At 41.3% G+C, this 72,089-nt stretch overlaps 1 protein-coding gene, 1 long non-coding RNA gene and 1 other non-coding gene across 5 annotated transcripts; 1 reads left to right on the top strand and 2 right to left on the bottom strand.

Annotated features, from left to right (window-relative positions):
- Window positions 1-8,535: 8,535 nt before the first annotated feature.
- LOC131228911 (putative UDP-rhamnose:rhamnosyltransferase 1) lies at window positions 8,536-9,918 on the bottom strand. Its single transcript, XM_058224749.1, has one exon. It carries the CDS (start codon window positions 9,916-9,918, stop codon window positions 8,536-8,538), a length of 1,383 nt encoding a protein of 460 aa, XP_058080732.1.
- A 10,842-nt stretch (window positions 9,919-20,760) lies between these two features.
- On the bottom strand, window positions 20,761-20,867 carry LOC131229969 (small nucleolar RNA R71). The gene has a single exon (XR_009163702.1). It is a non-coding gene; the product is annotated as a small nucleolar RNA R71 (small nucleolar RNA).
- A 19,056-nt stretch (window positions 20,868-39,923) lies between these two features.
- On the top strand, window positions 39,924-42,010 carry LOC131229454 (uncharacterized). Of its 3 annotated transcripts, none has more exons than XR_009163334.1 (6): window positions 39,924-40,474; window positions 40,819-40,931; window positions 41,023-41,094; window positions 41,164-41,327; window positions 41,445-41,586; window positions 41,768-42,010. It is a non-coding gene; the product is annotated as an uncharacterized LOC131229454 (long non-coding RNA). The 3 variants fall into 3 exon arrangements; XR_009163332.1 differs by having other exon boundaries at window positions 39,928-40,474; window positions 40,819-40,918; XR_009163333.1 differs by having other exon boundaries at window positions 39,929-40,474; window positions 40,819-40,890.
- Window positions 42,011-72,089: the final 30,079 nt, after the last annotated feature.

The raw sequence follows: 72,089 nt of genomic DNA, 5'->3' as shown, positions 1-72,089 counted from the left end.
CAAAATCATTAAATTTATCCTAAAATTGGTACTTGACCACCTAGGAATAATGGTCCGCATCTTGTGACGTTTAGCCCCACTCATGGCGCTCCTTGGGTTAGAAAATTGAGGAAAATGGTTCTTATACCAATTTAGAAGAAATTAAGTAAGATTCATGCAATTCATTTTAGAAAAACCTAAGTTGGGAAGTAGGATTTGTTTCTTACCTTCCAATCGCGAATGAGGCGGATACGGCGGAGAAAAACGATCGATGCTAGGGCTTTGATTGGAAGAAACCGATGAAGGGAAGCATTAAAGCCTCACCTACTCCTACTCTCTCTTCTTCTCTTCTTCTTTCTCTTCCTCTTTATCTCTTTCTCTCCTTTGAAAATGCAATTTCATATGGGGAGAGGGGGTGCCTAAATGAAGCTCTTATATAGTGCCAGATTTGGTGTAAATGGCCCCCAATGGTTGGGTTTTTACTATACTAACCCTATGGGAGGGTTTTTCTAACCTTTAGGGTCCATTATGGGGTGTACAAGTCAATATACACCATATGATAGTTAGCTCGAATGATGATTTACGTATGGATATGATCGGTCCGCCATTTGGATGTGTCAATCATTAGATATGATTAGAAGTCTGTTTAACGATCACCGATGGTCGATCGGGGTCACGGCTATATGGATATGAGCAGAGAAATATCATTAATCAGTACTCCAATTTTGGTTGTGGATTGGGGCCGACCCCGTTCTGCCTCAAAGCTCTTTGGGCCATACTTGAGTTATAAATTTATCCTATGATTTTGGTTTCCACCCAAACTTGTTGAGGAAACTATAGATTCTTAATATAAGGCGATTCCAAGAATTTAACATTAGACCCTCCGAAATTATCTCACATATATACATCCTCTGCATTAACCTTCATGCCAATTGCTTTCAATGGGTCCCAGCACAAAGAAGAAGTGGAGCCCAAACAACTTTCAGCCGAACGGGGTCGACCCCATCTAGACCCAGTTGACCCTATGAAATGCATGGAATTGACCGTGAAGTGAATTGACCGTGAAGTACATTAAAATGACCGTGAAGGGAATTGACCGTGAAATGCATTGAATTAACCATGAAGTAAAGGGAATTGACCATGAAATGCATGGAATTGATCGTGAAGTGAAGCGAATTGACCGTAAAATGCATTGAAATGATCGTGAAGTAAAGGGAATTGACCTTGAAATGCATTGAATTGACTGTGAAGTAAGGAATTGACCGTGAAATGCATGGAATTGACCGTGAAGTGAAGGGGAATCGCCAGAATTGATTGTGAAATGCATGAAAATGATCGTGAAGTGAAGGGAATTGACTGTGAAATGCATTAAATTGACCGTGAAGTAAAGGGAATTGACCGTGAAATGCATGGAATTGACCGTGAAGTAAGGGGAATTGACCGTGAAATGCATGGAATTGACCGTGAAGTGCATGGAATTGACCGTGAAGTGAAGGGAATTGACCGTGAAATGCATGGAATCACTGTGAAGTGAAGCAAATTGACTTTGAAATGCATGAAAATGATTGTGAAGTGAAGCGAATTGATCATGAAATGCATTGAAATGACCATGAAGTAAAGGGAATTGACCGTGAAATGCATTGAATTAACCGTGTAACAGCCCGAATTTTCACGGCCAAAGTATGTACTCTTGCCCGAGAAAACCGAGTGTTAATAATGTACAACTGGATGTTATGAAATCGCACCCTATTATTATTTTTCATTTGTTTACATCCAGATACATTCATGAAGGTAACATTTACAAGAATAAAATCAACTGTATTGATTATATATCATCAGAGTAAAAGGAATAATTAGGGCCTTCCCAATGGAAGCTTATTACATTCATCGAGTTCACAGTGGAAGTATAAATCTAATTAAATAATCTAGCTTCGAATTCTTTCCGCGTAGTCTTCTACAGGAAGCGGCCCTCTAAGTCTTTAATCCTGTATGTCACCTGTATAACCTCTACAGTTGGGAGAGGGTCAATGCCCTACTCATAGTGAAGGTTATCCTTTAAGATTAACAATAATTCAAGAGATTCATAACAGGTAAAGTGAGGGTTTGATACATCCCATGCTCCACTAACACGAGGGTATCAGCATGTGCAAACAACCTACATGAGATACATACCTAGTAAAGTGTGTGGGGCTCATCATACATAGTGATCATTACAATATAAAATATGATTTATAGATAACCGACTCAACCAGTATTCTCACTATACGGATATTCGCCGGCATGGCCAACGCTACCGTGGATTTACAAGAACTCCTCAGAGCACACAACACATGAGCTGGGTGAATTATATCACACAATTTGTTCATGGAGTGACTATTTACGACATCCAATCTCGGAATGATGTGATATTGCATTTGTAAATTACATACGTCTATTTGTGCACCATTACCCGAAGGCTCAAGGACTTCCGTGCCCCAAGAGGGTCTCTACCCAAAACGCATTACGTCCATGATAAAATATTTGAATCACTAGTTGTGATACATCTTACACGTCACTTGCACTTATAGAGAATATAAATTGAATCATAACGAATATAACCGAATCTGAATCATAAAGGATATCAAATGAATTATGAAGGTTCTGGAATAGCAAGACACATAGCCAAGCCATAAAGATAGACGACACAAGGCCAACATAATAAAGAGAAGAGTGACAATGTCAATTCAATAAAAGTGGCAATGACCAACATAATAAGAGAAGAGTGACAATAGTCAACTTAATGATAAGGAGAGTGGCAATGGCCAACTCAATATAGAGACGAGTGGCAGGGCCAACTCAAATAAAGAAAGAGAGACAAGGGCAAGGCTTGTATCCATGGCCTCACATAAATTTAGAGAAATCACTTGTATTTAATATCATGTCATAATCCCAAAATGGCCAATAGATGCAATGATATTAACCAAATCAATTAATAGGATAATTCCCGACATATAAACATGAAAGGCAGGATAAGTCACATTCTTAAAGGCATGAAAAAGTAGGATAATTCATATAAGGCACAAAAGAGCCAATAATTGATGGTGAAACATATAATAGCACGAAAGATTCAAAGTGATATCTAAAAGGAATACATGTAAAGGGAAGATCAAATTCCTGAAGGCACGTATAAAAGCAGGATGAATTTAACAGCTTAAATTAATATAAGGTTAAAGGATAAAACCCTCACCTTAGCTTATTGATCCTTTAGAAATATATCCTATGGCCAGGTCCTAATCTAATTTACCTACTTTTAAATTGAGCTTTTAATCAGGTTTGATATATCAAAAGATATTAGATTTAAATTATTCAAGTGGTGCATAGCACCCAGTGATTTACTATGCCTAGGCCCATCCCACCACCGAGTTGACTCGGTCGGGGGGTGATGGCCCTACTACATGGGAAACCTTAAGAAGGAAAAGGATGAAAGGAAAAAAAAATAAGAAAAAGGGAAAGGTCTGACCCGTTGGTAGAGCCTGAACCGGCCTTCCTCTTTCTCCACTGACTTCAATCTGTTAATTTCTCTCTCTCTCCTCTCTCTCTCTCTCTCTATTCTGTTGGGATTTCCACACGGCCTAGAGATGGGTTTTTATATTTGATTCAGTGTTTCTGGATTTATCTTACGCAACTCTGCTTGCGCGAGGACGTGCGTACGTGCCTAGAGGTGTGCAGCAGATTCTAGACTAGCGTGGAGTGCGGATGACCATTGATAGTTTTGGTTTCATATTTTTGTTGTAGTCCCTAGATGGCCATTGAGCAACGGTCCTGATCGACCAGACTAAATCACCGTGACCAGCACTAACTTCCGGACTTCTTTGCTTGTATCTTACTCTGTTTTAGTGGGGGTTTGAATTATGGCCCTGATTCATCAGATCCGCTCCCCTGGACGTTCTGGATTTGCTGTCCGACGATCTCTGGCCCTTAGAATCGATGGTGTGGATGGGTTTTATCGGAAAGTCTTTAAGAAGTTTCTTTCCGCACGGCGTAATTGTGTTGGAGTGAAAGACGGCAACGCGCCTCTTCTTCCTCATCGGACGCAGGGTCTTTTGCAGCGTATTGTGAGGTCCACTGTGATGTTCGATAAGAAATCCACTCCGTTCATCAGCTTTATGAGGTGACGTTATGCCATGGGCTAAAATCTGGGGTAGATCCGACGATAGGACGACCCACATCAGAGGCAGAAGATGGGATGAATCCTTTGTGGTAACTTTTTCACTGCCTCTGTTACCGCGTGCGGTGATTGCTATATGGGATGGTTGTTTCGAAATAGGTGGGGTCCATTTGTGAATGACTTCCGTAAGATCCACTCTGTTCACCACTTTTATATCGCTATGTTAGGACACGGGGTCAGATATGAGGCAATTTGGTTAGTCGAGTAGGTCGTACAATGTGTCCAAGTAGCAACCAACACTCACCCGTTAAACCTCATACACTAGAGACATAGCTTATTGTGACAATTTGGAATTTAACGTGAATTGAGTTCTTTTGTGTGAAATCCACTTTACTATTTGTAGTTGTATGATCTACTTTTTTCATTGCGTTTAACACGCTGTTAGGATAAGGGTCCAAAGATGGAACAGATCTGTTAATCGGGTAGGCCGCACGGTACAATTTAGCTTCAACAGTGGTATGTAATGGCATTGAATATTTACAATCTTGCCATCCATTTCTCAAACAACTTCCGACGCCTGTTACGTCGACGTGCCTCATCCGAATGTCTTGAAATTTATCGGACATTTCTCTTTTTTCATGCTCTTTCTATCAGTCAAGTTTGAGCCTTAATCGCTTAAAGATGATCAAGATACCTTTTCAATGGCTAACACACTTTATAATTCCAAAATAGCATTTGTACACATCTAATTGTCATGTTACCCAATGGTTTGGACCTATAACCCGAGATCTTCATAATGACTGAATTATGATAAACTTAGATGTGGACTGTTCATTAGGTGGGGTCCACTTAATATGGACTGTCCATCATGAGGGGCCACACTTTGATGTGGGCCATCCATCATGTGTGGTCCACTTCATCCATTATGTGGGTCACCTTGATGTGGACCATTCATTATGTAGGGCCCATATCACACTCTATAATTTATATATACTGGTGTGCACCTTCATACTCGAGTTACGGAACATGACTTGTATACAAGTGTACTAAAATCATATCGCCATTCTATTTTTCAATCTTTTACCAAAAAAAAAATTTATGCACCTATGTAATGATCGTGTGGCCAATCCACACCGTCCATTGTATAAATCTGATAAAAATAAGTTAAATACATAAAAATAAAAATTATAATTGACTTATTTTTGTTCTCTCTATTATATATATGTGTGTGTGTGGTGGGGAAATGGTTCTATTCAGTCGACACCGAGCTGTGTGGGCCCCACCATGATGCATTTCAACATCTACCCCATCAGTCAGATGCACCATTCCATGGTGGGCCTCGGGCTTAAAAATCAAGTCAATTCATTACTTGTGTGGGCCACACCACATACAAAAGTTGAGAAGGGTTACCCTCTCATTGAAACATTCATAATCATTTGTTAGGCCCACTAAGATGTGGTTCACAAATCCAACCCATCCATTATGTGCATCCCAAATGGATGAGGGGTCATACCAAGTTTTGAACGCATCCAAATTTCAGGTGGACTCCACCAAGTGCTTTTATATATTTTAAGATGTCTTCACATGATTTTAGATGGTGTTGACCACCTAAGTTCCATACGCGGCTGATTTTTGGGATATCCATAATTTAAAAGGGACCCATCAAATGTACGGTGTTGATGCTTGACACACATCATATGGTGGGCCCACACAGCTCGACCTTGTGGGAAGTTCCCATATGCTTGACACACGAGATTTTCTTGGGAAATGCTTTTAAGTAGTTATATGCATGTGCTAGAAAAGCACTTGTGACACATGTGGATGCTTGAAAATGTACAATGTCACATATGACATTTGGTATTTAAGTGTTAAAGTTCGTTTATGTATATTATACACATCCTCGGATAGCTCAATCTCCAAGAGAAAGCGGTGAGCTTTTAAAGAAAGTGGGATTTGAAAGTGAAAGGTGAAGTGTTTGAATACCGGGAGCAAATTTCCCTCCGCTGCATTCTCCACGTGCAATAGATCCGCAAAGTCCTTCCCTCAACAGTAGACCGAAATCAATGGTAATGCAGAGTCAAATTACCCTCCAGATGATTGCTCCCACGCTAGCCTCCACGACCCTCATCGAGAAGACGACCAACAGCAGTGGCTAAACCTCCACCTAGTCGCCACAACTCCAACTCTTTATGTTGAGACCAATAGCCCGGGCCACCCTCAACACAAGGATACAGCCATTACAGCCACCATCCTACCTAGACCCAGGCCCAGCCCCAGGATGATCCAAGAATTTACCAGGTGCACCAGGCGCAAGTCAAGAATGTTGAGGACTTGGACCACCTATTATGTAATGAAAATATTGCAACAAAAGTCTGGACTCACTTTGCTCAACTATTTCATGTTCCACTTATACATGATCAATCTATTGAGCGTCGAGTCAACTAGTGGAGACATCTCGCCAACCGCTCCGCGAGATGGCATCACCTTCGAGGGTTGGCTCCCTCTTTCATAGTTTGGGAGATCTGGCTAGGCTGAAATGCGGCTAAATACGATAACTAGAAACTTTAGGAGACGCGGGTGATCCACAAAGTATCAACATGGCTAAAAGAAGTAGGAAACCTCTTAACAGAGCCAGACAAAAATTCCTTTCTCCATGTTGTCACCTTGCAGTCCTTGGGGATAAACGCTGACACAGAGGACATAGGTGGCAAGACTCAGATTGCGAAATGGATGAAACCAAATAGGGGATGGCTGAAATTAAATGTCTATGGGTCAGCTAGGGGCAACCCGGGGGAAGGTGGAGGGGGAGTGTGCAGAGACCACGTGGGGTGATTTATTTTTGCCTTTCACAATAACTATGGCCCGGTCACTAACACCGTCGCAGAAGCTCAAGCAATAGTAGACATGCTGAAATACTACCAAGCGATGGGTTTATCAGACATCATAATTGAAACTGACTCCGGAATCATTGTAGAAGCGGCCACTGACCCCCAAGTCACAGGATGCTGGAGTATATGGTATCATATGGGTATCATTCGAAGAATGATTCAGCCGCCCAGCCTGCTCTTTTCTCACACCCTCCGAGAAGTTAATTCGGTTGCAGATGGTCTGGCGAAGATTGCAAGAGACAGGTACCCAAACAAGCTCTATTGTAACAAGTCTGACCTTCTAAAAAGCATTAGAGGCTCTCTAGTGTTGGATAATGCTGGTGTGGGACTGATTAGGAGCAAGACAACAAACAAGGGAGTGGGCTGAGAATCTCTGACCTTTTTTTTTTTTGGCAGATGGGCCCCTGTTTTCTGCACACATACAGGTTGAGACTGTGCTACCTGTGGGTGGCAACCGCAAGTGCTAGCAGCCACCTCCCACCTGATGAGACGAGTTTGGGCTGCTCATCATACATGAGGTATATTGGGCAGCTAAGGTGTGTGTTGGATATGACTTCACGTGTTCATTGTCTGCTTCCATGATTGCAGAAAAACATAATGAAAGTGGCCTTATGGAATGGCGGGATACAAACTGCTACTGCCCTTATAATGACCCTGTTTTCAGGCCTATCCCAGTGGGACTGCAGTACTGTCTATCTGTGATGCCATTGTTGTGGATGACTGGTGATAACAATATTCTAACAGGACTGATGCTTGAATGGCTGTGTGCTGCAAGGCTGATGGTTGGTGGTAGTTTGGTTGAAGTTGAAGTTTGGGTTGGGAGGAAGCTTTGCAGCTAGCGGCATGAAGGCATGTGGCTGTTAGCTATGCAGCAGGGCCAACCAATTGTCTGAGTTTTTCCAATTGATGCTTATGTGGGGCAGTTGTGGGTCCTGACTTCAATAAAATTCAGATGTTCCACCATCTCGAAGCCTGAAGCAGTTCCCTCGCCTCCTGTGTCCTCTTTTCTTTTCTTTTTTCTCCTATTTTCCATTTGCCAATTAGGCGAAATGAGAATTGAGGCCTAATGTTATTGTGGAACCCACCCCAAGTCCAGTATGTACATCCTTGTTTCAAATTAACAAAATTAACAAAAATACATGGGGTTAATCCCCTTTTTTTTTTTTTTTTTTTAAATGTTCTCTTAAATTTTATAAATTTTAAAAAAATAATAATAATAATTAAAAAAGAGCGATCCGCCAACACTGTCGGCCACCAGAATGATCACCTGAGATTTGGATCTGCTTCTTTTTGGGATGATGTCCACCCACCGTGACGAAAAAAAAAAAAAAGGCCAACATCAGCCCCCATTATTCACCAATGATGGGGCCACAAGATCAAAGGCTGGATTAAAGCAACCATAATCATACAGAACTAAGTTCACATTCAATGGGAAAGTTCCCTGAAAATACAAATCATATCATATAAAGTTTGGAATGCTAACAGCCACATCTTTATATTTTATTTCAGATCAGTTGCCCTTTATGTCTTGGAGCTTTTGAGGAAGTTGATAAATTCATTCATGTAGTTTTCATGGAGTGTCTGATCACTGAAAATGGCCTTCATTTCTATCGATTTAAGCCTAAACCTTTCTCCTTCCTCTTCGACCATGGCCAGCCTCAGCGACCGAGCGACTGCATCCCTGTGGAAGGACCCATCATCGTTTACCTCAACTTTTATAGCCAGACCCTTGTCCACCAACATCCTCGCATCCAATGATTGGACGTTCGCAAGCGGCAATACGATGAGAGCATGCCCATAATGTACGGTCTCGATGATGGACGCCCACCCAGAGTGAAACAAAGATCCACCGATGGAAGGGTAGGACAGTATCTCCAACTGAGGGGCCCAACCTATATAGACGACCCCACGACTGCCGATCTGGCTCTCGAATCCCGGCGGAAGGGTATCCATGTCGTTGGTTGCCCATATGGGAGTCCTGAGGGCCCATAGTAATGGCAAATTGGAGAGTTGAAGCCCAAGTGCAATCTCAAACACTTGATTTCTGCTCAGTTTACACTCACTTGCAAAGCAAACAAACACCACTGATCTATTGGGCTGTTCATCGAGCCATTTGAGCGTGTTTGCCCACTTGGGGTCGGTCGTTTCTCTCTTCTCTGGCGGCGTTGGTGGAAGTAATCCGACTGGAATGACCGGTCTCTTGCGTAATTTCTCGAGTAAGCCCAAGTACTCCCCTTGGAACTCATTGCAACTCCGAATTGCCATTGCCGAACACCCTTGGAGTGCTAGCACAAAACGATCTAAACCCGAGAAGCCCGATGCATCTGGGCTGAAAAACCCACAGTAGAGACCGGCAGTCTCATGGGTTGGAAAGGCAACGGACGACTCGAAATCAAACCACTCAGGCGGGGACGCCAGACTCTCTGGTGATGGCCACTTTTTCTTTAGGCCGTCTGCGACCGGCCCAAAGAATGCAATTACGGTAGCTGAATAAATAGAGAAGAAGACACGAGGGATGTTGAATTCACTTGCAACATTGCCCACCCAACTGGGGAAGAGATCATGGACTATCCAGTCCGGCGATTCTTCGGTAATGAACTTCTTGAAGGCGGGGAAGGAGAGATCGTAGGCCTTCTTCAAGTACTCGTCACTCCCGTGGAGAATATCGACAGTGGCCTCAGCGCCTTCAGGTAGGCCGTCCACCTTCGGCAAGGGAAGCTCCACCAGATTGATCAGAGCCGTTAGATGTTGTGGGATCTTGGGTAGCCTTTGGATGTTTTTTTGAGAGGTGAGGAAGGAGATTCGGATGCCAGCTTTGGCTAAGGCTATGGAGAGTTGAAGGAATGGGATCATGTGACCAAAAGCCAGCCATGGAAGCATCACCACATGCATTCCATCAGCCATGGCTTACCAAATTCAATTGAAGGGTGGGCCCCACCTTATCTACACTCCACACCACGCACTTGGAAGGGAAGAGAGGAAGCACTTGGTTTTATAGCCCAAAGATAAGGTTACATGGAGGTACATTTCAGAGCGCGGATCAAGTGAGGCTGGGTTAATGGGTGAGACCCTGACCGTGGGGCCCACCTATATATGTGTGTCGTATATCCACTCCGTCCATCAGTTTTTCCAGATCATCTTAGATCAGGGTGCCTAAAAGGTAGATCCAATTCTTAGGTGGACCGCACCATAGGAAACCAGTTGTAATTGAACGCCCACCATTAAAAACTTTCACGCCATGCCGTAATGTTTATTTGCCATCCAACCTGTTGTTAAGGTCACACAAACCTAAATGAAATAGTAGCTATTTATCCCAAACTCTGTGGCTCCTAGAAAATTTTAAACGGTGGGTGAATCCCTAGTATGCGGTTCGCATGAGAATTTGCTTTTTTTTTTTATTAATCCCCATTTCACGAGAAATTTTCAATTGTACGACCCATTTATGGCACATTTGCCTAGATCTGCCTTATTTTTCGTCTCAAGCCTTAATACGAGTTCGCCAACTAGATGGACGGTGTGGATATAACACATACCTCATTATAGGACTCACAATTACAGCAGAAATAAATAAATAAATAAATCATAATAAATTTTTAAAAAAAAAGTCAGGGGGCCTCCTATGGCTACGGATTATAACCGTAGCCCCTACTTTTTCAATACAACCCTTGATATGTATCGAAGGTCTTTCAATACATACTTCAGTATGTATCGAAGGTGTTTCGATATATTTGCAAAAGGTCCATAACTGTCCAGCGAGTTTGCCTCAAAAATCCTGCAATTTTCGATACATAGTATGACCGTAGCAAGAACGTATGCCTATCTTTATAGTACTATGGACTTTTTGCTTTTTTCTTTTTTAATTTATTTTATTATTATTATTTTTTACATGGAGAACTTTATTCTACCTACATTTTTCTCTAATACATATTTATATAAATATGTATATATAAGCATATAAAAAAATATCTCTTTTTTTTTTTTTCATTCCTTTCTTTATTCATTTAATAAGAATATCTTCTAAACCAAAATTAGTTATTTGACATACAATATATGATTTTGGGCTAGGAGAAGTTACTTTAGCTAACCAACCTAGTCATTTTCATAGATTCCATTAGGTCGATGGTCGAAAATCAATTTCATTCACTTCGCGGTCAATTTCATTCACTTCGTGGTCAATTTTAATCAGTTCGCGGTAAATTTCATTAACTTCGTGGTCAATTTCATTCACTTCGCAGTCAATTTCAATCACTTCACAGTCAATTCCCTTCATTTCACGGTCAATCCTGACGATTCTCCTTCACTTCACGGTCAATTCCATGCATTTCACAGTCAATTCCCTTCACTTCATCGTCAATTCCATGCATTTCACGGTCAATTCAGGCAATTCCCCTTCACTTCGTAGTCAATTCAATTCATTTCACAGTAAATTCCCTTCACTTCATGGTCAATTCAATTCATTTTACGATCAATTCCCTTCACTTCACGGTCAATTCCATGCATTTCACGGTCAATTTCGGTGATTCCCCTTCACTTCACGGTTAATTCTGGTGATTCCCCTTCACTTCATGGTCAATTCAATTCATTTCAGGGTTAATTCCCTTCACTTCACAGTCAATTTCATGAATTTCATGGTCAATTCCGGCGATTCCCCTTCACTTCATGGTCAATTCAACTCATTTCACGGTCAATTCCCTTCACTTCACGGTCAATTTCGTGCATTTCACTGTCAATTCCATGCATTTCACTCCATTCACTACCTTACAATCAAATACACGTCCGAACTCATCTCTGTCATCCCTATGGAGATTTAATGAAGAAAATGCCTGAAAAGAAGGAATAAGGATGGCAAAGATGAGTTCGGATGTGTATTTGAGTGTAAGGGAGTGATTGGAGTGAAATTGATAAAGCACTGGCATGTTTGACTTGTGAAAAGCTGTTTGGGAGTGGATGCATTGTAGAGAAAGAAGGAAATGGAGTGAATAAAGATAAGTGGACACGCCGTGCTATAAATACACACGTTTCTTCGACCATGAAGTAAAGGGAATTGACCGGGTCGACCGGGTCCAGATGGGGTCGACCCCATTCCTCCTCAAAGCTCTTTGGGTCATACCTTAGTTATAGATTTATCCTATGATTTTGGTTTCCACCCAAACTTGTTGAGGAAACTATAGATTCTTAATATATAGTGATTCCAACAATTTAACATTAGACCCTCTGAAATTATCTCGCATACATCCTCTGCATTGACCTTCACGCCAATAGCTTTCAATGGGTCCTGGTATAAAGAAGAAGTGGAGCCCAAATAGCTTTCGGCCGAACGGGGTCAACCCCATCTAGACTCGGTCGACCCCGTGAAATGCATGGAATTGACAGTGAAGTGAAGCGAATTGACCATGAAATGCATTGAAATGACTGTGAAGTGAAGGGAATTGACCGTGAAATGCATTGATTTGACCATGAAGTAAAGGGAATTGACCGTGAAATGCATGGAATTGACCGTGAAGTGAAGGGGAATCACTGGAATTGACCGTGAAATGCATTAAATTGACTGTGAAGTAAAGGGAATTGACCGTGAAATGCATGGAATTGACCTGAAGTGAAGGGAATTGACCGTGAAATGCATGGAATGACCATGAAGTGAAGCGAATTGACCGTGAAATGCATGAAAATGACCGTGAAGTGAAGCGAATTGACTGTGAAATGCATTGAAATGACCGTGAAGTAAAGGGAATGACTATGAAATGCATTGAATTGACCATGAAGTAAAGGGAATTGACTGTGAAATGCATGGAATTGAACGTGAAGTGAAGCGAATTAATCGTGAAATGCATTGAAATGACCGTGAAGTAAAGGGAATTGATCGTGAAATGCATTGAATTGACCGTGAAGTAAAGGGAATTGACCGTGAAATGCATGAAATTGACCGTGAAGTGAAGAAAATTGATCATGAAGTAAAGGGAATTGACCATGAAATGCATTGAATTGACCGTGAAGTAAAGGGAATTGATCGTGAAATGCATGGAATTGACCGTGAAGTGAAGCGAATTGACTGTGAAATGCATCGAATTGACCGTGAAGTAAAGGGAATTGACCGTGAAATGCATGGAATTGAGCGTGAAGTGAAGCGAATTGACTCTGAAATGCATTGAAATAACCGTGAAGTAAAGGGAATTGACCGTGAAATGCATTGAATTGACTATTAAGTAAAGGGAATTGACCGTGAAATGCATGAAATTGACCATGAAGTGAACCGAATTAACAGTAAAATGCATTGAAATAACCGTGAAGTAAAGGGAATTGATCGTGAAATGCATTAAATTAAGTGTGAAGTAAAGGGAATTGACTGTGAAGTGAAGGGGAATCGCCGGAATTGACCGTGAAGTGAAGCGAATTGATCGTGAAATGCATTGAATTAACCGTGAAGTAAAGGGAATTAACCGTGAAATGAAGGGAATTGATCATGAAATGCATTGAATTGATCGTGAAGTGAAGGGAATTGACCATGAAATGCATGGAATTGACCGTGAAGTGAAGGGGAATCGCCGGAATTGACCATGAAATGAAGGGAATTGACCGTAAAGTGAAGGGAATTGACCGTGAAATGCATGGAATTGACCGTGAAGTGAAAGGGAATAGTCGGGATTGACCGTGAAATGCATGGAATTGATCGCAAAGTAAAAGAAATGAATGGAATTGACCGCGAACTGATTGAAATTGACCACAAAGTAAATGAAACAGGTTTTCGACCATCGACATGATTGAATCTTGAAAAATGACTAGGTTGGTTGGCTAAAGTAGCTTCTCCTACCCCAAAATCATATAGGGTACGTCAAGTATCTAATTTTGGTTTAGAAGATATTCTTGTTAAATGAATAAAGAAAGAAATGAAAAAGAGAGAGAGAGAGAGAGAGAGAGAGAGAGAGAGAGAGAGAGAGAGAGAGAGAGAGAAATTATATGCTTATATGTACATATATATCACTACCAAAAATATGACCAAAGGCTACGGACCATCCTAGCTTTTAGCTATGGATTTAAACTGTAGCTATATTGCTACGGCTTAAAACCGTAGCTAAAAAGGCCTAAACCGTAGCTAAAAGCTACCACCTTCACACATTCATCCAACATGGGATAGCCCCATAAGGGACTATACAAGGCCCATTAAAATTTTTGTGCTCCATCAAATACGTCTATCCGTTTTGAAAGAGAATGTTAGGGCAGGAGCCCAAAAAAAGAAGTAGATTAAACGCTCAAGTGGACCACACGTTAGGAAATAATGGAGATTAATACCTACCATTAATTGATGGTGTGGTTCAATTGGACCTTTGATTTGCCTAGATGTTAGGGTCATTCCCTATAAAAAAAATTAAAAAAATTAATGGACGGATTGGATATATCAATGCATCAAGATGGACCCCACAAAGCCCTTGAAAAATCCGTCCATCAAGATCCCGCCAGACGTGTGAACGTGGAGGGGCTACAACGGACGACACAATAGCTACGGCCAAGGGACTTGTAGCTATGGTTTCAGACTGTAGCAGGGCCGTAGCAGATACAAAATGCGGAAATCGCGCTCCTTTTTCTTTTCCCCCTCTCACGAAATGTTTCATTCTTTCCCTCCCCTCCTTGGGGAAAAACCTCATTCCCTCTCACGTCTGTCCCTTTTTCTCTCACTCTCGATCTCCCGTGCCTCTTCTCTCTCTCTCTCTCAATCTCTCGCACCATTGTTCCCGTCCCTCTCTCTCTCTCTCTCTCTCTCTCTTGATCTCCCGCACCATTGTGCCAAACATAAAAATCATCATTAGTGCATTCGTTAGATTGCATCATCAAAGAGGATTTTGGTATGCTACAACCTGTTTAATTTCTTCTATTTATTTGTTTTGCCCTCTTTTTTTTATTTGTTTTTATTTTTTAATACCCGCTTGGCTGCACCAATATTGTATGTGTTTGGGAGTCTTGAAATCGAGAATGTGTTTGGGAGTCTTGAAATCGCAGTCCGGTGGAATTGATTTCATCCAGAAATTGCTATCGCATTCACATCAACAAGTGGAATTGCGATTTTGGTTCCCTTTGACGGAAAAGGAATAGTCTTCTTTATTGCCGAATTTGCTTTCCTTGCATTTACAAACATGATGCCTTTTTAATGCAGGGTATCCCCTTCCGTCCAATTTCCCATAGATGGATTTTATGAAAAACTCCCAAAAGACAACCATTTCTATATCATTTTGTCTTGTCTTGAGAGATCTAACCCTCAACAGAGTAATGAGCTCCTTCTCATAACCTATCATGTTTCTTTTGAAATAGGAGTCCAAACAATTTGGTTACTGACTGTCTCATAGCTGTTAATCTTTCTAAACTGATAAGTTGTAAAGGCTACTGAACAATCTACCTATCCTCCCAAAACTTGTTCAAATGCAACCTTAATATAGACTTCAAGTTGGCTTATATGTGCTTTTTTAATTTCTACTAAATAATTTTCTGGTAATGAGAAGATGAAACTGTTGGGAGGTTATCTATGGTAAATCACACACCTAATGTAATTTAATATAATGGAAAGCATAGGAGTCCATGATGTTATGAACATTTTATTCACAATGAGCATGGCTACATCCATGTTGGTGAGTTGGAAATGATTTTTTTCTTAGAGATGGGTTTGGTGGTAATTTTGTAAATTTTGCAGCATTTGATTTGTTGCTTTCACATTTTTATTCATTTTCTAGATGGGATTAATTTTGCTTTTCTATGCATTTGGTCTAAAAATGTTGGATTTTTTGTTTTTTGTTTAATTAGGTCACTGTATTAATTCAATGCAAATGTGTTGCCTTATATATATATATATATATAGACAAGTCTCATCTTTTTTTTTTGTTTAATTAAATAAACAAATAACATAAAGTGCTGCTTCTTAACTTTTCTCATCATTTTCTTCTTTATTCAACTTTGTTTATTACTCTCTTATTTGAATTTGATGTGGATATTTTTTTTAGTAACTTTTGCTATTCTTTATTGTTGTTTGATTAGAGTAGTTTGTAATTGTACTTATTAGATCTTGGGGCCGCTAAAGTTTTGGATCAAGCTGATATTTGTGTTTTCCCTTCATCCTGGTTTGTGTGACCTTATGAACAGATTGGATGGCTAAAAAAAATCATGGTGGTAGTCGGTAGTTAATTTCCGAAGCAACTGAAGTTTGGAGCTCATCTCTTTGTACCAATGATAGGGAAGTTAATTTCAGTTTCCATTATTTCCACTCTATTGAACTTTAATTGTTAAATTTTCAAAAATTGTGGTTTTGAATTTAATTAGGGTGTCGGAAGGAAAAGACAATCAGCAATAAAACTGCATCTAAAGAAGTCTACCTCCCATGAAGAAAGAGAACAACATGGTTCATTTCTTGTTCTTTAGACCATGATTCATTTTTGCATCATTTTGCAAATGCTACGATTTCAAATCCCATTTTTGCATCAAAAATTAGGAAAAAAAATCTTCTTAATTAGTTGAAAATTTGCCCATGTATGGAAGCATTCACAGTTAGATAGCAATTCCTTAAAGTATATAGCGTAGACCTTTCATTGTTTCAAGTTGACTGGAAAAACACTGCTTTATATAAAGCTTGCAGCCATGCCAAGTGCCATGAGGATTAGCAACAGCAGGTGCTAAAATGTTCTTTATCTAGAAATTCTGCTTTATCTCAAGCTTGCAGTCATGCCAAGTGCCATGAAGATCAGCAACACTAGGTGCCAAAATGTTCTTTATCTAGAAATTCTGTTTTATATCAAGCTTCCAGTCATGCCAAGTGCCATGAGGATCAGTAACACCAGGTGCCAAAATGTTCTTTATCTAGAAATTCTGTTTTATATCAGCTTGCAGTCATGCCAAGTGCCATGCGGATAAGCAACACCAAGTGCCAAAATGTTACTAATTATACATATGCTTGTTGGGCTCCTTTTGGTTGATCAATTAGAAAATTAGAAAAGAACTCTACTATAAAAAAAAGAGCTTTACTGATATTTGGTGAAGAAGAAAAAGCGATTCCAAGTTGGGCATATGTTGAGGGTCGAATATTGCATATCAGACCCCAGTTATTGCCAGGATTTACAAACATAGTACTGTTCATCGGCCTGATTTAATCATGTTTGTGATGCAGGGCGTATTCATGAGCCTGGACTGGGAAAGGGTACTAAAAGCATGGATTTAACGGTCTGAAGTCACCAAGGCAAGTGACAGACTCCAGGGGACCAAGATCAACGGAATTACACGCCAGGGATCCGCGAAAATCGAGAAACTAAAGCTCAAGTGGCCTGAAAGTCAGCCAGAATGCAAGATCACGAGGTTCCCACCATCCGTTCAGCTCAAAACTTCATACATGGCCAAGGGCCCACAAATTAACCGTACATGGCGAATTTCAACCTTCAGATCCCTCTAGAAGTAGCCCAACGGATAGATCAGCCCCTAAAATCTTGATTTACGGCCTGCCTGATATCTGGATATACTTAAATTTCATTATCAACACCTTAAAGTGGATGAGGAAAAGGATGGACGGAACGGATTTCTCACAAAAATCTCAGTGGACCCCACTCAAGAGAGTGCATGTGCACAATGTGCACGCACTCTCCGTGCACCGCCATTGTCCCAATCGGTTAGCGTTACGCTGACCGATATCTTCTCAAATTTTCAAAAGAAACTCCAGCATCTTCACTCCGCAGCTGCGGTTTTGGCCAGTGGGCCCCACTAGACGCCCAGAGTGATGATCAGAGCTGTACATTCGTTCCAAGGGTTAGCCAAAACCGACGCCTAGGTTTCCTTTTTCCTTCATGCAAGCATACGGGTGAAGATCTTAACCGTACGCAAGATGAACGGTAGCACAGAAGATCTTATGGGCCACACCGACTCCAGTTCAAAAATAGTCTTTTTCGAATGGTTTTTCGAGAGCATTCCAATGAATGGATTGGATTGTCCTAAACACCTTGATCATAGGCCCACCAATCATCAAAACAGAGGTCCGAAAGCTCTGTTTCGCAACGGAGCTTGCGAAAAATCATGTTGGGCCACCTTCTGAATTGATCAGGACGATCCAAGTCGTCCATTCGTTCCAGAAGGTCGAACCGACCGTACAAAAAGAGTTTCTCCAAACCCATGCACACACACTCAGAAGAGTCTTGGCCAAACGAAGTTCGGACGGTAGAACGATATTCTTGATGGGCCACACCAGATGCGACCCGAACAACATCAATTCCGACCGGTTTGCGAGACCAATCCAATGGTCAGAATGGATTTATGGCCTGACGATCGATCCTAAGCCACACAAAGCGTCAACGCAAGCAACTTGCGACAACATAGTCCGAGACCCGGTTGATCCGGGCCATTCAGGGACCATTGACAGGATCGGTCCGATGATTCTGACTATCCAAATCCAACCCAGGGGACCACTGATCAAGTTCAAGGAGCCTGGATGGCTTGGATCTAGCATATGAGGCATTCATGGGGCAAACGCAACGCGCTTACAGTTGCTGCGTAAAAGAAACAGGGGCGTAAAGCAAGCTTACGCACCGACTCCAGCGCTCCGCAGGTGCGTAGGTTCTCCAACCGACTCCCTGGCTATAAGAAGGAGGGAGAGCGTGTGGGGAGGGGATCTTTTTTTCATGGGGACGTGGACAGAGGCAGCCGTGGGAGACTCGGTTTGGGGCACTCGGCTGGATGTGGAGTAGTCACAGACAAAGTAATGAAGAGTTTGTTTTCTTTTATTTTTATTTATTTTAAAGAATCAGCCTAATTATGTCTATCTTAGGCTAAACCTCTTAGTTGGGGCTAAGAGGTGAAGCTTGTAATCTGATGGGAGAGATGTTGCTTGTGCCTTTTTATTTAAATTTTAATATGGGAATATTTTTAGTTTTTAATGGCCTGTTGTGACTGAAATTACAATGGGTTTGCAATGGCTTTGAGTATTTCTTTTTCCTTATTTTGATTATGACGTTAGGAAGCCCTGTTGTTCGCCATCGTCTCCTAGGCATGGTTGGATGACGGTACCCTTCCTGACCTTCATAGCATGTTGATTGGTTGGTAATTAGTTTAATTCTTTTGTTAACTTTGTCTCCTGGGCATGGTTTAGTGATGAAATCCATTCTAATTCATATACCTTTCATCTCTTTAAAATTATATCAGAAGAAGTTCAGTTTAATTTTCATGATTTTTGAAGCAGGCATAAGATCTCCCTGATCTCTACAAGTGGATCCTCTGAATCCCTAGTTTTCTTCCTCTGAATTCCATAAGTTTTACATTAATCTCTCACCATTATTCATCAATTTATATTTGATTTATATTGCATCTTAGGCTAGTTCTATTTCTACCTAGTTTCAGGAAACGTACAAGTTTCAGTCTCTGTGGATTCGACCACGGTCTTACCGAGTTTATTACTACATCACAACCCTACACTTGGGGAGTGAACAAGTTTTTGGCGCCGTTGCCGGGGACTGACGGTTGCGATTTTCTGAAATTAATTAGGTTTAGAATTAATTTAAGATTAGAATTTGACTAACTTTAGTTGTAGACTTTTATTTGATTTCTAGAACTAACTTGTTTTTCTGTTTTATAGGATCCTGACATAAGTTTCTAAATTGGTAATTCCTTCCTAATCTCTCTACTTTTTCTACCTTTTAGAATTAGGGTTTAAATTTTGAAATTTTTTTCTAGTATTTTTCTATTTTTAGGAAGTAGTTTATTTTTAGAAACTTTCCTCTTTTGTTTTTTACTTTCTAACTTTAACTCTTTTAGAATCTAACTTTGTTTCCTAATTTACTTTTAGATATTTTCTACTTGTAGAATTTTTGTTTAGAAACTAACCTTCCTATTTTGTAGGCCTTTAAGATAGAAATTTCTAATTCGGTAAGCTCCTTCCCTACTTTCTATTTTTCAGTTCTCTTTTAGTAATTTACTTTCTAGTTTAGGACTTTCCTAATTTATTTTAGAAATTTTCACTTTCTTTTAGGAATTCCTTCTTTTAGAAATCAGTTCACTGCTATCTTTCTTTTAAAGGATTGTTCTTCTCCTTTTTAGAATCTCACTTATTTTGTTTTATTTTGGAGGTCTTCAACTTAGGGCCTCCAATTTGGTAACTCCTTTCCAACCCTCTCTTTCTTTTTAGATTTTCTTTCTTAGGATTAGGTTTCAAATTTAAATTGAGGGCTGCGAGTGTTTCATGCCCAAGTGGGCCCGTGACGACACTTGACGTCTCTTGACTAAAGGAAGATTGGTTGAAGGGTTGACTATCCATCGCAGGACTAGACACCGCTCGAAATCCCCTGAGTTAATTGAAGTTATGGCTGAAGACCAACCTCCTCTACTTCCACCCAAGGTGGAGGATACCCAAGATGAGAACGAGGTGCATCAGGCACCCCCGCCTCGTACTTTACGAGATTATCTACAACTGGCGGGAGTGAGTATGCCCTCATGCATGATTTTTCCTGAAAACACAGGACAAATGGACATCAAGCCAGGAGTTATCCAACTCCTTCCCAAATTCCATGGACTTGAATCAGAGAGTCCATATTTACATTTGAAAGAGTTCGATGAGATTATAGCTACATTATGTTTTCCTAATGTATCTGAGGATACAATTAGGCTGAAACTCTTTCCTTTTTCCTTAAAAGAGAAAGCTAAGACGTGGTTACATTCACTGCGTCCTAGATCCATTGGCACATGGAACGACATGCAGAGGGAATTCATAAAAAAATTCTTCCCACATCATAAACGATTACCCTCAGAAAAGCAATCATGAACTTTGCCTAAAAGGAAGATGAAACATTCTTCCAATGTTGGGAAAGGTTCAAAGATTTGTTCAGTTCATGCCCACAACACGGATTTGAAATGTGGCGCATTACAAATTTTTTCTATGATGGACTGACATCTTCCATGCGCCAAATGGTTGAGACAATGTGTAATGGAGAGTTCATTAATAAAGATGTTGACGAGGTATGGGATTACCTCGATAGTCTTGCTGAAAAAACACAATCATGGGACTATTACCCAAAGTCGAACACCACGTCTAGGCCGACTCAATTAAAGGAGAAAGGTGGATTATATCTCTTGAAAGAAGAGGATGATCTCAAGTGTAAAGTGACTACGCTCATAAGGAAAGTTGAGGCCATAGAAGGAAAGAAGGATAAGGTTAATGAAATTGTTTGTGGCATCTGTGATTGCAACATTCATACAACTGAAAATTGTCCTACAATACCCGCCTTTCGATGAGTGTTGAATGAACAAGCTAATGCCGTAAACAACTATCAAAGACCTTTTACTGGACCTAACTCCAATACATACAATCCTGGTTGGAAAAATCATCCAAACTTTAGTTGGAGGAATGGACAAATGACTACTCCTCAAGGTTTCTTCAATCAAAATCCAAATCAAGTGAAACCTCAAGAGGAACCGGTTCAAAATTCCATACAAGAGCTGGCTCAGGTAATGTGGGGAATTATAGATTTTATGCAAAAGATAGATTCTCGTATGACAGTTATAGAAAAGGGGATGCTTCCTGCACAACCTCTCCCCAATCCTAAACCGCAGTGCGAGATTAATGATCCCAGCTCTTCAAATCAGATGGGGCACGCTAAATCCATCACCACTCTTAGGAGTGGAAAGATCATTGATAAAACTCTTCCGGTTAGGCCCGAAAAGCCTCAAGAACTAGAAGAGGACAACAATGATGGATCTAATGATGCCCCACAAAAATTAGAACCGGAACTTCTAGAGAAGCCAGTTGCTCCGTTCCCCCAACGGTTGGTTTCACCAAAACCTCTCTCTAACTCTCAGGATATCTTAGAGGTGTTGAAACAAGTGAAAGTCAACATTCCTCTACTTAATGTCGTGAAACAGATTCCTTCATATGCCAAATTTCTGAAAGACTTATGCACGACCAAAAGACGGCAAAGTATTCAAAAGAAAATTTTCTTGACTAAGAAAGTGTCTGCTATCCTACAGCAAGACGTGCCACAGAAATTCAAAGATTCCGGTAGCCCAACCATATCATGTGTAATCGGGAACCATCGAATTAATTACGCACTTCTTGACTTAGGAGCGAGCGTCAATCTGATTCCCTACTCGGTATATAAATAGTTAGGTTTGGGTGAATTAAAACCCACCCTAACCACACTACAACTTGCTGATCGCTCTGTTCGTGTACCAAGAGGGATAATTGAGGATGTGTTGGTCCAAGTTGATAGATTTTACTACCCTGTAGATTTTATCATCTTGGACACCAAACCCATCAATAACATAAGCACTCAGATCCCCGTCATTCTTGGCCGCCCATTCCTTGCCACTTCATATGCAATTATCAATTGCAGGAATGGTGTCATGACATGTCTTTTGGGAATATGATATTGGAGTCAAACATCTTTTTCAATAACGGCAGAAACTTAGAGGAGGATGACGATTTCCACGACATTAATATGATTGACTCTTTGGTGGAAGATATGACACCTCTAACCTTATCCTCCGACCATCTAGAGACGTGCCTGGCCCACTCCCATGATTTTGATGATGACATGATTAGGGAGACGTGCGCCTTGCTTGATACTGCACCGGTACTTGAAGTTAACCGGTGGAGGCCATAATTTGAAGAATTGCCACAAACTGATGTAGTGCCTCTACTGTCTAACCTCAAGCCGCCGAAGCTTGACCTAAAACCTTTACCCTCTTATTTGAAATATGCCTATTTAAGTCAAGATGAGACATACCCGGTGGTGATCTCTGCCCACCTAGAGAAAGAACAGGAGAGTATACTCATATCTACTCTCATTGAGCATAAAGGAGCCCTGGGATGGACGATAGCGGACCTCAAGGGAATCTATCCCTCGATTTGTACTCACCGCATATATCTTGAGGATAATGCAAAAACCGCTCGGCAACCACAACGTAGACTAAATCCAAACATGAAGGAAGTGGTTAAGGCTGAGGTTCTTAAATTATTGGACGTGGGTATCATATACCCTATATCTGATAGTCAATGGGTGAGCCTAACTCAAGTGGTCCCTAAGAAGTCCGGAATCACCATCCTAGCCAATGCTAATAATGAACTCGTGCCAACTAGAGTCACTACTGGTTGGAGAATGTGCATTGACTACAGGAAGTTGAATACCGTCACGAGGAAAGACCACTTTCCTTTACCATTCATTGATCAGATCCTGGAAAGGTTAGCTAGTCATTCCTATTACAGTTTCCTTGACGGGTATTCGGGCTACAACCAGATAGAGATAGCCCCTGAAGACCAGGAAAAGACTACATTTACATGTCCCTACGGCACCTTTGCCTACCGAAGGATGTCATTCGGACTATGTAATGCCCCTGCCACCTTTCAGCGATGTATACTTAGTATCTTTTCTGATATGGTGGGGCAATATCTAGAGGTCTTCATGGACAATTTCTCTGTTTACGGTCCATCTTTCAGCAAGTTCTTGGAAAGTCTTAAATGTGTGCTGAAAAGATGTGAAGAAAAGAACTTGGTACTTAATTGGTTGAAGTGTTATTTCATGGTTCAGAAGGGAATTGTCCTTGGGCATATCATCTCGTCCAAGGGAATCGAGGTAGATAAGGCAAAAATTGATCTTATCTCTAACCTACCTCCACCCAAGAACATCAGAGACGTGCGATCTTTCTTAGGACACGCAGGATTTTATAGGCGATTCATAAAGGACTTTAGTCTCCTCTCTTGTCCTTTATGTAATCTTCTTCAAAAGGATGCTCCGTACGAGTGGACTAAGCAATGCCAGGAAGCTTTCACTAAGCTTAAGGGCACGTTAACCACTGCACCTATCATGCAGCCACCCGATTGGAGCCTTCCTTTTGAGCTTATGTGCGACGCTTCTGATTATGCTCTTGGGGCGGTTCTAGGCCAGAGAAAAGATAAGAGGCCCTACGTCATTCATTACGCAAGTAGAACTTTAAATTTTGCCCAAGTGAACTACTCGACTACGGAAAAGGAACTCCTAGCTGTAGTGTTCGCTTTGGATAAATTTAGGTCCTACTTGATCGGATCCAAGATCATTATCTACACAGATCATGCGGCACTTAAGTATCTTCTTTCTAAGAATGATTCTAAGCCCCGCCTGATACGATGGATCCTTCTACTCCAAGAATTTAATTTGGAAATTAAAGATAAAAAGGGAGTAGAAAACGTAGTGGCCGATCATCTGTCTCGCCTTAATACCTCTGATTCCCTTGAGACGACCCATATCAACAACATGTTCCCTGATGAACAACTGTTCAGAGTCTCCCATTCACCTTGGTTCGCTGATATTGCTAATTATCTTGCTACAGGTGCCATACCGACACAGTAGATTGCGCAAGATAAGAAGAAATTCTTCACCGAGGTGCGCAAATTTTTCTGGGATGATCTTTATTTATTTAAATATTGTCCAGACCAAATCCTAAGGAGATGTGTACCAGACGATGAGCATCAGAGCATCATCTCCTTCTGTCACTCACAGGCCTGTGGTGGTCACTTTTCTGCTAAAAAGACCACGGTTAAGATTCTGCAGTGTGGCTTTTACTGGTCCACTATATTTAGGGACACTCATGAGTTTTGCAAAGCTTGTGAGCGTTGTCAGAAATTAGGAGCATTGTCCCGTCGAAATATGATGCCTTTGAATCCCATCCTTATCATTGAAGCATTTGATTGCTGGGGCATCGATTTCATGGGACCATTCCCCTAATCATTTGGAAATCTGTATATTTTGCTCGTCGTGGATTATGTCACTATGGGTCAAAGCGATTTCGTGTCGAACTAATGACCATCGCACGGTCATTAAATTCCTTAAAGAAAACATCATTTCTCGATTCGGAACGCCTCGAGCCATCATTAGTGATGGGGGCTCACACTTTTGTAATAAACCATTTGAGAGCATAATGAAGAAATACTGTATCTCTCATAAGGTGAGCACCCCGTACCACCCACAGACAAGTGGGCAAGATGAGATTTCTAATAGGGCAATTAAACACATTTTGGAGAAAACGGTTAACTCTGATCGTAAGGATTGGTCAATCCGATTGACCGATGCCTTATGGGCATACCGTACTGCCTTTAAAACCCCTATTGGAATGTCTCCCTTTAGACTTGTCTATGGGAAAGCTTGTCACTTGCCTGTGGAGCTGGAACATAAAGTATACTGGGCGATCAAAAATCTTAATTTCAATCTGGACAACGCGGGCTCGCTACGCAAACTTCAATTGAATGAACTTGAGGAAATCCGGAATGATGCGTACGATAATTTGAGAATTTACAAGGACAAGATGAAAGCATTTCATGACCAACACATTTTGTGAAAATCATTCACGCCTGGTCAGAAGGTCCTTTTATACAATTCTCGATTACATCTCTTTCCGGGTAAGCTTCAATCTTGTTGGACCGGCCCTTACATTGTTGTTACTGTTTTTCCTCATGGGGCCGTTGAGATAAGAGATCCCGACAATGGCATGGAGTTTAAAGTCAATGGACATCGATTGAAACCATTTGTCGAGAAATTTGATTCAGAGGACATGTCCATGTCCCTGACTGCTCCTGTTTACCAAGATTGATCTCCTAGTCTGATGGAGGTACAGGTAAGTTTATCGCTTTCATAGGACTAGGGTAGTTGCTTTATTTGTCTGGCTGAAGACGGTAAACTTAGCGTTCCTAGGAGGCAACCCAGCTCTTCATTTCATTTCGTTTATATCATTAGTTAGTTCAATGTTTGTGGGTAACATTACTGCAAACCCTCACGAGACTACAACTCGTCCACTAGGGGCAACCTAGGGGTTTAAAGGCTTGTTGCATATGCTAAATGCAATCGAGACACCTACGAAAGTGGTATAGGTAGGATTTTATTTTTGTTATTTTATTTTACTTCTGTTGGTTTTTCTTTTGTGTTGACCCGCTCTTACGTAGATATCTTTGGAAAGCCTCTTGATTCTTTCATCCAGGTAATATCTTTCCGTCACTCCTCTTATATTTTCGTTGTCCCATGTACATTGCATGCTTATTTCTTTTACATTGAGGACAATGTAGATTTTAGGTTGGGGGTGGGAGATTAGGTTTCCTAATCAGCGTTTTCTTGGTCTTGAGCAAAATTTGTGAAAATTTTTAAATATTTTTTTTTTTTGGACTTTCTTGTGAATTCGAAGGGATTTTGACGGTCATCTAGGGCACTTGAAATTTCAAGATACATGATGTTGGAAATTTAAGACGCTTAGATTCAGTATCTATTGGATTGCATAATTAAGTTTGAATTGTTAATCCAGAATTAGAAGTTGTACACTTTGATTGAGTTATGATCTCACATGTCACATCTCGTTTTCACATTAAGGTCTCAGTTTGATATTGAAGGATTTACTTGGTACTCACTAAGCATGAAGGAACCGGCCTGAGAAAATTAAAAGGATTGGGTGAATAATCTTCACCATGGGTTTGCTCCCTATAGGTGAAGATTTGATTTCCCAAAGTAGCCGACGGAAAGGGGTGGGCAATGGTCTTCATCATAGGTTTGCTCCCTATAGGCGAAGATTTGATTCCTCCCCTTGGCGGTATTTTAATGAAAAAATATATATCAAAGGTCGATTAATGAAAAGATGATCCGTGAGGAAAGTTTTAGTTATTATGAATTATCTTAGTGTTTACCGATAATATCATGAAATTAAGAAGTGAACCTTAATGATAAGCTGAGATTACACGATACACCCATGGAACTCAATATTTAGAATCGTTCTAATTAATGGATTAATATTTGAGCTTGATTATGAAGTTTACCGTGAGCTTGATTTCAGGAGAAAGTAATGCCAACATTCATGAATCTTAGAATTCGAGTATCTGAATTGTTTTTCATAAATCTCTCAAGTTTGTAGAAATTGTCCTGTAATTCTCAATTTATTTTTCACATACCTTGCTCGGGACTAGCAAGATGCTGGTTGGGGGTTGTGTTGAGGGTCGAATATTGCATATTAGACCCCAGTTATTGCCAGGATTTACAAACATAGTACTGTTCATCGGCCTGATTTAATCATGTTTGTGATGCAGGGCGTATTCATGAGCCTGGACTGGGAAAGGGTACTAAAAGCATGGATTTAAAGGTCTGAAGTCACCAAGGCAAGCGACGGACTCCAGGGGACCAAGATCAACGGAATTACACACCAGGGATCCGCGAAAATCGAGAAACTAAAGCTCAAGCAGCCTGAAAGTCAGTTAGAATGCAAGATCACGAGGTTCCCACCATCCGTTCAGCTCAAAACTTCATACATGGCCAAGGGCCCACAAATTAACCGTACATGGCGAATTTCAACCATCAGATCCCTCCAAAAGTGGCCCAACGAACAGATCAGCCCCTAAAATCTTGATTTGGGGCCCGCTTGATATCTGGATATACTTAAATTTCATTATCAACGCCTTAAAGTGGATGAGGAAAAGGATGGACGGAACGGATTTCTCACAAAAATCTCAGTGGACCCCACTCAAGAGAGTGCATGTGCACAATGTGCACGCACTCGCCGTGCACCGCCATTGTCCCAATCGGTCAGCGTTACGCTGACCGATATCTTCTCAAATTTTCAAAAGAAACTCCAGCGTCTTCACTCCACAGCTGCGGTTTTGGCCAGTGGGCCCCACTAGACGCCCGGAGTGATGATCAGAGCCGTCCATTCGTTCCAAGGGTTAGCCAAAATCGACGCCTAGGTTTCCTTTTTCCTTCATGCAAGCATACGGGTGAAGATCTTAACCACACGCAAGATGAACGGTAGCACAGAAGATCGTATGGGCCACACCGACTCTAGTTCAAAAATAGTCTTTTTCGAATGGTTTTTCTAGAGCATTCCAATAAATGGATTGGATTGTCCTGAACACCTTGATCATAGGCCCACCGATCATCAAAACAAAGGTTCGAAAGCTCTGTTTTGCAACGGAGCTTGCGAAAAATCATGTTAGGCCACCTTCTGAATTGATCAGGACGATCCAAGCCGTCCATTCGTTCCAGAAGGTCGAACCGACCGTACAAAAGGAGTTTCTCCAAACCCATGCACACACACTCAAAAGAGTCTTGGCCAAACGCTGTTCGGACGGTAGAACGATATTCTTGATGGGCCACACTAGATGCGACCCGAACAACATCAATTCCGACTGGTTTGCGAGACCAATCCAATGGTCAGAATGGATTTATGGCCTGACGATCGATCCTAGGCCACACAAAGCGTCAGCGCAAGCAACTTGCGACAACATAGTCCGAGACCCGGTTGATCCGGGCCATTCAGGGACCATTGACAGGATCGGTCCGATGATTCTGACTATCCAAATCCAACCCAGGGGACCACCGATCAAGTTCAAGGAGCCTGGATGGCTTGGATCTAGCATATGAGGCATTCATGGGGCAAACACAACGCGCTTACAGTTGCTGCGTAAAAGAAACAGGGGCGTAAAGCAAGCTTACGCACCAACTCCAGCGCTCCGCAGGTGCGTAGGTTCTCCAACCGACTCCCTGGCTATAAGAAGGAGGGAGAGCGTGTGGGGAGGGGATCTTTTTTTCGTGGGGACGTGGACAGAGGCAGCCGTGGGAGACTCGGTTTGGGGCACTCGGCTGGATGTGGAGCAGTCACAGACAGAGTAGTGAAGAGTTTGTTTTCTTTTATTTTTATTTATTTTAAAGAATTAGCCTAATTATGTCTATCTTAGGCTAAACCTCTTAGCTGGGGCTAAGAGGTGAAGCTTGTAGTCCGATGGGAGAGATGTTGCTTGTGCCTTTTTATTTAAATTGAAGAGGTTTTCCATGTAATTTTAATATGGGAATATTTTCAGTTTTTAATGGCCTGTTGTGACTGAAATTACAATGGGTTTGCAATGACTTTGAGTATTTCTTTTTCCTTATTTTGATTATGACGTTAGGAAGCCCTGTTGTTTGCCATCGTCTCCTGGGCATGGTTGGATGACGGTACCCTTCCTGACCTTCATAGCATGTTGATTGGTTGGTAATTAGTTTAATTCTTTTGTTAACTTTGTCTCCTGAGCATGGTTTAGTGATGGAATCCATTCTAATTCATATACCTTTCATATCTTTAGAATTATATCACAAGAAGTTCAGTTTAATTTTCATGATTTTTGAAGCAGGCATAAGATCTCTCTGATCTCTACAAGTGAATCCTCTGAATCCCTAGTTTTCTTCCTCTGAATTTCTTAAATTTTACATTAATCTCTCACCACTATTCATCAATTTATATTTGATTTATATTGCATCTTAGGCTAGTTCTATTTCTACCTAGTTTCAGGAAACGTACAAGTTTCAGTCTCTGTGAATTCGACCTCGGTCTTACCGAGTTTATTACTACATCACAACCCTACACTTGGGAAGTGAACAGCATATTGTCCCAAATCATCAAAGTGTTACTATATTACACATTGCACCATACGCAGAATATCCTAAATCATAGTCAGGTACACTCACTTCCCAAGTTCTTTGGTCACTTCTCAAACTTTGTGCTATCATCATTATAAGACCCGTATCCTAGACCGTACCGTTCTGTAGGTTCCTGCGATCTTCCCGGTCAAATTCCGGTAACCTTCGACCCTTAACCGGTATTTGCGTGCAACCCTAAGTCACTTGCCGTCAACCTGAATCGACTTAACTCAAGACTTGTACCCTAGCGACCGCGCCGTCGCCACGGTTCCAATACTGTGACTCGCACGCTAATCCGATACTCTAGCTAGGAGATGTGGGCCAGCGTTTGGTGCGAGGAAAACGTCGCGTGTGCGAATTCCGAGAGAATTTCTATAACTTGTTACATCAATCAATCAATCACTTAATCCCATCATGTCAAGTATATGTCAAGTACACATCACCTTTCACCCATTCCCAAGCAACCCCAAAGTCAAAAAGAGTTCTTACACACCCATGCCTTTCTTACACTAAGCAACCACAAAAGTCAAAAAAAAAAACTCTTACACCCATCACTCACCACACCTATCACACCCATCACACCCATCTCTCTCTCTCTCTTACACCTCTCTCTCTCATCTCTCTCATTCTCTAAGCAAGCATCCCACGTCCAAGCAAGCTTCCATGGGAGAATTTGTGTGGCCCACTTTTCTACCTCCCATCTCCATCATCCAAAGATCATCTCAACCGTTGAAGTTGAACCTTTAGAGCTCTATTGTGCATTAGCGGAAGAATGAAGAAGAGATCTAAGGTGGGTAATTTATGATTTGATTTTGATTATTTAAGGGTCCACATATGTGGGACCCATCTTGATGTGCGATTTGTATTAAAGAGGGACCCATAGTGGCGGGGTCCCTCCGCTACTCCGATTTTTTTTTCTTTGTCTCTTTCTCTCTCTTTTTGAAATGACTATGTGGCCCACCTGATTTATGTGTTTCATCCAACCGTCCGGCTGTTGGACCGTGCTATAGGGTCACACCGTGATGTATTTATTTTATCGACACCATCCAGGCCATCTAGACGGTGCTGGACTAGTTGGGACGGTGGGGATTCATCCCACAAATGGGCCCCCTTTCTCTTGGAAATGGAAGTGGATTAGCCGGCGTACCTCACCAGCAGCCCTTGCTGCTGTTGTATTTGACGTTAGCAAGCTCTGGTGGGACCCACATGAGGCATGTGTTTCATCCAACCGTCCATTGGACAAGCAGCAACAGCAGCTGCTGTGTAAATGCCTTTAATGTTTTATGGGTCTGACTGTTAGGTATGTATTATATCCTAACCGTTCAAACGGTGGGACCCACTGCTGTGATTACATCAGCAGGTTCTGTGGATCCCACGTGATGTACATGTTACGATCAACCGTCCATCCAAAGGCTGCTTCAAATCTCAGGTAGAGCATGATAATGCCAGCACCTGGATGTGCGTTTTCTTTTAAATAATATAATGATATATAATATATAATATATACACATGTGTTGAGGGTCGAATATTGCATAGCAGACCCCGATTACTGCCCTATTTTACGTACATGATAATGCCTAATATTATAATTTAATCGTGTTTTTGTTGCAGGATGTAATAAGGAGCTTTGATTGAAAAAGAGTATTAAAAGCATGGATTTAACTCTCCGAAGTCACCAGAGCAAGGAATGGAATCCAGGGGACCGAGATCGATGGATATACACGCCAGAGATCCGAGAAAATTGAGAAACTGAAGCTCAAGTGGCCTGAAAGTTAGTCAGAATGCAAGATCACAGGGTTTCCACCATCCACTCGGCTCGAAACTTCATACATGGCCTAAGGACCATAAATTAACCATACACGTCAAATTTCAACCATTAGATCCTCGTGGAAGTGGCCCAACAGAGAGATTAGAGGGCGCTAGCCATTAAAGAGCATCTTGGCAATCCATAAACGATTAAGGCTCAAACTTAAGTGTTAGAAAGAGCATGAAAAATAACAAATCCTAGTGAAATTTGGTGTCATTTGCATGGTGCAATTAGGAGATACTGACGGTAGAAGATATAACAAAAGAGAATGACAATTTGTAAATGATGTGCCATGGCATCAAGCATATGTGAAGCCAATTGTGTTATGCATCAAGCATACGTGAAGCCAATTGTATTTTTAACGGTGAATGTTATCCATACATCGGTTAAGCGTGTGGTCCACCCTGAAGTCGGATCTACTTTAAACTAGAGGCCATGGGCCAACACTATATACAGGAGCTGATGGAGGGAGTGGATTTCTAGGACAGGCATCGCAGTGGACCCCACCCATTTTTTGTGCAAAACATCCAAATACTGACGTTTCGCATGTCTAGTGACGGACGTGTTCCACTGGGTTTTGACAGTGGGCCCCACCCATCATTCCATTAGATGATCTGACCCGTCCATTTGCTCTGGAGGATGGCCAAGACCCTGGATATGATTCTTTTCTGGTCCCATACAAGCGATTGTGTGAATTTCTTATCCAAACGGAAGACGGACGGTGTAATGAAACGTTCCATGGGCCACACCGAATCTAACCCAAAACCAGTCAATTCTAAATAGTTTTTCGAGTAGAATCTAATGGACGGCGTGGATCTTTCACCTGACACCAAGAAGTGGGGCCCACCAACGTCCAGCGTAAGCTCTGTTACGCACGCAGCTTCTTCTGCTGTGCGTAAAGGCTACGCACACAAGATGTCCGTTACCTATAAGAAGAAAGAGAGAGAGGGCCGTAGGGGGGAAAGGAAGACGGCTGAGGCTTGGACGTGGCTGGACGTGAGGCTGGAGTAGGAAGTGATATCTGGTTTTTTCTTTCCTTCTTGTTCTTTTCTTTTTCTTTTTCTGTTTATTTGCTTTGTCTAAAGGGTCCAGCCCATTCATGTGTGGCTAAACCCCTTAGCTAGGGCTAAGGGGTGAAGCTTGTAGCGTGATGGGAAGAATTTTATGCCTTTAATTCTTGTTTAAACTGAATGGATTTGGTATTGGGTTGATTGTAAGGGAATGTTTTCAGTTTTTAATGGTCTGTTGTAACTAAAATTACAACAGGTCTGTGATGGCTTTGAGCATGTTTCTTTATTTTTTTTTCATGTTTATGACGTCAGGAAACCCTGTTGTTCACCATAGTCTCATGGGTATAGTCGGATGACGGTACCCTTCCTAACCCTCATAACATGTTGATTGGTTGGTAATTAGTTTAATTCTGTTGTTTACTTTGTCTCCTGGGCATGGTTTGGTGATGGAATCCATTCTAATTCCTATACCTTTCATCTCTTGAAACTTATATCAGGTAAGTTCAGTTAAGTTCCATGATTCTTGAAGCAGGCGTAAGATCTCCCTAATCTCTACAAGTGGATCCTCTGAATCCCTAGTTTCCTGTCTCTGATTTCTCTTAAGTTTTAGATTAATCTCTCACCATTATTCATCACTTTATATTGAATTTAGATTTCATCTTAAGCTAGTTCTATTTCTACCTAGTTTCAGATAACGTACAAGTATCAGTCCCTTGGGATTCGACCTCGGTCTCACCAAGTTTATTACTACATCACAACCCTATACTTGGGGAGTGAACAACATGCATATGCATATATGTATAGCTGGTGGGCCCACGTGGGCCCCACTAGATGTAATGTTTCTTCCCTTCCATCCACCTTCTAGTGGATTGGACGGTGGGTAATCCACCTTGATGTTTGTATCCTACATCTGCATCGACCATGGATTGGGACGGTGCTGTGAGACGTCAGCAAGATATATGTGTTTATACAAGCCGTCCAACTGAATACAACGTGGCCCACCCCACACGTGTGGCTCGTGTGAGGGTGGGACACACCTACGTGTATGTGTCTTATCCAGCGATCCATCAGTGGACGTTGGATGGTATTGCCCTGCAAATCAAGACACACACATATATATATATATATATATATATATATATATATATACACACACACACATACATATCTGCTGGCCCCACGTGGAAACCCATCTACTGTGGGGCCAACCGTGATGTACTTGTTTCATCCACACCGTCCAGACAGTGTTGGATGGTGCTGGATGTATTTAGACGGTGCTATGAGCCTGACCGTGATGTACCAGTCCCATCCACACCGTCCAGAGGGTCTGGACGATGCTGGACAATGTTCGGGAGGTGCTGATTTACCTAGACAATGTTTGGACGGTGTTGTCCAAACGTTTGGACAGTGCTAATTTACACAGACAATGTTTAGATGGTGCTGATTTATCTGGACAATGTTTGGACAGTGTTGATCATCATTAGTGGGCCATGTGCCCCATGGAATGATAGTGTACAGTGATGCACATGTTGCACCTGCAACTATTGAAATGATTTTAGATGTAATCCAAGCTCCCACTTGAGGCCCACCTTAATGTATCTTGTGGCCCATCTATGAGGCCCACCTTGATGTATCTTGTGGCCCATCTGTAAGGCCCACCTTGATGTATTTGTGGCCCATCCATGAGACCCACCTTGATGTATTTGCAGCCCATTCATGAGGCCCAATGTGATGTATATTTAAGGCCCACTTGTGATGTATGGAGGCCCATGTGTAGGGCCCGCCTATTGTGTATTTGAAGCCCATGGGTCATGGCCCATTGTGATGTATTCGAGACCCATGGGCGAGGCCCGTTGTGATGTATTCGAAGCCCATGGGGCAAGGCTTAATGTGATGAATTCATGGCTCATGTGCCGAGGTCCATTATGATATATTTTCGGCTCATGGATACGACCCATTGAGATGTATTTCTGGCCCATAGTGATGTGTATATAGCCCTTGTATGAGGCCCATTGCGATGTATATTAGGCCTTTGTGCAAAGCCATGGGCCCACTTTACGTTTGGCTCTATGTGGGCCACTGCTTGGGAGCAATGTTGGTTAAATGGCCACATTGATGGGCAATGACGGTTTAAAGTCCTCATTGTGGATACGTGACCTTCCCCTTAGGCTTTTGATTAGGCCGATTGTATAGATCAATTCCAATTGTTGAGGCTAAGTATCGAGGCCGATTCTGATTGTGGTGGCCGATTGGCGTGACCAATTTACCGATTCTGATTATCGATCAATCCGATTATCGTGACCAATTTTTCGACTCTGATTATCGATCGACCCTGATTGTCGTAGCCGATTGCCGATTCCGATATATGTGACCGATTTGCCGATTCTGATTATCGATCGATCCGATTGTCATGACCGATTTGCCGACTTTGATTATCGATCGACCCCGATTGTCGTGGCTGATTGTCGATTCCGATTTACGCAACCGATAGTGGATTCTGATTATCGATCGATCTGATTGTCGTGACCGATTTGCCGACTCTGATTATCGATCGACCCTGATCGTCGTGGTCGATTGCCGATTCTGATTTACGTGACCAATTTACTGATTCTGATTATCTATCGATTCCGATTGTCGTGACCGATTACTGACTCTGATTGCTGTGATCGATTTGCCGATTCTGATTATCGATCGATCCGATTGTCGTGACTGCTGACTCTGATTATCGATCGACCCTGATTGTCGTGGCCGATTGCCGATTCCGATTTACGTGACCGATTTGCCGATTCTGATTATTGATCGATCCGATTGTCGTGATCGATTTGCCGATTCTGATTATCGATCGACCCCGATTGTCATGACCGATTGTCGATTCCGATTGACGCGACCGATTTGCCGATTCTGATTATCGATCAATCTCGATTATCGTGGCCGATTGTCGATTTCGATTGACGTGACCAATTTGCCGAGTTCGATTATCGATTGATTTCAATTTGTCGAGGTCGATTGTATAGGCCGATTCCGATTGTATAGGTCAATTCTGATTTGTTGAGGCAGATTGTATACGCCGATTTTCGATTGTCAAGGCCTATGTAATGAGGCCCATTGTGATGCATTTGGGAGCTAGGCGATGGAACCCATTGTGATATATGTTAGGCCCATGTGAAAGGCCCATCGTGATGTGTATTAAACCCTTGAGTAAAGCCCATCGTATTGTATATTAGGCCTTTGTGTGAGGCCGTGGGCCCATTATATATTTTGCTCTATGTGGTCATTCCTTGGGGGCAATGTTGGTTAAATGTCCACATTGTCGAGGCCGATTGTTGATGCCGGTTATTAATACTGATTATGAGTATGTGACGGCATAGCATCATAATACATGCCCATACGCATCATTTGCATGTTTGTTATGAAATGTGATTGACCATTGCATATGCCATAGGGCAGGTTATTCATAGGGCTCCCTGATAGGCGGAGTTGCCCCACATGAGAGCATGGCATGCATAAAATTGATGCATGATTGGACTGTGTGACTCATGCATCTCGCATTTATGTGACATGACCACCATATGCCCTAGCGACATCAGGGCCGTAGCCTCCACAGGTATTTTGTGGATGGCCAGATGGGACACCGAAAATCTGTTCTACATGGGGTGCTATAGATATCCTTGGGTGAAAATTCCAGAACCCTCTTGGTTCCAAAGGTTGCTCCAACGTCTAGACCGAGTGGATGCATAAGCGCATGAGGGCCATATACCGTTAGGCCGCGTCTCCCACTGTGTCGTGGTCGGTTGGAAGAAGGTACGACCTTACCTGCTCGAGAGGAGAGGGCAATGCTATGCTGAGTCTGACTAGCTTGAGGAATGGGTTCGCTATCAACGACCCGGGCCCAATATTGGCGAGCGGATAGTGAGGTCTCTTCCACTCACCTTGTTGCGCGCGATGAGGCGGCAATTTGGTTTGGAGTGTAATAGACCCCGGTGATTTCCTAGAGAGAGGAACCGTACTGATATATGGACTTATTGAGTAGGAGTTACATGCCCATTCATTCATTCATTCACTATCCACTCGGGCTAGTGGTGCGTAACTAATTGTTGTGTACCTTCGTTATGGTAAGGATTTTGGTTGGGCGCACGACTAACCTGAGATTAGGAGTCTACTACATTGAGTCTGGCTATCCAAATTTAGATATGGGATTGGTTTGGATAGAAGTCCCTTGTGATGGACCCCATAGCCTGCGATACTATGTACTATCATCCCAACTTCACTCCAGCTTAGTCATTTCATTCGCATCGCATATTACGTTGCATCATCAGCATCTAATATTTGGCTTACTGTCTCCGCATTACATAACTGATCTACATTGCTTCATCAGTACATGATATTATTTTTATTATATTATTGCATCGCATTATTTGGATAAGGCTGATGGTATTTATGGGCCTATCAGCATGTTTTCGCATTTCTTTGATATTGTATGATTTATGGGCTTATCGGTATATCCGCTTACTCTGATTACTATAATATTGCTTACTTGGCACTTACCTTGTACACACACTTTCACCACCCTCTAAGCTTTCTATAAGCTTACGCACGATAGATGCGTGCAGGTGACGTTGGGTTGCAGCAGCAGCGTTGAGCTTGGAGCGTGTAGTGGACTTCTGGAGCTCTGATTTTTTATATATGTATTTCCCTTTTAGCATTGTATTCAAATGATTATACTAGTCGATATGTGATGATGATATCGTCTTTATAATTTGGGTAAACTTGTGGTTATGCTTCTTACGAGTTCGTTGGAAAATCCTCCTTGTAGGATCCCAGGATTGGAATCTGGCATATGGGCACTGAGAGCCGAGAATGGGGTACTACGGCAGCTGTCAGTACCGGATTCGGTGATCGAGATTCTTGTGAGTCCGATCTCCGAATTTGGGGCGTGACAATCATCATCATCATCTAAGCCTTATCCCAATTAATTGGGGTCAACTATATGAATCATGTTCTGCCATGCCACCTTACGGGCCATACCTTTAGTTAGACTAATTATACCCCAAACACTTTGTGATATAAGTTTTAAATTAATATCAGCATAAATATATATTTATTTGAATAATAAAAATCCCTACGAGCAAAGGAAAAGGTAAATTATGGTTGTCTTAATGAATTGTGACAGAACCTTTACATTACTCATTTCACTAAGAAAAAAGAAGATAAATTTCTTTCAATTATTTGGAAATTGATGGTATGGGTCGACCACTTCTAAGGAATTGTTGGTAGCTGCAAAAGTTCTAAAGTTGGTGATTGTCTTTCAATTTTCTCAATCTTTTTGTGGAGGAGCTTATTTAGTATGACGATGTATTTATAGGTGACATCCCTTCCAAGGAGCAAATATGAAGAAGATGTTTATATCAATAATCACACAACTGTTTGGGGTTCATGGTGGAAGGATCATATATGGGGCTACAAATGCTACAAGCAAATTATTCGGAACAGCTATTATACAGGCTCTGCTGGAATTGAGGCCATTGAAGCTGCTGCTAATCTCATGAAGGCTAATTTGTTAATTCTGGAGGATGTTGCATTAATTCGGACATTTGATTATTTTCTTTATGTGGATGCGGTATCTAGTGGCAGTCTCATGGATGATACAATGATACTATCTTGTGGACATTTCTTTTTTGTTGGAGGCTGAATTCCCTATTCATTCCAAATAGGGAACTTCCATCTTTGGAGCTTAGTTTATAGATGTGGGGCTCATAGTACGTCTGTCCAAGCCATTGATCTGACAGCCCCATCATGGATGGGCCATTCCCCCAAAATCTCCCAATTGGAAGATCTTAGCCATTAAAGCTTTGGTCTTTCCTCAATTGAATGTGATTTTTTCATGTGTTTCTAACTAGGTATTCACAATTTTGCATGCAAACTGTGGGAAGGTTGAAGAAAGTTGCATAAGACTTAGAAAGGTTTGGGCATTGTGTTCAAGTAGAGATTTCTTGCATTGATAGTTCTTTGAAAATAAAATGTATCGATCTGTTTAAAAGTATAGTGCTTGATTTATTCTTCAATTTGGTATTAGGAATTACTTCTATACCTAATGGTTTTTGTCAGTTTTTATTCAAGGATCATTTTTCTATTAGGAATGATCTACTAGGTAAGAAATATCTTTGTTAGTTCCTGCTGGCTCAACTGCATTATCTGCATTGCCGTAGTAATATATAGCACATTGTGTAATGAAATCTATTGATGTTTCCATACTCTGCTATGAATTAAAATATTAATTATCACTTAAATTCTGTTTTCTCTTTATATACTGGACTTTCTTTTTTCAAAACTTTGTTAACAAGAACAGCAACAACAGGGAGTTGGCTGAATTTGTAATTTAATGGGTTTGTGTTGAAGTACTGGTTTCCAAAGCTTGTTGTATGTTTTGTTGCATGCATGGATTGTTGTATACTTAATGTAAGGCAACTTGTCTAAATTTAGTGAGAGTTCATAATGTAGTTGATAATCTGTGAAGGAGGTAAGGTAAGAGGACCATGTAAATGAGGCAATCCCTTCTCCTTAGGTGATTTGCCTACTTTTGGTTATGTTTGAATACACTAAGGAATTGGATTGTGATTATTAGTTTGATAGAGTGGAAATGGTGGAATTGTAATTACCTTCTAAATACTTAGGAGGATTTACCCTCTAATCGTAGTTTGTTTCCTATAGACTCTAACTTGGCAATAATGAAATTACAATTGGGAGTGGAGTCCCTCACAATAAACAGTTGAGGAAATTGCAATTTGGCCACTTCCAATGTATTGTCCTAGTTATTGCAATTCAATTCAATAGTGAATCCAAACACAGCCTTAGATTTCCACTAGTGGTGGAATTTATCTAGATTTTACTGTGAACAGAAGCATTCTCATGAATGGCACCATGGTTTAAATGATCAACCAGTACGACTCTGTATTTTTTGAGTCATATCAGTTATTGTTTGAATTGTGGACCAAAAGCATCCTTTCCACTCATCTAGTAGGCCACATATGTATGCCACACATGTGGACTGTTTGCAATTCTCGTACCATCCATTGTATTGTACATGAGTAGCACAATCGATTTGTTTTAGTGGCCTGATTTATGCTCCATGTCATCCACATGGTGGGGGCCCACCTGATGCACGGTTTGGATGCCCCACAAACCAACTGAAAATATCAAGCAGCACAAGAAGCCAAAGAATTTTCTATTACAATTCCAAATATATAAATGAAAGAATCCAAATAATATCACCAAAAGGGTATTGTTTGGATTTCTTACCACTGTTATGACATCGGTACTAATGAATTGAATTGAAATAACTAATCCAGGAGAGATGAAAGTCTTGAAGTTACAACTACTTTCTCAAGTATATTCATAATGAGGAAGTCTCCTTCAAATTGAGTTTCTTTCCTTTTCAAGTCCAACTCGAAACTAACATGGTGTAGCAGGGGAAGTTGCTTTGACTTCAAGTGGTGGATTGAAGAAGCTATATAATTTATTAATTGATAACTATGAAGAGGTTGCACTGGTAAATCATCTATACCAACTCTCTTACTTGATATTCTCGCAATTTCCATTTTCTTTCATGCTCATTTCTTGCCACATTAATGTCACATATTTACTCAAACTCTCTAAGTGCATCATGAAAATACAATTCTGGTCAATCGTAGGATCTCAACAAAATGGACTTGTCTACACAATGCAGTTGGACCATTCCACGAATGTAAGTGGGCCAAGCACAAGCTAAGGTTTGACCCATGGATGATCCTAACCACTCCTTTTCCTATTTATTGTTGAATCTTTCATTGGATGATCCAAGCCACAACTTTCCCCATTAACTGCAGATAATCTTTCATTGGCTGATCTGAGCTACACCTTTTCCTATTTACTTTTGATCAAATTTCCTCGGGCGATCCAATCTGTCAATTGGTTTAACTTTCCCTATTTATATTAAACCATGTTCTATGTTCTCTAACCATAGCAAAATTACATACTGCAAAGAAGCAGTACAGGAAATGTTCACTTTTGATATGGTCAAAGATATGGAAACAGGAGAAATTTGGAGAATGAAAATTTTGGTTTTCTAAAAGATGGGAGTAAAAAAATTTATGTTGATTGGATTGTCCATCGCCAAATATATGTAGGTAGAAGAAAATTTGGAAGCCAAGCAGGGGAAAAGAACATTCCGCCACTACTTTTCAAGATTTTGGACACCAATTTTTCTGGAGGTGTGTCTTCTATTTAATTCAAGAATCCAAATTCGCTAGTTATCCTGATTGATAACTCTTTTCAAACATTCATTGTGTTTGTTGAAATTCTTCCCACTAGCTATGTTCAGTTGTAGATTGTTTGTGTTGGACTTTTGCAATGCAACCATGGAGATTTGATCATATCCCTGCTACTTGTTGGTTCAATTTAACTCTGATGATGTGCAACCATGATTAAAAAAAAAAAAAAAAGGAAATAGCTCATATTTATCTACATGAATATCATTTTGATTTTAAAGTTGAACTCTTGAAAATTGCAAATTGTTTTTCTCCAAATAGTCTTAACTAATTGTGTAATCATGCAGGAGGCTCAGTGACGTGTCTATTGGGAGCTCGTCGTTGAATTTTATTGAGAATATGACATCTTTAACCAACTTGTAAGACCATATGATCTCATCATATGTAGTAATACTGATCTGTTAGATCTTTTGTTTTTCCTTTTTTCATCCATGCCTCGGAAACTTAAAACAAGATACTCATATATATTTGAATTGTGCTTTTCTCTATAGAGTCCTAAGAAACAATATGCTTTCTGGTACTATTCCATCCACCATTGGAAAACACCTATTATTGATGCAAATGTGAGTTTTTCAAGTTATGTTTGGTTCAAATTACAATTTCTCATGTTTACTAAGTTCATCCATTTGTAGTCTATGTGACGGGAGTGGACCCCACTGCCTTTAATGTTTCTGGAAAAGGGTTTTTAGTAATATCATGATTCCTATTGGGTTTCTGGAATACGGGTTTTAATGTTGATATGGTGGAGTACAAGAATATCAGCTTCACTGTTTAGGATGTCGGGGATCAAGACAAGGTAGGGCTTCACCACCATTGTCTGTTTTATTTGATAATCCATGCCTACTTTGACTATTGAAGCATTTTCATACTATATTTCACTAATGATATGGTGCTGTGAATTCTCTGAAAACAGATCAGACCGTTATGGAGGCACTATTTCCAAAACACACAAGGACTCATTTTTGTTGTTGACAGCAATGACAGAGACCGTGTAGTTAAGGCAAGGGATGAACTCCCAGGATGCTGAATGAGTTAAATTTTCTTCAAAAAAGAAGGTATTCAATTTATTTGCAGATTTTGCTTGTTCATAAATGAGAAGATCAATGTATGCTCCTGAGTATTGTCTTTTTTTTTTATGTCATCTCGTAGTCGTCTTTCTCTATAATTTAGTTCTTCAGTTTCGGGGCATAGCTTTTTTATATGACTACATTATTTGTATGATAAATTAATTTTCAGCCATGTGCAGTAAGCTTTTGGATCAAAGCGAAGTTGAGAATAGGGTGTTAGTTGATAGCAAATTGATAACCAGTAGAGGCACATCCATTGAGTTCTTGCTTACAATTGTTGAGAAGCTATTTGGCTGCGAGAAGGCATTGGATCTTGCTGTCAATAAGAACTTTAAATAGACATATAACTATTATGTTGGCATTGTACTTTTGTGAATGGATTAAAATGAATGATTGTATTTGATTGAATGAATGAATGCATGATTGTGTTTGATTGAATAAATGAATGATTTAGCCATGAAGTATTTATCTATATTAGCTTATTTGAGTTGATCTATCAGGGCATGTACTACAATGGTAAGAGATGTCATTATTATATTTTCTTTAATTATTTTAAAAAAATAGGCAGTAGCTATGGTTATTAACCGTAGCTCTTTATCTAGAAACCGTAGTTGTTGCTAATTTTAGCCCATCGCTACGGTTCTCGCTCTACTTTCAACTACAGATATAATCCGTAGCTGTATATACTTTAGAGCTACGCAAAGTATTGCTACGGATTTTATTCGTACCTATTGTTTCTATGACTACGGATTAAATCCGTCGCCATAGCTTTAAGACCTATGGCTACAGCATCAATCGCTATGGTCGTGCTACGAACTATAACCATAGCCTTAAGCATTTAGCTACGGCTTTTATCCGTAGCCTTTGTCCAGTTTTCTAGTAGTGATATTTAGATAAATATGTATTAGAGAAAATTGTAGGTAGAATAAAGTTCTCCATGTAAAATTTATATATAAAAAAAAATTCCCACAAACTGCCATAGACTACAATTAGGGCTACGGTTATAATCCATAGCCATAAGGAAAATACATTCGATATGTATCGAAAATTGCAAGATTCTTTATGCAAACTCGCTGGACAGTTCTAGACCTTTTTCGATCAAATCGAAAGACCTTCGATACATATCGAAGTATATATCAAAAGACCTTTGATACATATCGAAGGACATATTGAAAAAGCAGGGGCTATGGTTATGGCTACAGTTATAATCCGTAGTTATAGGAAACCCCCAACTTTCAATAATCACATTTCTGAAAAAGTAGGAGCATTTTCGACCTTTGGCAAGTCATCCGTACGCATGGGGATTATTCTCGCGAGGTAAAAAGAAGTGGGCTTAAAAATGTATATGGGCCATAAATGGGCCGTAAAGTTGTAAATTTCTCCTTTTTCACGCACACACCTTTGCATCCTCACACATAACAAATGGGTACTCCAACCCATGACCCTAATTAGTGTTGAAACTCTTGCGACTCTACCACTAAGTCATGAGTAGGAACCCTCACATGAGAACTGGATCGCCCTCATTTTTGATACCATGTCTTCAAATGGGCAGGCAAAATGAATAGCTAGCGTGGATTTATAACAAATGCATTGAGGTGGGCCCTACGGGGCCTTACCTACTAAGATGTTATCCGTGCCTCACCTAAACTGCGCCTGACCTATTTAGACTGTCCAAGTTTAGAATGGATGGTCAATGATTATCACACATGGTGGTAAACAATGTTTGTATGAAGAGAGAGAGAGAGAGAGAGAGAGAGAGAGAGAGAGAGAGAGAGAGAGAGAGAGAGTGGATGGTTAGGATTTAGTTGGATTTCAGTGTGAATTTTGGTTATAAAAAATTTATGACTAGACCGTTAATTTGGATAGTGTAGATTGATTTTGTATAAATTAAGGGTCAATTTGACATCTCTACTCTAATCTAATAAGGGCTTTTCAAATAAGAGCTACTCTAATAACCTCTTTTTATTCTAGCTTTTGTTTTAAATAAGCTTATTTGGTAAAATTAAGTTTTAGAAAAAAGCTTTTATATAAAATATAATAACAACTCCATTATATCAATGTCCACTATCCACCACGATGAATCCACATTTGTTGTGTCCATCATGCTAGCCCCACCTTTGAAGTGGGTTGTCCATCATGTGGGGCCCACTTTTGATGTCCAACATCCACCGTATGGGGCGCACCTTCTATGCGGATCATCTATCATGGTGGGCTACTTTGGTTATGGGTTGTCCATCATGCGAGACCTTAGATGTGGACTGTTCATTAGGTGGGGTCCACTTAATATGGATTGTCCATCATGAGGAGCCACACATTGATGTGGGCCATCCATCATGTATGGTCCACTTCATCCATTATGTGGGTCACCTTGATGTGGAACATTCATTATGTAGGGCCCCTATCACACTATAATTATATATATACAGGGTGTGCACCTTCATACTTGAGCTACGGAGTCACTCGTGTACAAGTGTACTAAAATCATACCGTAAATTTGTTTTTCAATCTTTTCCTAAAAAATTTTATGCACCTATGTAATGACCGTGTGGCCAATCCACACCGTCCATTGTATAAATCGGATAAAAATAATTTAAATACATAAAATCAAAAATTATAATTGACTTATTTTTGTTCTCGCTATTATATATATGTGTGTGTGTGTGTGTGTGCAGGCACACGTGCGTGTGTGTGTGTGGGAAATGGTTCTATTCAGTGACGCGGAGCTATGTGGGCCTCACCATGATGTGTTTCAACATCTACCCCATCAATCAGATGCACCATTCCATGGTGGGCCTCGGGCTTAAAAATCAAGTCAATTCATTACTTGTGTGGGCCATAACACATACAAAAGTTGAGAAGGGTTACCCTCTCATTGAAACCTTCATAATCATTTGTTGGGCCCATGGAGATGTGGTTCACAAATCCAGCCCATCCATTATGTGCATCCCTAATGGATGAGGGGTCATACCAAGTTTTGAATGCATCCAAATTTCAGGTGGACTCCACCAAGTGCTTTTTATATATTTTATGATGTTTTCACATGATTTTAGATGGTGTGGACCACCTAAGTTCCATATGCGGCTAATTTTTAGGATATCCCATAATTTAAAATGGACCCATCAGATGAATGGTGTTGATGCTTGACACACATCATATGGTGGGCCCACACAGCTCGACCTTGTGGGAAGTTCCCATATGCTTGACACACGAGATTTTCTTGGGAAATGCTTTTTAAGTAGTTATATGCATGTGCTGGAAAAGCACTTGTGATACATGTGGATGCTTGAAAATGTACAATGTCACATATGACATTTGGTATTCAAGTGTTAAAGTTCGTTTATGTATATTATACACATCCTCGGATAGCTCAATCTCTAAGAGAAAGCGGTGAGCTTTTAAAGAAAGTGGGATTTGAAAGTGAAAGGTGAAGTGTTTGAATACCGGGAGCAAATTTCCCTCCGCTGCATTCTCCACATGGCACAATAGATCCGCAACGTCCTTCCCTCAACAGTAGACCGAAATCAATGGTAATGCAGAGTCAAATTACCCTCCAGATGATCGCTCCCACGCTAGCCTCCACGACCCTCATCGAGAAGACGACCAACAGCAGTGGCTAAAGCTCCACCTAGTCGCCACAACTCCAACTCTTCTTGTTGAGACCAATAGCCCGGGCCACCCTCAACACAAGGATACAGCCATTACAGCCACCATCCTACCTAGGCCCAGGCCCAGCCCCAGGATTATCCAAGAATTTACCAGGTGCACCAGGCGCATGAGTCAAGAATGTTGAGGACTTGGACCACCTATTATGCAATGAAAATATTGCAACAAAGGTCTGGACTCACTTTGCTTAACTATTTCATGTTCCACTTATACATGATCAATCTATTGAGCATCGAGTCAACCAGTGGAGACATCTCACCAACCGCTCCTCGAGATGGCATCACCTTCGAGGGTTGGCTCCCTCTTTCATAGTTTGGGAGATCTGGCTAGGCCAAAATGCGGCAAAATACGATAACTAGAAACTTTAGGAGACTCGGGTGATCCATAAAGTATCAACATGACTAAAAGAAGTAGGAAACCTCTTAACAGACCTAGACAAAAATTCCTTTCTCCATGTTGTCACCTTGCAGTCCTTGGGGATAAACGCTGACACAGAGGACATAGGTGGCAAGACTCAGATTGCGAAATGGATGAAACCAAATAGGGGATGGCTGAAATTAAATGTCTATGGGTCAGCTAGGGGCAACCCGGGGGAAGGTGGAGGGAGGAGTGTGCAGAGACCACCTGGGGTGATTTATTTTTGCCTTCCACAATAACTATGGCCCGGTCACTAACACCGTCGCAGAAGCTCAAGCAATAGTAGACATGCTGAAATACTACCAAGCGATGGGTTTATCAGATATCATAATTGAAACTGACTCCGGAATCATTGTAGAAGCGGCCACTGACCCCCGAGTCACAGGATGCTGGAGTATATGGTATCATATGGGTATCATTCGAAGAATGATTCGGCCACCCAGCCTGCTCTTTTCTCACACCCTCCGAGAAGGTAATTCGGTTGCAGATGGTCTGGCGAAGATTGCAAGAGACAGGTACCCAAACAAGCTCTATTGTAACAAGGCTGACCTTCCAAAAAGCATTAGAGGCTCTCTAGTGTTGGATAATGCCGGTGTGGGACTGATTAGGAGCAAGACAACAAAGAAGGAAGTGGGCCGAGAATCTCTGACCTTTTTTTTTTTTTTTAATTGCAGATGGGCCCCTGTTTTCTGCACACATACAGGTTGAGACTGTGCTACCTGTGGGTGGCAACCGCAAGTGCTAGCAGCCACCTCCCACCTGATGAGACGAGTTTGGGCTGCTCATCATACATGAGGTATATTGGGCAGCTAAGGTGTGTGTTGGATATGACTTCACGTGTTCATTGTCTGCTTCCATGATTGCAGAAAAACATAATGAAAGTGGCCTTATGGAATGGCGGGATACAAACTGCTACTGCTCTTATAATGACCCTGTTTTCAGGCCTATCCCAGTGGGACTGCAGTACTGTCTATCTGTGATGCCATTGTTGTGGATGACTGGTGATGACAATATTCTAACAGGACTGATGCTTGAATGGGTGTGTGCTGCAAGGCTGATGGTTGGTGGTAGTTTGGTTGAGGTTGAAGTTTGGGTTGGGAGGAAGCTTTGCAGCTAGCGGCATGAAGGCATGTGGCTGTTAGCTATGCAGCAGGGCCAACCAATTGTCTGAGTTTTTCCAATTGATGCTTATGTGGGGCAGTTGTGGGTCCTGACTTCAATAAAATTCAGATGTTCCACCATCTCGAAGCCTGAAGCAGTTCCCTCGCCTCCAGTGTCTTCTTTTCTTTTCTTTTTTATCCTATTTTCCATTTGCCAATTAGGCGAAATGAGAAGTGAGGCCTAATGTTATTGTGGAACCCACCCCAAGTCCAATATGTACATCCTTGTTTCAAATTAACAAAATTAACAAAAATACACGGGGTTAATCCCCTTTTTTTTTTTTAAAAAAAAATGTTCTCTTAAATTTTGTAAATTTAAAAAAGAAAAATTTAAAAAGAGAGATCCGCCAACACTGTCGGCCACCAGAATGATCTCCTGAGCTTTGGATCTGCTTCTTTTTGGGATGATGTCCACCCACCGTGACAAAAAAAAAAAAAGCCCAACATCAGCCCCCATTATTCACCAATGATGGGGCCACAAGATCAAAGGCCGGATTAAAGCAACCATAATCATACAGAACTAAGTTGACATTCAACGGGAAAGTTCCCTGAAAATACAAATCATATCATATAAAGTTTGGAATGCTAATAGCCACATCTTTATATTTTATTTCAGATCAGTTGCCCTTTATGTCTTGGAGCTTTTGAGGAAGTTGATAAATGCATTCATGTAGTTTTCATGGAGTGTCTGATCACTGAAAATGGCCTTCATTTCTATCGATTTAAGCCTAAACCTTTCTCCTTCCTCTTCGACCATGGCCAGCCTCAGCGACCGAGCGACTGCATCCCTGTAGAAGGACCCATCGTAGTTTACCTCAACTTTTATAGCCAGACCTTTGTCCACCAACATCCTCGCATCCAATGATTGGACGTTCGCAAGCGGCAATACGATGAGAGCATGCCCATAATGTACGGTCTCGATGATGGACGCCCACCCAGAGTGAAACAAGGATCCACCGATGGAAGGGTGGGACAGTATCTCCAACTGAGGGGCCCAACCTATATAGACGACCCCACGACTGCCGATCTGGCTCTCGAATCCCGGCGGAAGGGTATCCATGTCGTTGGTTGCCCATATGGGAGTCCTGAGGGCCCATAGAAATGGCAAATTGGAGAGTTGAAGCCCAAGTGCAATCTCAAACACTTGATTTCTGCTCAGTTTACACTCACTCCCGAAGCAAACGAAAACCACCGATCTGTTGGGCTGTTCATCGAGCCATTTGAGTTTTTTTGCCCACTTGGGGTCGGTCGTTTCTCTCTTCTTTGGTGGCGTCGGTGGAAGTAATCCGACTGGAATGACCGGTCTCTTGTGCAATTTCTTGAGTATGCCCAAGTACTCCCCTTGGAACTCATTGCAACTCCGAATTGCCATTGCCGAACACCCTTGGAGTGCTAGCACTAAACGATCTAAAATCGAGAAGCCTGATGCATCTGGGCTGAAAAGCCCACGGTAGAAGCCATCGGTCTCATGGGGCGGAAAGGCAACGGACGACTCGAATTCAAACCACTCAGGTGGGGATGCCAGGCTTTCTGGTGATGGCCAGATTTTCTTTAGGCTGTCTGCGACCGGCCCACAGAATGCAATTGCGTTAGCTGAATAAATAGAGAAGAAGACACGAGGGATGTTGAATTCACTTGCAACATTGCCCACCCAACTGGGGAAGAGATCATGGACTATCCAGTCCGGCGATTCTTCGGTAATGAACTTCTTGAAGGCGGGGTAGGAGAGATCGTAGGCCTTCTTCAAGTACTCGTCACTCCCGTGGAGAATATCGACAGTGGCCTCAGCGCCTTCAGGTAGGCCGTCCACCTTCGGCAAGGGAAGCTCCACCAGATTGATCAGAGCCGTTAGATGTTGTGGGATCTTGGGTAGCCTTTGGATGTTTTTTTGAGTGGTGAGGAAGGAGATTCGTATGCCAGCTTTGGCTAAGGCTATGGAGAGTTGAAGGAATGGGATCATGTGACCAAAAGCCAGCCATGGAAGCATCACCACATGCATTCCATCAGCCATGGCTTACCAAATTCAATTGAAGGGTGGGCCCCACCTTATCTACACTCCACACCACGCACTTGGAAGGGAAGAGAGGAAGCACTTGGTTTTATAGCCCAAAGATAAGGTTACATGGAGGTACATTTCAGAGCGCGGATCAAGTGAGGCTGGGTTAATGGGTGAGACCCTGACCGTGGGGCCCACCTATATATGTGTGTCGTATATCCACTCCGTCCATCAGTTTTTCCAGATCATCTTAGATCAGGGTGCCTAAAAGGTAGATCTAATTCTTAGGTGGACCACACCGTAGGAAATCAGTTGTAATTGAACGCCCACCATTAAAAACTTTCACGCCATGCCGTAATGTTTATTTGCCATCCAACCTGTTGTTAAGGTCACACAAACCTAAATGAAATAGCAGCTCTTTATCCCAAACTCTGTGGCTCCTAGAAAATTTTAAACTGTGGGTAAATCCCTACTATGCGGTTCGCACGAGAATTTGCTTTTTTTTTTTTAATCCCCATTTTCACGAGAAATTTTCAATTGTACAACCCATTTATGGCACATTTGTCTAAATCTGCCTTATTTCGTCTCACGCCTTAATACGAGTTCGCCTACTAGATGGACGGCGTGGATATAAAACATACCTCATTATAGGACTCACAAAAAGCGGCGAGGATTACAACAGAAATAAATAAATAAATAAATCATAATAAATTTTTTAAAAAAAGTCAGGGGGCCTTCTATGGCTACGGATTATAACCGTAGCCCCTGCTTTTTCAATACACCCTTTGATATGTATCGAAGGTCTTTCAATACATACTTCAGTATGTATCGAAGGTGTTTCAATATATTTGAAAAAGGTCCATAACTGTCCAGCGAGTTTGCCTTAAAAATCTTGCAATTTTCGATACATATTAAAGAGTAGGTAATTTTCCCTATGGTTATGGATTATAACCGCAGCTATAATTGTAGTTTGTTGCAATCCGTGATTTTTTCATTTTTATGTTTTATTTTTTATTTTTTCGCATGGAGAACTTTATTCTACCTACATTTTTCTCTAATACATATTTATATAAATATGTATATATAAGCATATAAAAAAATATCTCTTTTTTTTTTTTCATTTCTTTCTTTATTCATTTAATAAGAATATTTTTTAAACCAAAATTAGTTATTTGACATACAATATATGATTTTGGGCTAGGAGAAGCTACTTTAGCCAACCAACCTAGTCATTTTCATAGATTCCATTAGGTCGATGGTCGAAAATCAATTTCATTCACTTCGCGGTCATTTTCATTCACTTCGTGGTCAATTTTAATCAGTTCACGGTAAATTTCATTAACTTCGTGGTCAATTTCATTCACTTCGCAGTCAATTTCAATCACTTCACAGTCAATTCCCTTCATTTCACGGTCAATCCCGGCGATTCTCCTTCACTTCACGGTCAATTCCATGCATTTCACGATCAATTCCCTTCACTTCATCGTCAATTCCATGCATTTCACGGTCAATTCAGGCGATTCCCCTTCACTTCATAGTCAATTCAATTCATTTCACAGTCAATTCCCTTCACTTCACGGTCAATTCAATTCATTTTACGATCAATTCCCTTCACTTCTCGGTCAATTCCATGCATTTCACAGTCAATTTCGGTGATTCCCCTTCACTTCACGGTTAATTCTGGTGATTCCCCTTCACTTCACGGTCAATTCAATTCATTTCAGGGTCAATTCCCTTCACTTCACAGTCAATTTCATGCCTTTCATGGTCAATTCCGGTGATTCCCCTTCACTTCATGGTCAATTCAATTCATTTCACGGTCAATTCCCTTCACTTCACGATCAATTTCGTGCATTTCACGGTCAATTCCATGCATTTCACTCCATTCACTACCTTACAATCAAACACACGTCCGAACTCATCTCTGTCATCCCTATGGAGATTTAATGAAGAAAATGGGTGAAAAGAAGGAATAAGGATGGCAAAGATGAGTTCGGATGTGTATTTGAGTGTAAGGGAGTGATTGGAGTGAAATTGATAAAGCACTGGCATGTTTGACCTGTGAAAAGCTGTTTGGGAGTGGATGCATTGTAGAGAAAGAAGGAAATGGAGTGAATGAAGTAAAGTGGACACGCCGTGCTATAAATACATACGTTTCTTCGACCATGAAGTAAAGGGAATTGACCTGGTCGACCGGGTCCAGATGGGGTCGACCCCATTCCCCCTCAAAGCTCTTTGGGTCATACCTTAGTTATAGATTTATCCTATGATTTTGGTTTCCACCCAAATTTGTTGAGGAAACTATAGATTCTTAATATACAGTGATTCTAACAATTTAACATTAGACCCTTTGAAATTATCTCACATACATCCTCTGCATTGACCTTCACGCCAATAGCTTTCAATGGGTCCCGGTATAAAGAAGAAGTGGAGCCCAAATAGCTTTCGGCCGAACGGGGTCAACCCCATCTAGACCCGGTCAACCCCATGAAATGCATGGAATTGATCGTGAAGTGAAGCGAATTGACCATGAAATGCATTGAAATGACCGTGAAGTGAAGGGAATTGATCGTGCAATGCATTGATTTGACCATGAAGTAAAGGGAATTGACCGTGAAATGCATGGAATTGACCATGAAGTGAAGGGGAATCGCCGGAATTGACCGTGAAATGCATTAAATTGACTGTGAAGTAAAGGGAATTGACTGTGAAATACATGGAATTGACCTGAAGTGAAGGGAATTGACCGTGAAATGCATGGAATGACCATGAAGTGAAGCGAATTGACCGTGAAATGCATGAAAATGACCGTGAAGTGAAGCAAATTGACTGTGAAATGCATTGAAATGACCGTGAAGTAAAGGGAATGACTATGAAATGCATTGAATTGACCATGAAGTAAAGGGAATTGACTGTGAAATGCATGGAATTGAACGTGAAGTGAAGCGAATTAATCGTGAAATGCATTGAAATGACTGTGAAGTAAAGGGAATTGATCGTGAAATGCATTGAATTGACCGTGAAGTAAAGGGAATTGACCGTGAAATGCATGGAATTGACCGTGAAGTGAAGCAAATTGATCATGAAGTAAAGGGAATTGACCGTGAAATGCATGGAATTGACCGTGAAGTGAAGCAAATTGATCATGAAGTAAAGGGAATTGACCGTGAAGTAAAGGGAATTGATCGTGAAATGCATGGAATTGACCGTGAAGTGAAGCGAATTGACTATGAAATGCATTGAAATGACCATAAAGTAAAGGGAATTGACCATGAAATGCATGGAATTGACCGTGAAGTGAAGCGAATTGACTCTGAAATGCATTGAAATAACCGTGAAGTAAAGGGAATTGACCGTGAAATGCATTGAATTGACTATTAAGTAAAGGGAATTGACCGTGAAATGCATGAAATTGACCGTGAAGTGAACCGAATTGACAGTAAAATGCATTGAAATAACCGTGAAGTAAAGGGAATTGACCATGAAATGCATTGAATTGACCGTGAAGTAAAGGGAATTGACCGTGAAGTGAAGGGGAATCGCCGGAATTGACCGTGAAGTGAAGCGAATTGATCGTGAAATGCATTGAATTAACCATGAAGTAAAGGGAATTGACCGTGAAATGAAGGGAATTGATCATGAAATGCATTGAATTGATCGTGAAGTGAAGGGAATTGACCATGAAATGCATGGAATTGACCGTGAAGTAAAGGGGAATCACCGGAATTGACCATGAAATGAAGGGAATTGACCGTAAAGTGAAGGGAATTGACCGTGAAATGCATGGAATTAACCGTGAAGTGAAAGGGAATAGTCAGGATTGACCGTGAAATGCATGGAATTGATCGCAAAGTAAATGAAATGAATGAAATTGACCGCGAACTAATTGAAATTGACCACAAAGTAAATGAAACGGGTTTTCGACCATCGACATGATTGAATCTTGAAAAATGACTAGGTTGGTTGGCTAAAGTAGCTTCTCCTACCCCAAAATCATATAGGGTACGTCAAGTATCTAATTTTGGTTTAGAAGATATTCTTGTTAAATGAATAAAGAAAGAAATGAGAAAGAGAGAGAGAGAGAGAGAGAGAGAGAGAGAGAGAGAAATTATATGCTTATATGTACATATATATCACTACCAAAAAAATGACTAAAGGCTACGGACCATCCTAGCTTTTAGCTATGGATTTAAACTGTAGCTATATTGCTACGGCTTAAAACCGTAGCTAAAAAGGCCTAAACCGTAGCTAAAAGCTACCACCTTCACACATTCATCCAACATGGGATAGCCCCATAAGGGACTCTACAAGGCCCATTAAAATTTTTGCGCTCCATCAAATACGTCTATCCGTTTTGAAAGAGAATGTTAGGGCAGGAGCCCAAAAAAGGAAGTAGATTAAATGCTCAAGTGGACCACACGTTAGGAAATAATGGAGATTAATACTTACCATTGATTGATGGTGTGGTTCAATTGGACCTTTGATTTGCCTAGATGTTAAGGTCATTCCCTATAAAAAAATTAAAAAAATTAATGGACGGATTGGATATATCAATGCATCAAGATGGACCCCACAAAGCCCTTGAAAAATCCGTCCATCAAGATCCCGCCAGACGTGTGAACGTGGAGGGGCTACAACGGATGACACAATAGCTACGGCCAAGGGACTTGTAGCTATGGTTTTAGACCGTAGCAGGGCCGTAGCAGATACAAAATGCGGAAATCGCGCTCCTTTTTCGTTTCCCCCTCTCACGAAATGTTTCATTCTTTCCCTCCCCTCCTTGGGGAAAAACCTCATTCCCTCTCACGTCTGTCCCTTTTTCTCTCACTCTCGATCTCTCGTGCCTCTTCTCTCTCTCTCTCTCTCGATCTCTCACACCATTGTTACCGTCCCTCTCTCTCTCTCTCTCTCTCTCTCTCTCTCTCTCTCTCTCTCTCTATCTCCCTCACCCCTTTTCTCTCTCTCGATCTCCCGCACCATTGTGCCAAACATAAAAATCATCATTAGCGCATTCGTTAGATTGCATCATTAAAGAGGATTTTGGTATGCTGCAACCTGTTTAATTTCTTCTATTTATTTGTTTTGCCCTCTTTTTTTTATTTGTTTTTATTTTTTAATACCAGCTTGGCTGCACCAATATTGTATGTGTTTGGGAGTCTTGAAATCGAGAATGTGTTTGGGAGTCTTGAAATTGCAGTCCGGTGGAATTGATTTCATCCAGAAATTGCTATCGCATTCACATCAACAAGTGGAATTGCGATTTTGGTTCCCTTTGACGGAAAAGGAATAGTCTTCTTTATTGCCGAATTTGCTTTCCTTGCATTTCCAAACATGATGCCTTTTTAATGCAGGGTATCCTCTTCCATCCAATTTCCCATAGATGGATTTTATGAAAAACTCCCAAAAGACAACCATTTCTATATCATTTTGTCTTGTCTTGAGAGATCTAACCCTCAACAGAGTAATAAGCTCCTTCTCATAACCTATCATGTTTCTTTTGAAATAGGAGTCCAAACAATTTGGTTACTAACTGTCTCATAGCTATTAATCTTTTTGAACTGATAAGTTGTAAAGGCTACTGAACAATCTACCTATCCTTCCAAAACCTGTTCAAATGCAACCTTAATATAGACTTCAAGTTGGCTTATATGTGCTTTTTTAATTTCTACTAAATAATTTTCTGGTAATGAGAAGATGAAACTATTGGGAGGTTATCTGTGGCAAATCACACACCTAATGTAATTTAATATAATGGAAAGCATAGGAGTCCATGATGTTATGAACATTTTATTCACAATGAGCATGGCTACATCCATGTTGGTGAGTTTGAAATGAATTTTTTCTTAGAGATCGGTTTGGTGATAATTTTGTAAATTTTGCAGCATTTGATTTGTTGCTTTCACATTTTTATTCATTTTCTAGATGGGATTAATTTTGGTTTTATATGCATTTGGTCTAAAAATGTTGGATTTTTCGTTTTTTGTTTAATTAGGTCACCGTATCAATTCAATGCAAATGTGTTGCCTTTTATATATATATATATATATATATATATATATATATATAGACAAGTCTCATCTTTTTTTTGTTTAATTGAATAAACAAATAACATAAAGTGTTGCTTCTTAACTTTTCTCATCATTTTCTTCTTTATCCAACTTTGTTTATTACTGTCTTATTTGAATTTGATGTGGATATTTTTTTTAGTAACTTTTGCTATTCTTTATTGCTGTTTGATTAGAGTAGTTTGTAATTGTACTTATTAGATCTTGGGGCCGCTAAAGTTTTGGATCAAGCTGATATTTGTGTTTGCCCTTCATCCTGGTTTGTGTGACCTTATGAACAGATTGGATGGCTAAAAAAAATCATGGTGGTAGTCGGTAGTTAATTTCCGAAGCAACTGAAGTTTGGAGCTCATCTCTTTGTACCAATGATAGGGAAGTTAATTTCAGTTTCCATTATTTCCACTCTATTGAACTTTAGTTGTCAAATTTTCAAAAATTGTGGTTTTGAATTTAATTAGGGTGTCGGAAGGAAAAGACAATCAGCAATAAAACTGCATCTAAAGAAGTCTACCTCCCATGAAGAAAGAGAACAACATGGTTCATTTCTTGTTCTTTAGACCATGATTCATTTTTGCATCATTTTGCAAATGCTACGATTTCAAATCCCATTTTTGCATCAAAAATTCGGAAAAAAAAATCTTCTTAATTAGTTGAAAATTTGCCCATGTGTGGAAGCATTCACAGTTAGATAGCAATTCCTTAAAGTATATAGAGTAGACCTTTCATTGTTTCAAGTTGACTGGAAAAACACTGCTTTATATAAAGCTTGCAGCCATGCCAAGTGCCATGAGGATTAGCAACAGCAGGTGCCAAAATGTTCTTTATCTAGAAATTCTGCTTTATCTCAAGCTTGCAGTCATGCCAAGTGCCATGAAGATCAGCAACACTAGGTGCCAAAATGTTCTTTATCTAGAAATTCTGTTTTATATCAAGCTTCCAGTCATGCCAAGTGCCATGAGGATCAGTAACACCAGGTGCCAAAATGTTCTTTATCTAGAAATTCCGTTTTATATCAGCTTGCAGTCATGCCAAGTGCCATGCGGATAAGCAACACCAGGTGCCAAAATGTTACTGATTATACATATGCTTGTTGAGCTCCTTTTGGTTGATCAATTAGAAAATTAGAAAAGAACTTTACTATAAAAAAAGAGCTTTACTGATATTTGGTGAAGAAGAAAAAGCGATTCCAAGTTGGGCATATTGTCCCAAATCATCAAAGTGTTACTATATTACACATTGCACCATACGCAGAATATCCCAAATCACAAGTCAGGTACACTCACTTCCCAAGTTCTTTGGTCACTTCTCAAACTTTGTGCTATTATCATTATAAGACCCGTATCCTAGACTGTACCGTTCCGTAGGTTCCTGCGATCTTTTCGGTCAAATTTCGGTAACCTTCGATCATTAACCGGTATTTGCGTGCAACCCTAAGTCACTTGCCGTCAACCTGAATCGACTCAACTCAAGACTTGTACCCTGGCGACCGCGCCGTCACCGCGGTTCCGATACCGTGACTCGCGCGCCAATCCGATACTCTAGCTAGGAGATGTGGGCCAGTGTCCGGTGCAAGGAAAACGTTGCGCGTGCGAATTCTGAGAGAATTTCTACAACTTGTTACATCAATCAATCAATCACTCAATCCCATCATGTCAAGTATATGTCAAGTACACATCACCTTTCACCCATTCTCAAGCAACCCCAAAGTCAAAAAAAGTTCTTACACACCCATGCCTTTCTTACACCAAGCAACCACAAAAGTAAAAAAAAAAAAACTCTTACACCCATCACTCACCACACCTATCACACCCATCTCTCTCTCTTACACCTCTCTCTCTCATCTCTCTCATTCTCCAAGCAAGCATCCCACATCCAAGCAAGCTTCCATGGGAGAATTTGTGTGGCCCACTTTTCTACCTCCCATCTCCATCATCTAAAGATCATCTCAACCGTTGAAGTTGAACCTTTGGAGCTCTATTATGCATTAGCGGAAGAATGAAGAAGAGATCTAAGGTGGGTGATTTATGATTTGATTTTGATTATTTGAGGGTCCACATATGTGGGACCCATCTTGATGTGCGATTTGTATCAAAGAGGGACCCATAGTGGCGGGGTCCCTCCGCTACTCCGATTTTTTTTCTCTCTCTCTTTCTCTCTTTTTGTGATGACTATGTGGCCCACCGGATTTATGTGTATCATCCAACCATCTAGCTGTTGGACCGTGCTATAGGTCACACCGTGATGTATTTATTTTATCGACACCATCGAGGCCATCTGGATGGTGCTGGACTAGTTGGGATGGTGGGGATTCATCCCATAAATGGGCCCCCTTTCTCTTGGAAATGGAAGTGGATTAGCTGGCGTACCTCACCAGCAGCCCTTGCTGCTGCTGTATTTGACGTCAGCAAGCTCTGGTGGGACCCACATGAGGCGTGTGTTTCATCCAACCGTCCATTGGACAAGCAGCAGTAGCAGCTATTGTGTAAATGCCTTTAATGTTTTATGGGTCTGACCGTTAGGTTTGTATTATATCCTAACCGTTCAAACGGTGGGACCCACTGCTGTGATTACATCAGCAGGTTCTGTGGATCCCACGTGATGTACATGTTACGATCAACCGTCCATCCAAAGGCTGCTTCAAATCTCAGGTAGAGCATGATAACGCCAGCACCTGGACGTACGTTTTCTTTTAAATAATATAATGATATATAATATATAATATATATACATGTGTTGAGGGTCGAATATTGCATAGCAGACCCCGATTACTGCCCGATTTTGCGTACATGATAATGCCTAATATTATAATTTAATCGTGTTTTTGTTGCAGGATGTAATAAGGAGCTTTGATTGAAAAAGAGTATTAAAAGCATGGATTTAACGCTCCGAAGTCACCAGAGCAAGGAATGGACTTCAGGGGACCGAGATCGATGGATATACACGCCAGAGATCCGAGAAAATTGAGAAACTGAAGCTCAAGTGGCCTGAAAGTTAGTCAGAATGCAAGATCACAGGGTTTCCACCATCCACTCGGCTCAAAACTTCATACATGCCCTGAGGACTATAAATTAACCGTACACGTCAAATTTTAGCCATTAGATCCTCGTGGAAGTGGCCCAACAGAGAGATCAGAGGGCACTAGCCATTAAAGAGCATCTTGGCAATCCATAAGCGATTAAGGCTCAAACTTAGGCATTAGAAAGAGCATGAAAAATAACAAATCCTAGTGAAATTTGGTGTCATTTGCATGGTGCAATTAGGAGATACTGACAGCATAAGATATAACAAAAGAGAAGGGTAAATTTGTAAATAGATGTGCCATGCATGGCATCAAGCATACGTGAAGCCAATTGTATTTTTAATGGTGAATGTTGTCCATACATCGGTTAAGCGTGTGGCCCACCCTGAAGTCGGATCTACTTTAAACTAGAGGCCATGGGCCAACACTATGTACAGGAGCTGATAGAGGGAGTGGATTTCTAGGACAAGCATCGCAGTGGACCCCACCCATTTTTTGCGCAAAACATCCAAATACTGACGTTTCGCACGTCCAATAACGGACGTGTTCCACTGGGTTTTAACAGTGGGCCCCACCCATCATTCCATTAGATGATCTGACCCGTCCATTTGCTCTGGAGGATGGCCAAGACCCTGGATATGATTCTTTTCTGGTCCCATACAAGCGATCGTGTGAATTTCTTATCCAAACGGAAGACGGACGGTGCAATGAAACGTTCCATGGGCCACACTGAATCTAACCCAAAACCAGTCAATTCTAAATAGTTTTTCGAGCAGAATCTAATGGACGGCGTGGATCTTTCACCTGACACCAAGAAGTTGGGCCCACCAACATCCAGCGTAAGCTCTGTTACGCACGCAGCTTCTTCTGCTGTGCGTAAAGGCTACGCACACAAGATGTCCGTTGCCTATAAGAAGAAAGAGAGAGAGGGCCGTAGGGGGGAAAGGAAGATGGCTGAGGCTTGGACGTGGCTGGACGTGAGGCTGGAGTAGGAAGTGATATCTGGTTTTTTCTTTCCTTCTTGTTCTTTTCTTTTTCTTTTTTTGTTTATTTGCTTTGTCTAAAGGGTCCAGCCCATTCATGTGTGGCTAAACCCCTTAGCTAGGGCTAAGGGGTGAAGCTTATAGCGTGATGGGAAGAATTTTATGCCTTTAATTCTTGTTTAAACTGAATGGATTTGGTATTGGGTTGATTGTAAGGGAATGTTTTCAGTTTTTAATGGTCTGTTGTGACTAAAATTACAACAAGTCTGCGATGGCTTTGAGCATGTTTCTTCATTTTTTTTCATGTTTATGACGTCAGGAAACCCTGTTGTTCACCATAGTCTCATGGGCATGGTCGGATGACGGTACCCTTCCTAACCCTCATAACATGTTGATTGGTTGGTAATTAGTTTAATTCTGTTGTTTACTTTGTCTCCTGGGCATGGTTTGGTGATGGAATCCATTCTAATTCCTATACCTTTCATCTCTTGAAACTTATATCAAGAAAGTTCAGTTAAGTTCCATGATTCTTGAAGCAGGCGTAAGATCTCCCTGATCTCTACAAGTGGATCCTCTGAATCCCTAGTTTTCTGTCTCTGATTTCTCTTAAGTTTTAGATTAATCTCTCACCATTATTCATCACTTTATATTGGATTTAGATTTCATCTTAAGCTAGTTCTATTTCTACCTAGTTTCAGATAACGTACAAGTATCAGTCCCTTGGGATTCGACCTCGGTCTCACCGAGTTTATTACTACATCACAACCCTATACTTAGGGAGTGAACAACATGCATATGCATATATGTATAGCTAGTGGGCCCACGTGGGCCCCACCAGATGTAATGTTTCTTCCCTTCCATCCACCTTCCAGTGGATTGGACGGTGGGTAATCCACCTTAATGCTTGTATCCTACATCTGCATCGACCATGGATTGGGACGGTGCTGTGGGACGTCAGCAAGATGTATGTGTTTATACAAGCCGTCCAACTGAATACAACGTGGCCCACCCCACACGTGTGGCTCGTGTGAGGGTGGGACACACCTACGTGTATGTGTCTTATCCAGCTATCCATCAGTGGACGTTGGATGGTATTGCCCTGCAAATCAAGACATATATATATATATACATACATATCTGCTAGCCCCACGTGGAAACCCATTTGCTGTGGGGCCAACCGTGATGTACTTGTTTCATCCACACCGTCTAGACAGTGTTAGACGGTGCTGGATGTATTTGGACGGTGCTATGAGCCTGACCGTGATGTATCAGTCCCATCCACACCGTCCAGAGGGTCTGGACGATGCTGGACAATGTTCGGGAGGTGCTGATTTACCTGGACAATGTTTGGACGGTGTTGTCCAAACGTTTGGACAGTGCTGATTTACACAGACAATGTTTGGATGGTGCTGATTTATCTGGACAATGTTTGGACAGTGCTGATCATCATTAGTGGGCCATGTGCCCCATGGAATGATAGTGTATAGTGATGCACATGTTGCACCTGCAACTATTGAAATGATTTTAGATGTAATCCAAGCTCCCACTTGAGGCTCACCTTGATGTATCTTGTGGCCCATCTGTGAGGCCCACCTTAATGTATCTTGTGGCCCATCTGTGAGGCCCACCTTAATGTATTTGTGGCCCATCCATGAGACCCACCTTGATGTATTTGCAGCCCATTCATGAGGCCCAATGTGATGTATATTTAAGGCCCACTTGTGATGTATGGAGGCCCATGTGTAGGGCCCGCCTATTGTGTATTTGAAGCCCATGGGTCGTGGCCCATTGTGATGTATTCGAGGCCCATGGGCGAGGTCTGTTGTGATGTATTCGAAGCCCATGGGGCAAGGCTTGATGTGATGAATTCATGGCTCATGTGCCGAGGTCCATTATGATATATTTTCGGCTCATGGATACGGCCCATTGAGATGTATTTCTAGCCCATGTGATGCGGCCCATAGTGATGTGTATATAGCCCTTGTATGAGGCCCATTGCGATGTATATTAGGCCTTTGTGCAAAGCCATGGGCCCACTTTACGTTTGGCTCTATGTGGGCCACTGCTTGGGAGCAATGTTGGTTAAATGGCCACATTGATGGGCAATGACGGTTTAAAGTCCTCATTGTGGATACGTGACCTTCCCCTTAGGCTTTTAGTTAGGCCGATTGTATAGACCAATTCCAATTGTCGAGGCCAAGTATTGAGGTCGATTCTGATTATCGTGGCCGATTGGCGTGACCGATTTGCCAATTCTGATTATCGATCGATCCGATTATCGTGACCGATTTTTCGACTCTGATTATCGATCGACCGCGATTGTTGTAGCCGATTGCCGATTTCGATTTACGCGACCGATTTGCCGATTTTGATAATCGATCGATCCAATTGTCATGACCGATTTGTCGACTCTGATTATCGATCGACCCCGATTGTCGTGGCTGATTGTCGATTCTGATTTACGCAACCGATTTGTGGATTCTGATTATCGATCGATCTGATTGTTGTGACCGATTTGCCGACTCTGATTATCGATCGACCCTGATCATCGTGGTCGATTGTCGATTCTGATTTACGTGATCGATTTACTGATTCTGATTGTCTATCAATTCTGATTGTCGTGACCGATTACCGACTCCGATTGCTGTGATCGATTTGCTGATTCTGATTATCGATCGATCCGATTGTCATAACCAATTTGCCGACTCTGATTATCGATCGACCCTGATTGTCGTGGCCGATTGCCGATTCCGATTTACGTGACCGATTTACCGATTCTGATTATTAATCGATCCGATTGTCGTGATCGATTTGCCGATTCTGATTATTGATCGACCCCGATTGTCATGGCCGATTGTCGATTCCGATTGACGCGACCGATTTGCCGGTTCTGATTATCGATCAATCCCGATTGTCGTGGCCGATTGTATACGCCGATTTTCGATTGTTGAGGCCTATGTAATGAGGCCCATGTGATGCATTTGGGAGCCAGGCGATGGAACCCATTGTGATCTATGTTAGGCCCATGTGAAAGGCCCATCGTGATGTGTATTAAACCCTTGAGTAAAGCCCATCGTATTGTATATTAGGCCTTTGTGTGAGGCCATGGGCCTATTATATGTTTGGCTCTATGTGGTCATTCCTTGGGGGCAATGTTGGTTAAATGTCCACATTGTCGAGGCCGATTGTTGATGGCGGTTATTGATACTGATTATGAATATGTGACAGTAGAGCATCATAATACATGCCCATACGCATCATCTGCATGTTTGTTATGAGATGTGATTGACCATTGCATATGCCATAGGGCAAGTTGTTCATAGGGCTCCCTGATAGGCGGAGTTGCCCCACATGAGAGCATGGCATGCACAGAATTGATGCATGATTAGACTGCGTGACTCATGCATCTCGCATTTATGTGACATGGCCAATATGCCCTAGCGACATCAGGGCCGTAGCCTCCATAGGTATTTTGTGGATGGCCAGATGGGACACCGAAAATCTGTTCTACATGGGGTACTATAGATATCCTTGGGTGAAAATTTCAAAACCCTCTTGGTTCCAGAGGTTGCTCCAATGTCTAGACCGAGTGGATGCATGAGCGCATGAGGGCCATATACCGTTAGGCCGCGTCTCTCACTGTGTCGTGGTTGGTTGGAAGGAGGTACGGCCTTACTTGCTTAGAGGAGGGGGCAATGCTATGCTGAGTCTGACTAACTTGAGGGATGGGTCCGCTATCGACGACCCGGGCCCAATATTGGCGAGCGAATAGTGAGGTCTCTTCCACTCACCTTGTTACGCGCGATGAGGCGGTAATTTGGTTTGGAGTGTAATAGACCCCGGTAATTTCCTAGAGAGAGGAACCGTACTGATATGTGGACTTATTGAGTAGGAGTTACATGCTCATTCATTCATTCATTCACTATACACTCGGGCTAGTGGTGTGTAACTAATTGTTGTGTACCTTCGTTATGGTAAGGATTTCGGTTGGGCGCGTGACTAACCTGAGATTAGGAGTCTACTGCATTGAGTCTAACTATCCAAATTTAGATATGGGACTGGTTTGGATAGAAGTCCCTTGTGATGGACCCCATAGCCTGCGATACTACGTACTATCATCCCAACTTCACTCCAGCTTAGTCATTTCATTCGTATCGCATATTGCATTATATCATCAGCATCTGATATTTGGCTTACTGTCTCCGCATTACATAACTGATCTACATTGCTTCATCAGTACATGATATTATTTTTATTATATTGTTGCATCGCATTATTTGGATAAGGCTGATGGTATTTATGGGCCTATCAGCATGTTTTCACATTTCTCTGATATTGTATGATTTATGGGCTTATCGGTATGATCCGCTTACTCGATTACTAGTAATATTACTTCCGGCAACTTACCTTGTACACACACTTTCATCCACCCTCTAAGCTTTCATTAAGCTTATGCATCGACCATTGCGTGCGGGTGACGTTGGATCGCAGCATTGAGCTTGGAGCGTGTAGTGGACTTCTGGAGCTTCTGATATTTTTATATCATGGAGACACCCCAATGTCGCCTAATGTATTCAAATGATTATACTAGTCGATATGTGATGATGATATTGTCTTTATCATTTGGGTAAACTTGTGGTTATGCTTCTTATGAGTTCGTTGGAAAATCCTCCTTGTAGGATCCCAGGATTGGAATCTGGCATATGAGCGCTGAGAGCCGAGAATGAGGTACTACAGCAGCTGTCGGTACCGGATTCGGTGATCGAGATTCTTGTGAGTCCGATCTCCGGATTTGGGGCATGACAATCATCATCATCATCTAAGCCTTATCCCAATTAATTGGGGTCAACTATATGAATCATGTTCTGCCATGCCACCTTACGGGCCATACCTTCAGTTAGACTAATTATACCCCAAACACTTTGTGATATAAGTTTTAAATTAATATCAGCATATATATATATATATATATATATATATATATATATATATATATATATATATATATATCTGAATAATAAAAATCCCTACAAGCAAAGGAAAAGGTGAATTATGGTTGTCTTGATGAATTGCGACAAAACCTTTGCATTGCTCATTTCACTAAGAAAAAAGAAGATAAATTTCTTTCAATTATTTGGAAATTGATGGTATGGGTCGACCACTTCTAAGGAATTGTTGGTAGCTGCAAAAGTTCTAAAGTTGGTGATTGTCTTTCAATTTTCTCAATCTTTTTGTGGAGGAGCTTATTTAGTATGACGATGTATTTATAGGTGACATCCCTTCCAAGGAGCAAATATGAAGAAGATGTTTATATCAATAATCACACAACTGTTTGGGGTTCATGGTGGAAGGATCATATATGGGGCTACAAATGCTACAAGCAAATTATTCGGAACAGCTCTGTACAGGCTCTGCTGGAATTGAGGCCATTGAAGTTGCTGCTAATCTCATGAAGGCTAATTTGTTAATTCTGGAGGATGTTGCATTAATTCGGACATTTGATTATTTTCTTTATGTGGATGCGGTATCTAGTGGCAGTCTCATGGATGATACAATGATACTATCTTGTGGACATTCTTTTTTGTTGGAGGCTGAATTCCCTATTCATTCCAAACATGGAACTTCCATCTTTGGAGCTTAGTTTATAGATGTGGGGCTCATGGTACGTTTGTCCAAGCCATTGATCTGACAGCCCCATCATGGATGGGCCATTCCCCCAAAATCTCCCAATTGGAAGATCTTAGCCATTAAAGCTTTGATCTTTCCTCAATTGAATGTGATTTTTTCATGTGTTTCTAACTAGGTATTCACAATTTCGCATGCAAACTGTGGAAAGGTTGAAGAAAGTTGCATAAGACTTAGAAAGGTTTGGGCATTGTGTTCAAGTAGAGATTTCTTGCATTGATAGTTCTTTGAAAAAAAAAATGTATCGATCTATTTAGCAGTATAGTGCTTGATTTATTCTTCAATTTGGTATTAAGAATTACTTCTATACCTAATGGTTTTTGTCAGTTTTTATTCAAGGATCATTTTTCTATTAGGAATGATTTGCTAGGTAAGAAATATCTTTGTTAGTTCCTGCTGGTTCAACTGCATTATCTGCATTGCCGTAGTAATATATAGCACATTGTGTAATGAAATCTATTGATGTTTCCATACTCTGCTATGAATTAAAATATTAATTATCACTTAAATTATGTTTTCTCTTTAATACTGGACTTTCTTTTTTCAAAACTTTGTTAACAAGAACAACAAGAACAGGGAGTTGGCTGAATTTGTAATTCAATGGGTTTGTGTTTAAGTACAGGTTTCCAAAGCTTGTTGTATGTTTTGTTGCATGCATGGATTGTTGTATACTTAATGTAAGGCAACTTGTCTAAATTTAGTGAGAGTTCCTAATGTAGTCGATAATCTGTGAAGGAGGTAAGGTAAGTGGACCATGTAAATGAGGCAATCCCTTCTCCTTAGGTGATTTGCCTACTTTTGGTTATATTTGAATACACTAAGGAATTGGATTGTGATTATTAGTTTGATAGAGTGGAAATGGTGGAATTGTAATTACCTTCTGAATACTTAGGAGGATTTACCCTCAAATCGTAGTTTGTTTCCTATAGACTCCAACTTGGCAATAATGAAATTACAATTGGGAGTGGAGTCCCTCACAATAAACAGTTGAGGAAATTGCAATTTGGCCACTTCCAATGTATTGTCCTAGTTATTGCAATTCAATTCAATAGTGAATCCAAACACAGCCTTAGATTTCCACTAGTGGTGGAATTTATCTAGTTTTTACTGTGAACAGAAGCATTCTCATGAATGGCACCATGGTTTAAATGATCAACCGGTACGACTCTGTATTTTTTGAGTCATATCAGTTATTGTTTGAATTGTGGACCAAAAGCATCCTGTCCACTCATCTAGTAGGCCACATATGTATGCCACACATGTGGACTGTTTGCAATTCTCGTACCATCCATTGTATTGTACATGAGTAGCATAACCGATTTGTTTTAGTGGCCTGATTTATGCTCCATGTCATCCACATGGTGGGGGCCCACCTGATGCACGGTTTGGATGCCCCACAAACCAACTGAAAATATCAAGCAGCACAAGAAGCCAAAGAATTTTCTATTACAATTCCAAATATATAAATGAAAGAATCTAAATAATATCACCAAAAGGGTATTGTTTGGATTTCTTACCACTGTTATGACATCGGTACTAATGAATTGAATTGAAATAGCTAATCCAAGAGAGATGAAAGTCTTGAAGTTACAACAACTTTCTCAAGTATATTCATAATGAGGAAGTCTCCTTCAAATTGAGTTTCTTTCTTTTCAAGTCCAACTCGAAACTACCATGGTGTAGCAGGGGAAGTTGCTTTGACTTCAAGTGGTGGATTGAAGAAGCTATCTAATTTATTAATTGATAACTATGAAGAGGTTGTGTAAGACCCGTGTCCTAGCTCGTACCGTTCCGTGGGCTTTCGCGGTCCTCCCGGTCGAATTTCGGCGACCCACGACGCGTAAATAGCAGTGGCGCATGATCCTGAGTTGTACCCTGTATTTTAGAGTCGGTTCGACCCGAGACTTGTACTCTAGCGACCGCGCCGTCGCCACGGTTCCGATGTTGCGTCTCGCGCGCTGAGGCGATACCCAGGACAGAAGATGTGGGCCCGCATTCAGTTCGAGGAAAACACCACGCTGTTGTAAACCCAAGAGAACATCACATCAAATCCCATCAATCTCATCAATCAATCACACATCACCTCACATGTCAAAGTACAACCCCATCCCCAAGCAACCCCCAAAGTCAACTTTTCCTTACAACAAGTACACCCATCACCTTTCACCCATCCCTCTCCCATCACTTCTCTTTCATTCCCTCTCTCTCTCTCTCTCTCTCTCTCTCTCTCTCTCTCTCTCTCTCTCTCTCTCTCTTTCATTTCTCCAAGCAAGAATCGTCTAAGCCTCTCCATGAGAAGCCATGTGTGGCCCACTTCCTACCTCCCATCTCTACCATCCAAGTTTAATCCCGACCGTTGAAGTTGTTCATTTGGAGCTCTAGCACGCATTGGCGGAAGAATGAAGAAGAGATCTAAGGTGGGTGTTCATCATCTTGGTTTTGATTTAAGGCCCACTTGTAATGGGACCACTTGATGTATATTTTGTATCAATGAGGGGCCTATAGAGGCGAGGCCCCTCCATCACCGCCGATACCTCTCTTTCCTTTTCCTATTCTCTCCCTCTCTCTCTTTCCCTATAAGCAACGGCCCACCCATGATGTTTGAATTGTATCCAAGCCGTCCATCTATTTGGACGTGGACCCCTACCATGACAGCGTGTGGGGCCCACCTCATATCGATGTACGTATCCGCACCGTCCAAGGACTGGACGGTGGGAAGTGGATTGACTGGCCTGCCGCACACCAGTTATATAGATGCTGTATTGACGTCAGCCTCCTGTGGGTCCTGCTGATGTGTGTGATACATCCAAACGTCCATCCGTTTTACCGGATCACGGGCCCACCCTGATGTTGAGTTATCCAGACCGTCCAGCAACATGCTCTGCTGGAGGGTAAGACACAAATATCAGCTTATTCCAGAGCTGTGGGCCATATCCGCATGGGTCCCAACTGTGATGCATGTGTTTTATCAAAGTCGTCCATCCCTTCTTATTTTATTTCATTTTATTATTATTATTATTTTTTTTTGAAGGGCCTGCAGCAAGTAGCTGCATCTGCTGCTCTGATACAGCAAGCTTTGTGGACCGCCATGATGTATGTTTTCGCCACACCTGCGGCCCATCGTGATGCTATGGATTCTCCAGCCGTCCATCACGTGGGGTGGCACAGTGATGTTTGTGTTATATCCACACCGTCTAGGGTCTAGACGTGGCATCCCTCTGATGCACAGACTATCCAGATCAGGGCCCCACAAACAATGTATGTTTTGTATTTCCATGTCCAGACACTGGGCATGTGGGGACCACTGTTTTTATAACAAATAAATAATAATGATAATATCAATATAATATATATATATATATTTTGTATGTATCTGGTGGGCCATGTACGTGGGACCCACCAGATGAAGTGGATTGGCTGGTGGCCGTTGTTCTGTGGGCCCCACCTTATATAATGTATGTGTGTATCCACACCGTCCATCAGGGACGGTGGGATCCCACTGTGGATTGCGTCCAGCACGTTGGACTAATATCTGGTATAAGATATATGTACATGGATATATATAATATAATATAATATATATCTATATAAGTGTCATGCATGTGAGGTGGATATATATAATATAATATAATATATCTATAAGTATCATGCATGTGAGGTGGCCCCACGTGGGACCCACCAGGTGTTTGTGTTTTCTTTTAAATATATGTGTGTGTGCTGTGTGTGCAAACCACCATGATGTATGTGTTTCATCCGTCCATCTGGCCAGACACTGGGCGCACCCACCCTGATGATGTGTTGCATAACGGCTCCGTCCATGGCAGGTGGGACCCACCTCGATGTATTTAACTCATCCAACCATCCAGACAGTGCTGGACGGTGTTGGACGTGTTTGGATGGTGCTGGGGTACATGGACAATATTTGAGTAGTGCTGATTTACATAGAAAATGTTTAGTTGGTGCCGATTTACCTTGGCAATGTTTGGACCATGCGGATCATCATTTGTGGCCACGTGCCCCATAAAATGAAAGTGTACAGTGATACACGTGTTGTACCTGCAACTAGTCAAAAGATTTTTGGTGTAGTCTAAGTCCATTTGAGGCCCATTGGTACGGCCCATCCATGGGGCCCATCATGATATATTTTTAACCCATGAACGGGGCCCACCTGTTTTTTTCTATTTTGAAAACCCATGTGTAGGACCCTCCTGTGTGTATTTCAGGCCCATGTATTGTGGCCTACTCGATGTATATTGACCCGTATGTGCGGTCCATTGTAATGTATGAGAGGCCCAAGTAGTGCAGCCCACTTGTCATATAGGAGGCCCATTGAGATGTATTTGGGGCCCATGGGTGGAGGCCTATTGTGATATAATTGAGGCCCATGGATGTGGCCCATGGTGACGTGTATTAGGCCCATGTGATGCGGCCCATGGTGTTGTATATTTGACCCTTGTGTGAGGCCATGGGTCCACTTTATGTTAGGCTCTATGTAGGCCATTCCTTGGGGGCAATGTTGGTTAAATGTCCACATTGGAGCCGATTGTTGATGTCGGTTATTGATACTGATTAGAAGTATGTGACAGCATAGCATCATGATACATGCCCATACGCATCATCTGTATGTTTGTTATGAGATGTGGTTGACCATTGCATATGTCATTGTGTAGGTTGTTATGAGACTTCTTGATAGGCAGAGATTGTCTCACCTGAGTGCATGGTATGCGTAGGAGTGGTGCATGATTGGATTGTATGACTCATGCATCTTACATTGTGATCATTGTACACCCTAGCGACATCAGGGTTGTAGCCTCCACAGGTATTTCGTGGATGGCCAGATGGGACACCGGAAATCTGTTCTACATGGGGTGCTATAGATATTCCTGGGTGAAAGTCCCTAAACCCTCTTGGTTCCAGAGGTTGCTCCAACGTCTAGACCGAGTGGATGCATGAGAGCATGAGGGCCATATACCGTTAGGCCGCGTCTCCCACTGTGTCGTGGTCGGTTGGAAAGGGGTACGGCCTTACTTGTCCGAGAGGAGGGGGCAATGCTAGGCTGAGTCTGACCAGCTCGAGGAATGGGTCCGCTATCGACGAGCTGGGCCCGATATTGGCAAGCGGATAGTGAGGTCTCTTCCACTCGCCTTGTTGCGCGCGATGGGGCGGCAATCTGGTTTGGAGTGTAATAGACCCCGGTGATGATCCCAGAGATGAACTGTACTGATATGTGGATTTAGTGAGCAGGAGTTGCATACTCATTCATGCATTCATTCATCCACTATCCACTCGGGTTGGTGGTGCGCAACTATTTGTTACGTGTGCCTTCGCAATGCTAGGATTTCGGTTGGGGCGCGCGACTAACCTGAGATCAGGAGTTTACCACATTGAGTCTGACTATCCAAATTTAGGTATGGGACTGGTTTGGATAGAAGTACCTTGTGATAGACCCCCATAGCCTGCGATACTACGTACTATCATCCCGACTTCACACTCCAGCATGATCATTCCATTCGCACCGCATATTGCATTATATCCGCGGCATATGGCATTTTGTGTTACCTGTGTTTGTGCATTTATATAGTTTAGAGACGACATCTGATATTTGACTCCTTATGGACTTGTTAGTATTTCTGCTTATTCTGTTATCTTATGATTTGTGATCTTGTTAGTATTTCTATTTACTCTGATAACTCACGATCTTGTCAGTATTCATGCTTATTTTGACATTATACGATTTATGGATTACCAGTATTCTCGGTATTATATGACTATGGCATTGTATTGAATACTTGGCACTTACCTTGTGCACACACACCACCCTCTAAGTTTTCTATAAGCTTATGCACGATAGATGCGTGCAGGTGTTATTAGGTTGCAGTAGCGTTGAGCTTGGAGCGTGCAGTGGTCTTTTGGAGCTTTGATTTCGATATATGTATTTTCCTTTCAGCATTGTATTCAAATGATTATATTAGTGGATATGTGATGATGATGTTGCCTTTGTGAATTGGGTAATCTTGTGGTTATGCTTATTATGAGTTAAATGTACAAAAAAAAAATCCTCCTTGTAGGATCCCAGGATCGGAATCTGGCGTATGGACGCTAGGAGCCGAGAATGGGGTACTACGGAGGCTGTCGGCACTAGATTCAGCAATTGAGATTCCTGTGAATCCGATTTCTGGATTTGGGGCGTGACAGGTTGCACTGATAAATCATCTATACCAACTCTCTTACTTGATATTCTCGCAATTTCCATTTTCTTTCATGCTCATTTCTTGCCACATTAATGTCAGATATTTACTCAAACTCTCTAAGTGCATCATGAAAATACAATTCTGGTCAATCTTAGGATCTCAACAAAATGGACTTGTCTACACAATGCAGTTGGACCATTCCACAAATGTAAGTGGGCCAAGCACAAGCTAAGGTTTGACCCATGGATGATCCTAACCACTCCTTTTCCTATTTATTGTTGAATCTTTCATTGGATGATCCAAGCCACAACTTTTCCTATTAACTGCAGATAATCTTTCATTGGCTGATCTGAGTTACACCTTTCCCTATTTACTTTTGATCAAATTTCCTCGGGCGATCCAATCTGTCAATTGGTTTAACTTTCCCTATTTATATTAAACCATGTTCTATGTTCTCTAACCATAGCAAAATTACATACTGCAGAGAAGCAGTACAGGAAATGTTCACTTTTGATATGGTCAAAGATATGGAAACAGGAGAAATTTGGAGAATGAAAATTTTGGTTTTCTAAAAGATGGGAGTAAAAAAATTTATGTTGATTGGATTGTCCATCGCCAAATATATGTAGGTAGAAGAAAATTTGGAAGCCAAGCAGGGGAAAAGAACATTCCGCCACTACTTTTCAAGATTTTGCACACCGATTTTTCTGGAGGTGTGTCTTCTATTTAATTCAAGAATCCAAATTCGCTAGTTATCCTGATTGATAACTCTTTTCCGACGTTCATTGTGTTTGTTGAAATTCTTCCCACTAGCTATGTTCAGTTGTAGATTGTTTGTGTTGGACTTTTGCAATGCAACCAGGGAGATTTGATCATATCCCTGCTACTTGTTGGTTCACTTTAACTCTGATGATGTGCAACCATGATTTTAAAAATAAAGGAAATAGCTCATATGTATCTACATGAATATCATTTTGATTTTAAAGTTGAACTCTTGAAAATTGCAAATTGTTTTTCTCCAAACAGTCTTAACTAATTGTGTAATCATGCAGGAGGCTCAGTGACGTGTCTATTGGGAGCTCGTCATTGAATTTTATTGAGAATATGACATCTTTAACCAACTTGTAAGACCATATGATCTCATCATATGTAGTAATACTGATCTGTTAGATCTTTTGTTTTTCCTTTTTTCATCAATGCCTCGGAAACTTAAAACAAGATACTCATATATATCTGATTTGTGCTTTTCTCTATAGATTCCTAAGAAACAATATGCTTTCTGGTACTATTCCATCCATCATTGGAAAACACC

Source organism: Magnolia sinica, chromosome 16 (genome assembly GCF_029962835.1).
Source record: "Magnolia sinica isolate HGM2019 chromosome 16, MsV1, whole genome shotgun sequence".
Classification (NCBI taxonomy): Eukaryota; Viridiplantae; Streptophyta; class Magnoliopsida; order Magnoliales; family Magnoliaceae; genus Magnolia; species Magnolia sinica.
Note: the sequence above shows the minus strand (reverse complement) of the source record. Positions and strands in the feature narration are given on the sequence as shown.

What these genes read in the sequence shown, in the direction of transcription:
- LOC131228911 (XM_058224749.1), bottom strand. Translation starts at nt 9,918, where the DNA reads ATGGCTGATGGAATGCATGTGGTGATGCTTCCATGGCTGGCTTTTGGT.